The sequence below is a fragment of the Lycium barbarum genome, chromosome 6 (assembly GCF_019175385.1).
Source record: "Lycium barbarum isolate Lr01 chromosome 6, ASM1917538v2, whole genome shotgun sequence".
Taxonomy (NCBI): domain Eukaryota; kingdom Viridiplantae; phylum Streptophyta; class Magnoliopsida; order Solanales; family Solanaceae; genus Lycium; species Lycium barbarum.
Genome location: NC_083342.1, coordinates 22,630,354 through 22,702,442, shown reverse-complemented (window position 1 = coordinate 22,702,442; position 72,089 = coordinate 22,630,354). Strand labels below are relative to the sequence as shown.

General features: G+C 35.7%; 3 protein-coding genes, 1 long non-coding RNA gene and 1 pseudogene across 4 annotated transcripts in view; 2 read left to right on the top strand and 3 right to left on the bottom strand.

The window, feature by feature from the left end:
* Positions 1-9,145: 9,145 nt before the first annotated feature.
* LOC132643936 (uncharacterized) lies at positions 9,146-10,081 on the bottom strand. Its single transcript, XM_060360470.1, has one exon. It carries the CDS (start codon positions 10,079-10,081, stop codon positions 9,146-9,148), a length of 936 nt encoding a protein of 311 aa, XP_060216453.1.
* An 11,336-nt stretch (positions 10,082-21,417) lies between these two features.
* Positions 21,418-22,239, top strand: LOC132643935 (uncharacterized). The gene has a single exon (XM_060360468.1). The coding sequence runs from the start codon at positions 21,418-21,420 to the stop codon at positions 22,237-22,239; it is 822 nt and encodes a 273-aa protein (XP_060216451.1).
* A 3,458-nt stretch (positions 22,240-25,697) lies between these two features.
* On the bottom strand, positions 25,698-32,655 carry LOC132643934 (uncharacterized; annotated as a pseudogene).
* Positions 32,656-41,920: 9,265 nt separating this feature from the next.
* Positions 41,921-43,956, bottom strand: LOC132643932 (11S globulin seed storage protein Ana o 2.0101-like). The gene is made up of 4 exons (XM_060360467.1): positions 43,708-43,956; positions 42,381-42,750; positions 42,090-42,240; positions 41,921-42,007 (listed from the first exon to the last, which is right to left on the bottom strand). The coding sequence occupies exons 1-4, from the start codon at positions 43,880-43,882 to the stop codon at positions 41,921-41,923; spliced, it is 783 nt and encodes a 260-aa protein (XP_060216450.1). The 5' UTR covers positions 43,883-43,956.
* Positions 43,957-69,373: 25,417 nt separating this feature from the next.
* The window catches only part of LOC132599641 (uncharacterized), a 4,149-nt gene continuing 1,433 nt past the window's right edge, over positions 69,374-72,089 (top strand). The window contains exon 1 of the long non-coding RNA XR_009566909.1: positions 69,374-69,646. This is a non-coding gene — a long non-coding RNA (uncharacterized LOC132599641). The remainder of the gene's footprint in view (positions 69,647-72,089) is intronic.

Here is a 72,089-nt window from a genome sequence, read left to right as displayed (position 1 = left end):
GTGTATTATGTCTAGAGGCTCGTAGACAGATGTGTACAGTTAAATGTTTTGTACTTTTAGCAGTCCTAGTCGATGTATAATGTGTTAGTAAAGGTTGTTCGCCTATGTTCATAACTATGCTACAATTGTTAATGTTAAGTAACAGAAAAAAAAATGGTATAGGTCATACGGCACACTTAGTAATAAGGATATGAGACAAGATAAGGGGTGCTCGGTACAAGTATCGGGTACTCGTCACGGCCCCTAGTCGGGTCGTGACACTTTGTATCTAGCATCTTCTACACCCGGAATGCCATCTTTTTTTCTGAAGACCCATTTTCAACCACCAATTTTCTTCCCCTTTGCTACCCACCAAATCCCATGTGTGATTCTTGTGCAGAGACTCCATTCTTCGGTCATGGCGAAACGCTATTAATCAGCTTCACCACACATAGTAGCTTCTGTATAGCTTGAGGGTTCTATATCTTTTATTTCCTCCTCGGCAGTAGCTAATGCATAGGCCACAAGATTAGCTTACGAAGGCTGAGGATAATATTTTGGATTAGGCTTCGGAGTTCGTTTGTCCCTCCAATAGCTATACTGTATGGTTCAATTTCAGGTACTACTGTGTGAGTTTTTTTTATTATCTTACTCCACCTGAGTCACTTGATGCTCCTTCTCGGTGAGTTTCTCATTTTCCTCTACCGTTTCTGTTGTAAGAATAGAGCAACGTTGTTTCACCCCCTTCTGTCCTGCAAACTCAATAGAAGCCTTTCCAGGATCAAGCGTAGAGACCTCATCAAAAGTAACATCTCTACTGATTATAAACTTAAAAGGACCTAAACTCCACATTCTATATCATTTTACCCCTTCAACATATCCCATAAATAAACCTTTTCGAGCTCTAGGTTCTAGTTTTCCATCACTTACATGATAATATGTGGGACATCAAAAAATTCTTAAGTACAAGTAATCAGACGGTTTACCTGACCATACCTCATTTGGAGTTTTGAAGTCAATCGCCGACACTGGAGAACGATTAACAATATAACAACAAGTATTTATTGCTTCTGCCCAGAACTCCTTAGGCAACTTGGCATTAGAGAGCATACATCGTGCTTTCTCAAGAAGAGTGTGGTTCATCCTTTCAGCTACTCCATTCTGTTGTGGTGTATGCCTAATAGTTCTATGTCTCAATACACCATGAATCTTGCAGAAATTGTCAAACTCTTTATTGCAAAACTCCAAGTCATTATCTGTTCGAAGACACTTAATCTTTCTGTCACACTGATTTTCAATTAATGTCTTTCAGTTTTTGAAATTCTCAAAGACATCACTTTTACCCTTTAAGAAGTATACCCAAAACTTTCTTTAAAAATCATAGAAGATACCTTTTTCCATCCTTGGATGGAACCTGAGATGGACCCCATAAATATGAATATATAAAGCATTTATACTTCTATCTAAAATATGATTTTCCTATAATTCGTGTATGAGGTTGATAAAAGGGCCTTAAGTGAGTAAGATGAGTGGTAGAGTGAGTGGTGCTCGGTGGCTAGCCCCGGGTACCCGTCGCGGCCCCTTGCTGGGTCCTTATCGCATTTGCCGGGGCGGAATCCCCTTTCTTGAGCGATCGCCTTCGCTCGTTGGCAGAACGCCTTGATGCGTGCGTCTAGTTTGTATGTAGTCAAGTACCCGTTCGATTTTGTGCTTGCCCGTGCTAAAGCTGACACAATGCTCACAAAAATCAATTGTACTAATCTTCTCACCTTTCAAAAGGTTTCGGTTGATCAAAATTGTCAAACCCCTCTCGCTCATGTGACCTAATCTCATATGCTACATCTTAGCCTTGTCATCATCTGATAACTATGAGGTTGCACCCTTCGCAGTACCTAGAATGGTGTTGCCCATAAGTACATAAAGACCACCCTCCAGTTTGGCCTTTAACATAACCAGAGAACCCTTGATCACCTTGGAGATTCCACCTTCACCCGCATGCTTGTATCCGAGCTTATTAAGAGTACCAAGAGAGATCATATTCTTTTTCATATCGGGAACATGTCGAACATTAGACAATGTTCTTATGATTCCGTCATGACACTGTATACGGGCTGAACCAATGCCTGTTATTTCACATACTGCATCGTTCCCCATAAGTATAGTTTCACTCGTCTGCGCGTAGCTAGTAAACCAATCTTTCTAAAGCACATGTGAAAGGTACAAGCTGAATCTAAAATCTACTTGTGTGTCTGAATGTAATATGTTAAGGCAGTTAGCACATAATCTTCTCCAGATTTCTGAGCTACCTGAACCGTAGATGCACTGGCTGTTATTTTATCAGTCTTTTTATTTGGGCAATCCCTCTCAAAGTGACCCTTTTGTTGATAACCCCAACATTCAGCATCCTTCCTACTCACCCTTTTTCTAGACTTTGACCTGGCTACTGATTTGCCTCTACCTCTTTGGCTCGAGCGATCTCTAACCGTCAAACCCTCACCATGGTCCTCTTCTCACCATTGTTGATATTGTTTCTTAATTCATCTGAATTCAATACATGTCTTACCATCTATAACGTGACCACCTTATTACTGTACATCATTGAATTAACTACGTCTTTGTACGCCGGTGATAATGAAAATAGTAGAGTGCATGCTAGTTCTTTATCTCTCACTTTAATATCAACATGCGTAAGATCCATAGCCAATTTATTAAAAGCATCAAGATGATCCTGTAAAGTTGTACCTGTCTTTATCTTGAAGGTGCGTAAACACTGCCTTAACAACATTCTAGTTGTTACTGATTTCTTTTGGTAGAGATCTTCAAGTTTCTTCCACAAACACTTAGCTGTTTCCTCAGTACTGACTTCACATAACACACTGCCTGATAAGGATAATTGAATTGCGCTAAACGCATCCATCTCAATCTTCTGCTTCTCGGCCTCTGTCGTATTTTCAGGATACGAGTCGTCCAAAGCATAGACCGATCCTTCTCTCCGTAACAACGCCATGATCTTGATCTTCCAGATGTTGATGTTATTACTTCGCCCATTAAAATTTGCTACCTCAAACTTCATAAATGCCATAGTAGATCTCCTCATCTCCTAGATCTCATGACCTGTAGGCACTTGATACCAATTGTTAGCTCGGAAATGATTAAAATACAATATTTAACGTGGTTCGGATCTATCTTATCCTAGTCCACGGAGAACAGCCGACACTTTTATTATTATCAAGAGAGAAAGTAAGTTACAAGATGGAATACTCTTAGGTTCTTCTTTCTGTTCTACCATAATAAACCCTAGCTAACATGTATTTATACTACTAGGTCTAAGTCTTTCCTAGAAAGGATCTAAATCCCAATAACACTCGAAAACCAACAAAGAAAAAAATTCCTTTTATTTCTTTCCGCTGTTGAGTAGGAATTGGCTTGAATATCTTCTCAACTTTACAATCTCCACCTTGAGATGAATTTCGAGCTTCCATATGAACGCCATTCAGTCCAATGTCCTACGTAAGCTAACTCTGTGTAGGAAACAAGAGACACAAGCCAAAACCTTGTACATACTAGTAGCTCTAACTTGCCCTGCCGTTCTCCATCCTGACGCATCAATTGATGTGAACTCCTGCCAAATTCATACAATGACTGAACTTGACAAAAGAAACCACCTTGTTCAACATATTAGTTGCGTTGTCCTTTGTGTCAACCTTCAAGACCTTAACTGTGCCTTGTTCAACAACATCACGAATAAAATAGAATCTGATATCAATGTGTTTGGTGCGATCATGAAATCTCTGATTTTTTATCAAGTGAATAGCACTCTGGCTATCACATTTTAGAGTTGGTTCATGTTGAACCCTACTCAATTCGGACACCAAAACCTTTCAACCATATAGGCTCCTTTATTGCTTCTGCTGATGCCATATATTCAACTTCTGTTGTGGACAAAGCAACTATAGACTCGAGAGTTGCCTTCCACCTATAGATTGGAGTAACGGGTTTCATTTATCCATGCCAAACCTCTGAACTACCTTCTCTTTGTACACATTAATTTATGGCAATATCATATCCATGCGTTGGGTAACCAACCTTCCATATTAACAACGACGTCCATGTCATGTGAGTTTCCTTAACCATTTGGGGTTGTTTTCCTGAAAATTATTCCCCTTGTCCATAAGCCTTTCATATTAACCAATATGCTAGTGGATTCCATTCAGAGGCAGAGCTAGAATTGAAGGCTTGTGGGAACTTATATTTGACGAAACACGAACTTGTGTTTATTATTTTTTAAAGTTCGTGTTTCGTCAAATATAGTATAGAAAAAATGGCCTCCACCGGGATTAGTGCTAATATTGTTCAAATAATTCTTGTTTAACACTATTCAGGAAAATTAATTCGTTGAATTGAGAGTGATTATCCACAAATATGTGAAACAAATATTGTAAAGACAACAAGACTAATCATAGAAAGTAAGAGCGCTTCAGAGCAGAAAAACTCATCAGTGAGAAAAATAGGGAGATTGACCGTCGATAAATATGAGATCGTTAAGGTGGAAATTAACTCTTATTCGACATTCAAATATAAAGTATAATTAATTCTTCCGAATTCAAAAATTAGTTATCATATCTTAATTGAACAAGTGTCTTCCTTGTATAATCTCGTCCTCTTAGATACGATAATAGATTAATGCTGTGAATGTGTGCCTTGAAAATGTTAATGGGTCATTTAAGAAAAATGTCTTACGAATATATTTCCAAGGGAAGTTCAGTCATTAATTCATGAGGTCATCCAATCTATATTTGATGTTATTTGAGCTACAACAAATGGTTTCCTACCCCTTAAGCACCAAATGAGGGCAGCTCAAAAATCAAAGAAACTTAATGAATGATGACTAGAAATCGAAATAATCTCATAAGTATTTTTAAAGCATGTCATAAACATTTCATGGAACATACATTGTGGTGATTGTGCTACGTACCTTTGATCATAAAATATAATTTTTAGCTAAGATAGAAAATATAGGCATAACGTTTGTTCGTAGGACAGCAAAAACACTCTTTACTTGATACATGGATAGTATGATCCACTCGCTCCTACGAATACGAACTAACGTTCTAAACGTTTTCTTAAGCTTGAAAACATGCTTATTTCATGAAATAATTTAAAGGAAGGTACTTCTTAATTTATCTCGGACCGTTAGCTTTTCTCTTCTTACTAATCAACTTTTACACCTTTTACACAATAGCAGGAGCGCAATTTGTATTGAATTCTCCCTATACATCACCCGTGCGGTGTAAGGAGTGTGATACGCACATTGCACTGCATCAGTGCTACATTGGACGATACTATCCTATGCCGAGTTCTATATTGACCTTGGCTTTACGGCCAACTCCTGTCTCGTGCTTATTCAACTCTATGTAAGTATCGCAACACTAAAGAAACGTATACGACTAAGTGTTAATCTAATGCATTTGAAATTGAAGAATTTTTAAAGTAATTGTAATACTCAAATATTGCAAAAAAAAAAAAAAAAGGTTGTAAATTCAATGAGATCCTTTATTACAACACGAAGAGTGAATAAATTTACTAATCTAGAGAAAAATTTAGATTAATTAAGCATGCTTCATTTAGGAGAAATATATATTACTGTCTTTTACTGAGAAAAAGCATAAAAATATCCCTCATCTTTGGGTTTAGACTTAAAGTAACCCCTTTATTTTTACATGGAGAACTAATAGTCCGCATGTTTCAAGAGGCGAAGAAGGTCTCCTTCTGGGACGGCCCGAGCCATCAGTGAGATACCACTCCGGAAGGGATAGAAATCTAAACTTGTGTTAGGGTTCACTTTTTCTATTCACTAGTTCACGGCGCGCTACAACTAGCAACCCCTTTCTAGGGTGTAAAAAAGGCTAATGTGCTAGTGCGCCGTGGCTGATGAAAAGTTAGCAACTTCTTAAGAGTATCAAGAACAAAAAAATGTGGATATGGTCGAATGGTAAAATTTCTCTTTGCACGTTACATAACAACAACACAACAAAATGGAGGTGGAAAGCCCTTGTATAGGTTGGGCGCTAGCTAGCCCCTTCCTTATACTAATATAAGATGTTTGATACACTTTTAATACTCACCCAAACTGCGGTTTGTTTTCAACAGACTTACATGAGCTCTTATAGGATTCACATGAGTAACCCTTCCCTTGAACTCCGATCTTCCCACTCCTCTTTCTTCCTCCAATAGTATCAGCCCTAATTTACAAATTTGACTAACACAAACTGAACACTGCGATTGTTAAGAAAGAAGGAGAAAACACAATCTTGCTTGTTGAATTTCGACAAGGGAGGGTCGAGGAAAGCTTCGTAGACCTCTGATAAGTTTTGAGTTCATTTTCCAACTTAATGTATAAATTATTGTGCCCAAATCGTGCATTACTAAATCGAGGACTTCTCCACGAACTTCTCTAATCTATCATCATTCTATTGCACTTGCATTACGTTTCTCTCGTCTGTATAAAATCAGGACCAATTTTCTGGTCAACTAATCACATGAATCTCTATTGTGAACAATGAAGGTGTATTAGAACCCATATATATAAATAGTTGGGTAAATGACATAGGGTACCTATTTAAAACTCTTTATTACAAAATATATAGATAGTTTTTTTTATTTACAAAACATAACGATATTTTACGAAACATGATGGATTTTCATATATTTTTTGTTTTTTTATTTTTTTTTCAGAAAATATTTTAAAACTTAAAAAAAACAATTTTATATTTTTTTAAATTATTTTTTATTTTCTTGCTCAAAGGCATAAAAGATTACCTCCAATTTTTGTGTATGAAAGTTGTATGAAATGTGTATATGTGAGCGAAACTTTTAATATAATTTTCATACACAAAATTGTGAGCAAAAACTTTAAGCCTTGAATATTGTATGAAAGTTGTTGCAATGTTGTTGTAGTTGTATTAATTTTTCAGAAACCTAATATGAACTTTATATACGAAAAATGTGAATAAAATTCTAAGTATTGAGCGAGATATACACATTTCATACCATTCTCATACATAAAATTTTGAGCGTAATGTTTAAGCCTTGATCGAGATATACACATTTCATTCATTTTTCATACACAAAATTTGAGCAAACTTTTTAAGCCTTGAGCAAAATATACACATTTCATACACAAAAATTTGAGCGATTATTTTAAGTCTTGAATGTTGTATACAATGTTGTTGTAGTTGTATTAATTTTACAGAAATCTAACGTGAATTTATACACAAAAATGTGAGCGAAATTTAAGCCTTGAGCGAGATACAAATTTCATACCGTTTTCATACACAATTTTGAGCGGATTTTTTAAGCCTTGAATAAGATATGCACATTTTATACATTTTTCATACCGTTTTCATACACTAAATTTTGAGCGAACTTTTTAAGCCTTGAGCGAGATATACACATTTCATACATAAATTTTTGAGCCAAAAAAAAAATAACTTTAAAAAAAATTAAGAAAAAAAAAACATGTTTTGTATAGGGTTTGTAATGTTATGTTTTGTAAATAGAAAACTATCGTCACGTTTCGTAAATATTTCTCTACATATACGTACTTTACCCTATATAGTTATCAAGTTAATATAAAGAAGGCCGGATGAAGAATGATGGATCACATTGTCACTAGTATTATTTATGTGTGCATATATCCTGTTATAGTAGTTTTCTATCATGCCATGATTCTTTTTGATTTGATGCATTATTTAGTTTTGACAGTTAAAACTTGTCTACCTTTGTTGCACAGGTTCTTGCATTTAAAGCCAAAGAGGAAGTGGAAATACATTTCATGACTAACTTTTTTCATTTGCAAGGGGCAAAGTCTCTAGAATCTGGAGAAAAATTTCCACGTTCACCGGCACTAAAGAAAATCAGAATCGTAGCATAATTGCACCAAAACAGCACTAGAATGGCACAAGAATAACACAGAAAAAACACCAGATTTGCAACAGAATAGCACAAGAATTTCAGCAGACAAGAAAAGACATTAAAACACAGTGGCAAACATAGTTTGATCAAAAGCAAAAGGTGATCCATTAGAGTGATTGCAGGGTTTAGTTTGAACAGGTTCTGGTCTGCGATTAAGAAGCAATGAGCGAACTGGGAAAATAAGTCCAGCTTTTGGAGGAAAATTTTCTCACGTGAATCCTACGTGCACTAGTAAGTCCAGTTGAAAAACAGACAGCAGTTTGGGTGAGTATTGGAAGTGCACCAATTCTTGAAATATGGAGGACTATTAGGGTTCGTTTGGTAGGGTGTACAAAAATAGTACTAAATAGGGTGTATTAGTAACGGTGGAATTAGTAATACAGGGATTAGTTATGCTGATTTATTTAATTTTATCGAGTGTTTGGTTTGTTGTATAAAATGAACAGGGTGTATAGTAATAGGAATAGTGTTGAATAGGGTGTACAACTAACGTATTAGTTATATGTAAGTTGAAAACACTACCCAACAAGGGATTAAAAATACCAAAGCTAATACATGTATTATTTTCTCTAATACCAAACAACCCCTTAGTGTTCCATGTAAAAATAGAGGGATTACTTTAAATCCAAACCCCAACATAAAGGAGAGTTTTGAGCTTTTTCTCTCTTTTTTTGCTCTAAAATTTTAGATTAAAAAATAAACCAATAAACTACTTTTTTGATTTGGAATCTTTTTATCATTTAGAGATCGAAATTAGAGTTCAGAACAGTCATAACACAAACTGAGACATATAAGAAACCTAACAAAATATTTCAACCAAAATAACAAATTATACCAACATGCGAGCACTATCATTCTCTAGTCAAAGTCTACCGCTTTTCATTATTATTAGAGCTTAGAAGGTTGCCATTCGTTGGCAACAACATTTTCCATCTTAACTGACCAAATTATAAAGCATGCAACTGATTTAAACAAATTACAGTAAAAAGAACGCAAAATGCACTTTTATCTCCAGCAAGAGTTTTACTAACTCCGGCACAACATCTACATCCACTTCAAATTAAAAACAACACTTCAGTTTCTTTTATAACCGCGGTGTCGCTGCCAGCTTTCACGCACCTTCACTATTTCCACGGAATATCTATCACCTCTCACCAGCAATAAGTACAAGGTATAACTCTGTCCGTCAAGGCTAGGACATGTGGGATAATTTTCCACCAATTTCACGCATAACAAATTCAGAATTATTAAGCACACATCTGCTTTGATAGATGATTTGCTGAAGTAATTCATGCCTAGGTTTTGGTTCATAGACACGAGAATTTGCAATCTTTGATCCCTTGCACAACTCTTTTGCTGGCTGAACATGCTTCCACCAGAAGTCAGAAAGTGCCGTTTCCAACAATTGCCAATATTCTTTATCTCGAAACAACCTAAACAAACTACTTCCATTGATAGTCCACCCATAAACGTCAATCCAGTCTCGATCCAATATTTCCATTAAACCTTGAGCCTGAGGAACATAGTAAATGGGAAGTCTTTTCCAAGGTATCATCTTATTCTTATCACCATCAAAGTAAGGGCATTTGATTTCCAAAATTCCTTTTGATGGCAAAGGATTAATAGATTTGTCGATTACACCATCAGGGGAAGCAGCAAGCCAGTTATCCTTTACGTTCATTTCCCGATAGACTTGAAAGTTCTTGAAAGAGACAATATTATCAGTTATCAGACTATATCTCACAATTGCCTCTTTTTCCTTGATATTATTCCAACGCATGGCCATATGATCTCTTACCGACAAGGGTTTAATCATTCCGATTTTCTCCTCCCAGAGTTGAACTCTACGTTTAGGCCATAAACCAACAGCTTGACCAAAAGTGCTAGCTGTGAGTTTATACTTTCTCAATTCTTTCCAATTTTTGTACCAGTGTTTAAAACTATCGGATTGAACACATGGATCAGCATTCTCCAACTGTCCAGCACAACTGCAATTGTACCTTAGAAATAAAGAATGAGCAAGAGCAATTGGTACCTTCCTGAGAATGGTACTCTGATTTGATGAACACCCATAAGTGAACTTAACAAAACGCACGACCTGTACTGCTGACAAGCAGCAAGAAGACATTTCTTTCACCTTCCACGCCCTACAAAAATATTATTGCTGCCAGTCAAGACTCAGTGAAAAGTGACAGTTGACTCAATATCATATGGAGTAGATGAGGCATACTTAAAAAATAAAATAACAGGCTCTTTTGTTCAAATAATTACTAAGCATATAAATCATACGCATTTCTATAGCAACTAGAACATGATAGAGGCTGATGTGCCGCAAAATTACGGGATATTCGATGCTAATTTCTTAAGCTTTTGTGACTCTTCAAGCACTTTTGTTGTTACTTTTTGTGTATTTATGTCGTTTTGTAGGATAAGATGCCCGGAGAGCATAACGGAGAAAAATAGAGCAAAAATAGAACAAACAACACTTTCTGGCAGCACATGCTAGCAGCACTTGCTGCAGCATGTTGTGCATGCAGCACCTGCGAGTAGCACTTGCTGCAGCATGTGCTGCACGCAGGGCATTTTTGTCCACAATTTGTTCCTCTTTTTGGAATGTTATAAATACTCTTTTAGGGTTTGTAAAACATATCTTTGGTCATTCAACACAAGCTTTGGAGCTAGGATTTTACACCACACCTTTGGAGGAGAAGATTGAAGCTCGTTAATGATAAATTTCTCAACCTTTTCTTCAATTCCTTGCTTTGTATTGCATATTTAAGGGTGTTGTACTTTATTCCATTACTTGAATCTTGCTTATGATATTATTCATTATCAAGTGTTGGATTAAAACTCTTGTTATGCTTATGTATTGAACGATTTTTATTGCTATTGAAGTGGGTCTTTGTTGATTTAATTAATCTTGTTCTTTAATGTTTCTTAAGGGATTAGCTAACCCTAAGACTCGCCCATTTACTTTGATTGAGCTCGGAAGAGGAAATCTAGGTTGGAAAAGATTAATTAACAAGAATTTGGGTCATTAAACCCATCTAATAACTTGAGCTAGGAATAGGAAAGTTACTTGAGATTCAATTGGTTGTGCATGATATCACACTCTAAGGCTTGGAAAAGCTTAGAGTGAAATTCATTGATTTGGTTGGAAGACTTTCAATGAGATTTTAGAAACCATTATCTATTAACATAAACCCGCTCTTAGTTGTAAAATCATAAATTACATTGGATCGTTACTTGAGAGTTGCTTGTATCCATGCTTGTGGCCATTGATCATTTTATTCGCTTTCTAGATTAGTTTACATTTTTGCATTAGTTATAATTTTCTTAAAATCAAAATATTATCAAGTGTTTGGCTTAGCGTAGAAAGTGATAATTCCTTACTTGTTTAAATCGCCTAGTATATTGTTCCCTGTGGGATCGACCCCCACTCATAGTTGGGTAAATTATATTGCATACGACCGTGTACACTTTTTCTTTGAGGAGTGGATTTGGACGTTATTAGAGGCAAAGGTAAATAAAAATCTACATGTTAGTTTTTGTCATAATTTTAGTGAAAATACATAAGTTGCACCCTGTACGTAGTTGTCCGACAAGTCATTTACACACGGATATTTTATGTATGACCTTACCCTCCTATTTTTGTTCAGAGTAAAATGAACAACCCTTTATGTGATGACGTGACAAAGAAAGTGTATTTAATTTCTTAGAAGCATGCGAGGGACCAAAAAAAAAAAAAGCTTAAAAATGTTAAAAGTCGATTAAAGTGAACATATGGCTTTGTTTCCTCGGTTTTTATTTTAGTTTCTTCTATTCCTTAGTCTTTCCTATTTTATTTAATTATTTTTTCTTCTCTCTTTTTCATTTTGTTCTATATGGTTCTTCCATTGATGCCGTGTAAAAAAGAAAGAGAGGAAAAAACACTAGGTGATTTCTTCCTATCTGTCCTACTCATGGTGAACATAGTACCTGATACCGTTGCTGCTGGGAGGTGGGAGGTGACATATATCCCGTGTAATTAGTCAAGGTATGCACAAACTGACTCGGACACTACGGTTATCAAAAAGAACAAAGAGAGAGGAAAAGGGGGAAAATAAAAATTATATGAATTTTCTACGTGGAGAGTGTGTTTGAGACTACATATCATTTATCTAGGTATATATGTTTTAGGGAGGTATTAGTTCGAGTATGAATAAGAATAGGGGTAATAGGTCACCCGTAAAGATAAATCGCCTGGGGAAGGTCAATAGTGACTTCTTGGGCAGGTCACGGCCTAAGTGCCAGATTTTGATTGTGACATTTCAAATGAATTGACAAACATAAATTGCTAATCCATGAAACATTGCAAGGAAGCTAAACCCATAACAATATAATAAGGAGAAATCCATTGAGATTCAGCATCTAATAGTTACCAGAAACAATGAGCAAAACTGCAAACCAAAACACACCAGCAAATCATAAAAGAAGGTGTTTACCTGTAAGAAAGATATGACCCTATACTAAAAGATCACATCATAGCGAAGTAATAGAGCATATTGTGATTAGGGTTGGCAAAATGGTTAAAATAAAACAAGTGATCATTCAATCGGGCCCATTAGATATGGGTTGGATAACCAACTCTTTTAAAATGGATCAAATATAGATATTATCCATATTGTCCACTAAAAGTTGGATATCCAGATGGATATATATATATATATGCATACTATTACTTTCTATTTATCTGTTTGTTCTTTTTCATGAGTTCTTCCTTTATAGGAATTTAAGCCTCTTTTGGCCTTTAGCTTGTGTTCTGACCTGACAATTCCTGAAGCCTATAGATAATATGGATATCTATATTATCCGACGGTTAATTTACTTATTATACTTGCAATCATGCTGCATCGATTACGTTTCTTTTGAGTCGAGGGTCTATCGAAAACGGCCTCTATACCCCAAGGTCTACATACATCCTACACTTCCCAGACCCCATTTGTGAGATTACACTAGGTATGTTGTTGTTAAATATGAGTGGGTTGGATATTTTATCCATTTTGTTTAACCGCTTTCGACCAGCCCATATTCAATAGGACCCACCCGTTTGCCACTCCTAATTGTGACTAATCCGTCACTGGAACAAGCGAGTTATACAACTATTTTTATGACAAGAGAAGCCGCAACTGCTACCCTTCGAGTGCGCACAAGGTAAACTTCGTTCATGTGCAATAGCCCGCAAACCACACGGGAGAGATAGCTTGACTTAGAAGGGGTTTCGAACTGTAGACCTTCACTATGGAAGCCATATGCTCAACCAACTGAGCCACCTTGTGGGTACAACTGTAGTACGAAGTATCTGCTTTGATACTAATGAGGTGGTATAAGGAAGATTATTATACTTTTATTTTTTTTATAAAAAGATTTGGATACAATCATAGAATTCAAATACAGACGATGACTATGAGTTAATGAGAGAGAGAGTACCTAAAATGGCAAGAGCAGAGACGTGGCCAGATTTCTGGAAAAGATAGCAATTTTGAGGGGACCAAGAAGGTTTTCAATTTTAGGGAAAACCTAAATGTTACTCCATGCCTCTCATATTACTTGTCCACCTTTCTTTTTATAGGCCTCTAAGAACTCATAAATAAAAGTGTATTTTCACTACATTACTCTCATCTCTCTCCAATTAATTGCATGGATTAGTTTAGAAAACAATTAATGTTAAAGGCAAAATAGGAAAAACATAATTAATTTTATCTTGATTTTGTAAATGAATAAGTATTTTGGGATGAATATTAATGTAATGTGGACAACTAATATGGGACCTAGGGAAAAAAATTGTTATTTAATTATTATGAAGTTTTTATGTTTTTGTACCTTAATGTTGAAATTAAGCAGCCGTTTGGCCATTAAATTATTAACTATTTTTGAAAAAGAAATTTCATTTTATTTGAAAATATACCTCATAACCTGTTTTTAACTCTTTTTCATCTAAATTTCTGATTTTCTTTTTTATTTTACCCTAATTTTTTTTTAATTTTTATAAAAACCGACATTATCTCACTTTCATCAAGTGTGTTCTCTCCGTTACACTTTTTCTCTATTTCCTCAGATGCCTCCTTGGATTATTGACACTTGTTAATAACAAGATTTTAAGACTTAGATTAAATTAACTCAAACAAGCATCATAACTATAGTTAAGGGTGTACTTTGGGCAATTATTTCAGAAAATCTGAACTTCCACAAATGTAGGAATCCATTAATATCCTTTTCTTCAATTATATTCTTTTATATATAAATATAAGATTCATCTCAATAAATGAGATTATGTACGGCAAGAATAATATATTCTTAGCATTTTAACCATAAAAATGATATCATCTCCCACAATTTCTTTCTTACGAACTACATCTGTAATTCTAAATTAGAATTATTTGAGTGGCATTTATTAATTTTAAATATTTGATTTGCCAAAAGTCCTTGTGGTTTAGGATTGTGCAACTGAATGAACCAAAATATGAACAGTTGGTCCGCAAAAAGAGTAATAAAAAACTATTGCGTAGAGGGGGAAGGACAAAAAGATACGTTTAATTGGGTACATATATCTATTTCATTAAATAATTTATATTCGAATGTAAACATAAGATGAAAATATTGATAAGAAAATGAAAGTAATTAATTTTAGGGCAAAGGTGCAAATATACCCCTCAACTATGCGATTTAGAGCAGATATACCCCCGTGAAAAAAAGTGTTGTATATATATCCTTATCGTTACAAAATGGTGCAAATATACCTCTGCCCTTACACAAATAGTACTAATATATCCTTTTCGCTAACGTGATTTTTTTAAAAAAAAAATCATTTAGCTTATTTTGTAATTAAAAAAAATGTCATGTGGCTTTAAACAAAAGTCTACTCATTTTTTTTTAGTAGACATATTTTTCTAACGCCATATGGCAAAGTTTTTTCTAGTGGGTCAGTCTGGTTCATTTAAAAAAATATTTCTGTGGCTTTAAAAAAAATAAGTCTACCCATTTTTTTAAACTAACCAGACCTGATCCACCAGAAACAAAAATTATCATGTGGCTTTAGAAAAATATGTCTACTCAAAAAAAAAAAAAAATGGGTAGACTTTTTTTAAAGCCACGTGGTATTTTTTTTAATTAAAAAATAAACTAAACGATTTAAAAAATAATCCGTCAACAAAAGGGTATATTTGCACCATTTTATTACGGCAGAGGTATATTTACACCACTTTCTTAACGGGGACATATCTGCTCTAAATGGATGATTTTACTAGTTTTTAGAAATTGAGAGGTATAAATCATATTTCATGTTTTTTAGGAAAAATATATTCATACAATCGAATATTCTTTACAAAAGTATAACCATACACAACTTTATCTTTAACTCCAACTTCAAAAATTTCATATAAAGTGAAAAATATTTAGTTTCGATGGTCAAACGCCTATTAAATGACTTTAGCAAATTGGAATAAGAAACTGAAAACTTAGAACAAGATATTTACTACATTTATAATCTCATCATACATAGAAATGATGAAGAGTTTTATTAAATAAAAAGTATCACAAATTTTTACCGTATTTGTTGTTTTTAGTCTAGCATATTTATAAAGACATAAAACCTTTAAATTCAAAACAAACATCCGTAGTGCTATGATATTATTTATATTGGGATTAATCTTTCTTTGCATGCCTTTTCTTTTAAAATTTTTAAAGATGGAACGAATACATGAATGGTAACAAACACGAAAATAGAAGAAACCGTAGAACATTATTTGTCATGTCGCCATTTAAATTCTTTAGTCTGAGGGTGGCAATGGGGCGGGGCCGGGCCGGGCCGGGCGGGCAGTAAATACAATAAACTAAGAAAATTATTTTGTACTTCTTTATTACGAGTGTTGATAGAAGTTTTACTTTTTTTTTTGTTGCAGGGAGTACTAGGATTATAAAGATTGTTTTTGTACATTCTCTTTTACAAATCTTTTTACATTATTAAACTAATGATTATAAAATGAGAATTACTAATCAATTTGTTTAATATATGCAGTAGCAGACTTATTTTCTGGGATGACACACATAGACGCGATCCAGAGACTCGTGCCATTGTGCCATAGGGATTTGGAGGCTAGTTCTAAACACTCGGATACAGTTTAGTTTTGTGCATTCTTTTGATCGTGGACTTGGTAGTACGCATAGATAAGTAGTTGCTGCTATTCTTTTTACCGTTCTATTTTTTGGGGCATATGCGACTAGTGAATGATGCTGGAGGGTGGTACTATTTTTTAGGCGTTGTTGGAGACTTGGTTCTTTGTGAGTAGTGACTGATGCCCTTTTTTTCCTCATTCATTTGTTCATTCTTTTGGGAGAATCATTGGAGTTGTGAGTTGCTGGAGAGTAGTATTAGACTAGATTGGTGCTATTTTTTTTACCATTTTATTTTTTGGGCATATACGACCTGTTGCAAAGTGGTGCTATGCGACTAGTTACTTGTGTTTGTTTTTTTCTTTGGAATTGCTGGAGAGTGGTGCTATACGATTAGTGTCTGATTCTACTTTTTTTCTCCTTTATTTGTTCATTTATAAACATATAAAGCTTGTAAATTCACGACAAACATTGTAGTAATATTATTATTTATATTGATAAGTTTAATTCAAGTCAATAAGATGTTAGTCATGTTTTTGGAATACATTATATTGGATCTTGTTATAAAAAATATTATTTGATGATAATAAAAATTTGAGTAGTTTAATAAAATTCTAAAATATTTCTACTACTAAAAAGGAAACCTTTTTTTACATATATATAGAGAGAGAGATTTTGTACTTTTTTCCTTTTTTTTTTCTATAAACTTGAATATTTTCTAAGCAAAAGTAAAATTATAAAATCCATAATTAAAAAAATTGGGCTTCAAATTTTTGGGGCCTAAGACAAAATTTTACTACTCTCCCCCTTTAACCGCCCTTACATTCGTGTCTAGATCGTGTCTATCTCTGCCATCGCGGAAGATAAGTATGTTATTTTAAGTAACGTTAAACAATAACAACATACCCAGTGTAATCCCACAAGTGAAGTCTATGAAGGATAGAGTATACGCTGACCTTAACCCTACCTTGGGAGGTAGAGAGACTGTTAATCAATTTTCATTCTACTTTTATAAGAACTTTTATAGTGGAGAACATACAAAAGTAATTTTCTCTATCTGAGACAGAAAAACAATAACGTTTTTATCAACACTTGTAATAGAGAAGTATAAAGCCAGTTTTCCGAATTCTTTGCATTTTGTACCTCTAATAAGTATTCTCATTTATGATTTGCACTATATCCCATTCTTCTCAGTAGTTTCGCTCTAATCTCTTTATTTCCTTGCTAAATAATGGAATTACTTTTTTCTTTTAAAATTCAAGAGGACAAAATAGGAAAAAAACTACACGTCATCCTCTTCTATTGTATCGAACATTGAAATTACAGACAATTTCCAACATTGAAATAAAAATATAGTTTGTTCATGGAATTTAATCATTTTTTGGAAAAAAAATTGGACAAAAATTTTAAGTTCAACCTTTTCTTCCACTCACAAAACATCAATTTTTTTCCAAGTAAAATGCATGTTCAAACATAACTTCAAATTCCAAAAACTATTTTTCAATACAACTTCAAATACTTTTCTTTTTTTCAGTTTCACAAAATCTATGGCCAAATGCTAGCTTAGTACATTAAATTCAATCATTTTTTTTTTGCTTCCCACCCGGTGTCCGGTATCAGCATTGGAGCCCAACTATATCTGGATTCGCGCCGCGTAGGGAGCCATTCGGGGGGAAGCGCTACCTACGAAGGATTTTTCCAAACCAAGGGCTCGAACCCGAGACCTCTGGTTAAGGGAGAAGCAGCCCCATCCGCTGCACCATATCGTTTTGTAACTATAACCTCAGGCAAAATCCAAATCTAGTTCCACTTCGTTTATATGTACATTCACTACTAAAAAACACTATTTTTCCCTACCAAGATTTCTGACCTCATGAGATCTGTAAATGACAAAATCCGACCTTAAAACCGACGTCAAGCGTAGCTCAGATAGGGACGGGTCAGAAATTTTACCCACCTCATGAGGTCGGTACCTTCTTACACTGGATACTAACATTATTAATTATACCAACCTCATGAGGTCAGTAAATTAATTTGTTTTTTTTCTTACAAAAACGTTACCAACCTCGTGAGTGATTATTTTTAAAGTTTTTATGAGGTCGATATATTAAAATTTTATTTATTTATTTATTTTTAGAGTTACCGACCTCATGAGGTCGGTTTATTCAAAATAATATTTTATGTATTTAAATTAACCGATTTAATGAGGTCGGATTATCCAAAATAATTTTTATTTATTTAAATTTACCGCCCTCATGAGGTCGTAAATTCATATAAATTTGTTTTAAGCAAACCGACATCATGAGGTCAGTTTTTGGATATTAGGTTCCACCGCCCTACTACTTTTACCAACACAAAGTTTTGAAATCTACCAAAACTACTCTCCATTTCTCGAAGACTAGTTCACACTGTATAATCTTTTTACAAGCCATTTTTATAGAGATGAAGCCTAACAATCTCTGATTTCTCGTAATTCCACATCGATATGTTTCGCAAGAACACCTAACCAAGCCATCAATTTTGAAAAGGTTCAAGTGTCATTGCATAGTCAACAAAAGTAATGACACCGTCTACAAATTCATCCCTCATCCCCCTCGGCCTATATTTGTCCTATCATACATCCAACTACAAAATTTTATCTACACAAATAACACAAAATTTGAAATTGTAATCCACAAATTTAATGTTCAAAATATTTCAAGGTTAACTAAACTAGTCTAATCTAACTAAAAGCAGAATTAGATTTTCCCAGCCCAATACTGAAACCAAATTCAAAGAAGGGACATAAAACCAAAATCAAAATCAATTAAATTACAGAAAGAAAATTAGGGATATAATTGGGGATATAATTAGTCTAATCTAACTCTAACTAAATTCAAAGCCTTCGTTAACATGCTAACTAATCAAGTCCAATTCACACTCTTAATAGGTTACAAACATTAAAATTCTCACCAGACAAGATAGGTGACACTAGAGAGCTTTAATAATCACACATTGAGAAAACTTTTTTTCAAACTAGGAAAATTGTCAAAACCCTAAAAAAATTAGCATGAAAACTAACAATGGACCAGAAAGTAGAATCATAGGCATAAAGTTAATTAAACTAGTCTAATCTAACATAATAAGCATTACTAACATATTGAACACCAAAAAAAGAAAGAAAAAAACCGCGTAAGAGGTTTTCTGGTGGCAGTTGGCTGGAGCGACGGAACGGCAGCAGGTTGTAGGCTGGGGACGGTGAACGTTGGGCTGAGAAGGCAGGTGAAGGGCTGGGACGGCGCGTGTTGGCTAGGGAATAAGCCAACGGTAAGGGAAGAGAGAGAGGGTGAAAGTGAAACTGAAGAAAAAAGGACTGAGGGTCGATTTTATTAAATTTTCCGACCTCACGAAGTCGATAAATTTAACAAATGAATTGATCGGATTTGACTAAATTACGAACCTCGTGAGGACGGAAAATTTAATTTTCTTAAATTTAAAAGTATATCGTCCTCACGAGCTCAATAATTTAATAATGAATTTTTATTATTTTAATAAAAAAGCGACCTTATGTGGTCGGTAATTTAATTATTTTATTTTTAATTTAAAAGAATACCGACCCCACGAAGTTCGTTTATTAAAAATAATTTTTAATATTTTTAATTAACCGAAGCGACCTAATGTGGTCGGTCCCGTAAATTGAATTTTTAATTAATTTTAGTAGTTACCAACTTCACGAGGTCAGTATACTTTCTTTCAATTAAATTCCAACCTCACGAGGCCAGTATCTCTTTTTTACGGATTTTTGGATTATTTAACCGACATCACGAGGTCATTTTTTTTAAAATAAAAATACAAAATAATTATGAGGCCCATACCGCCTCATGAGGTCAGTTTTTTCCTCGGTGTTTTGAAGTCGGGAAAAATAGTTTTTTTACTAGTGATTCTCTCAGCCTATTATATACATATTTAGATTTAAACATACCTGCAATCAAGAAAAAGTTAAAATTCATTCATCCAATTTGCAAATTTGACCACTTTCTGAAGTAAACAAATTCATCCTACTACTTTATCGTGTCTAAGATTAGACAATACGAAATAAAAGTGTCAAAAAAGAAACAGTTGTACAGAAACCACATGAAACTATACATGCATTGAAAATGGAATTCATGTCAAACCATAAGAAACCTACAAGAAGGATGTGATACTTGTTTAGAATAAGTGAAAACCATAAGTGGGTTAGAACGATAGTACCAGCCTTTCCGGAACCTATATACTACTATTGTTAACTAATTTTCATAAAAATGATCACGTGATTAACCTATCTTGGAGCTAAATTTCCTATCTACAAATGAGAACTTGAACTTCTGGCAATAGAGGCTTCCATAAGGAGGCCCCAAAAGCCGAGTGAGAAATAGTTGTTGGGCTGCCACAAACAAATATGGTTAGGATTAGAATCTACTTATAGCCATAAAAACAAAAAGGGAAGTCCGGTGCACAAAGCATTCCGCCTTAGCAGGGTCTAGGGAAGGGCCGCACCCCAAGGGGTGTGATGCAAACGGTCTAACCTAATGCAAGCATGGCTACTTTCACGGCTTGAACTTGTGACTTGTAGGTCACGCGGAGACAACTTTACTAGTTTGGTCTCAAATATATGAAAGTTACTTTTTCATTGGAAACAATAGAGAACCACTCCATGCCATCAGGATCAGCAATTATCAACACCCTGTTGGGCCTAAAAATGATCAGTAGTCGTGACCCATTACATTTGTTTCATGTATTAGTATTGTTTCAGTGAATAGCTGCGGCCCAAGTCAACTTATGACCGGGGTCCAAATTGTAATATGTATATAAGCTCATTAAACATTTTTCAGAATAATAAGAAAAAGAAAAATACTTTTCCCCTTTTCCCTTTCTCTCTCTTCACCCAATTAGGGTTCTTCATTTCAATTAGGGATTCGATCGTGTATGCATAATATCGAATCTAACATGGTATCAGAGCATGGATTCGGTTCATTCTAGTGATTAGCTATCGTGCTATCTTACCCTTGCTAGAAATGGTTGAGTATTCGAGCAGATCGCAACTTTCAATTTCATCTGATTATTGGTTTGAAAAAGGACTCACTTCTTCAGGTTTTGTGAAGAAGATTGGTAACATTTCTCCTTGCTCACACTCGTATATGTTTATTCCGCATCTAACAAGGTTTTATTTGATCTCTATGGCTGTAAATTGATGATTTAGGCTTCATAATCGAAATTAGGGTTTATGTTCATATCGTGAATTGTTGTTGTCTGTTGTTTTTTGTTATACATTTCCAACACGATATTGATTTCAACATGGTTGATCTTAGTAATCATGTTACAAGTAGTGGAAACACGGGTAATACTCAAGGTTTTGAGGAATTCACCATAGACTCGTCACACTCGTTTTATGTTCATCCTTCATATAGTCCTAGTAGTCAATTGGTTTCAATACCTTTTAATGGGACTGGTTTTGTTCATTGGCGTAGTAGTATGGTGACATCCCTAACTCCAAAGAACAAATTAGGATTGATAACTGGGAAAATAGCTCAACTTGACACTAATTCACCTCTGTACTCATTTTGGGAAAGATGTAACGACATGGTGAAAGCCTGGATCATTAACTCCTTAACTAGAGACATTGCTATTAGTGTAATGTGCCTTCCCACTGCTAAAGAGGTTTGGAGTGATATAAATGACAGATTTGGTCAATCAAATGGTTCCAAATATATCCAAATACAGAGGGAAATTAGTTCAGCCTCTCAAAGTTCCTCTGCTATTACAACCTATTTTACAAAGATGAGAAGCCTCTGGGATAAACTATCCTCAGCCTATGTTAGTCCAACCTGCTCTTGTGGGGCTCTTCCTAAATTCATAGAGGATCAACATCTATTTCAGTTTCTTAGTGGTTTAAATGAGTCCTTTTCAACAGTGAAGAGTGGAATCTTGATGTTGTCACCCCTACCCTCTATTAGCAAAGCTTACTCGCTTCTCCAATATGATGAAAGCCAGAAAGAATCTCATCCCATTGTTCAGGGATTTTCTGGTGATTCAGCATCTTTTTCTGCTACCACTAGTTCAAATAGGACTTATAATCAGAAGGTGAGTTTTGATCCTAAAAGGAACTCATCTAGTTAAGCCTCTCTATTCTGCAAATATTGTAAAAGGCCTGGGCATGTAATGGAGAAATTCCGCAAACTCCATGGATATCCACCTGATTTCAAATTCACAAAGAATAAGAAATCAGCTTCATGTGTTCAAACAACTGGTTTCATTCCTCCAGGGGTTCCTGGCAGAATCCTTGAACCACCTACCTATCATACTCCTAATTCTCCTGTCTATGTGTTGAACAAGGAGCAGTATCACCATCTTAGAAATCTGTTTCATCATACTCACTTAACTACTGGTCCTGGTCCTTCTTCTGGAGAATCTCAAGCTGCTCATGGCCTTGCCAACCTTGCTGATGGAGGTTTTGCTCACTTTGCAGGTGTGTGCAATATGCCTATTTCACAATATCCTACAGTAAATTCTATTGTAAAATTTTATCTGCTCAGTTAGGTAGAAGTCCTTGGATAATAGACTCAGGTGCCACTAATCATATGACTCCACACAAACACCTTTTACATGATATTCAACCTTTGTCCAGACCTTACCTCATCACTTTACCCAATGGGTACAAAGTGAAAGTTGTTTCAACAGGTTCATTGTCTTTGAAACATGATATAACTCTAGTCAATGTCCTATTAGTTCCATCTTTTCAGTTCAATTTGATTTCCATTTTTTAACTTATATATCAATTACATTCCATGGCTGTTTTTAGCATTTCCTCTTGTTTCCTACAGGGCCCTTCTCTGAAGAGGAAATTAGAAATTGGTAAAGCTTCCCATGGTTTGTATTTCCTTTTACCTGAACTTAGTGATAACTCCCATTCTGCCCTTCATGACTCTGTTAGTACTGTCCCTAGTATTCCCCATTGTAATGTTTCTACCACTAGTTCTGATCCTAGCATTTCCCAGTCCCCTATTCCTCATTGTAATATCCCTTCATCAATAAATAAAATGGATCTATTTTGGCATCAGAGACTTGGGCACATGCCTTTTAACACAATGAAATCCATACCTTTTTTATCCTCTAAAATTTCTCAGAAATAGTCTTTTATCTGCCCTGTATATCCCATGGCCAGACAACAAAGGTTACCATTTCCTCCTAGCTCTATCAAGTCAACTACCCCTTTCCAACTTGTCCACTTAGACACCTGGGGACCCTACAACACCAAAACCTATAATGGATTTAGATATTTTATTACCATTGTAGTTGATTTCTCCAGAGTCACCTGGACTCATTTACTTTCCTCCAAAAGAAATGCCCTTTCTGAATTAAGGTTTTTGTCACTATGGTTAAGGTCCACTTTCACTCCTCTGTCCAAACCATTAGATCAGACAATGCCTTTGAATTGGGGGGTAGCCATGCAGCCATTAGTTTCTTCAATGACTCTGGAATCCTCCATCAAAAAGCTATACCCCACACTCCACAACAAAATGGGGTAGTTGAGAGGAAACAGAACCATTTACTTGAGACCTCTAGAGCCTTACTGTTCCAATCTAACTTACCATAAAATATTGGGTTGACTGTGTACTCACAGCCACATACATCATTAATAGATTACCTTCCACAGTTTTAGGTTCCATTTCTCCCTTTGAAAAATTACACAACACTCCTCCTCCATATGATCACCTGAAATCATTTGGCTGTCTTTGTTTTGCTTCCACACCAAAGCCTGGCAAGGACAATTTCCGACCTAGATCAATTCTATGTATCTTCTTAGGTTACCCATGTGGCAAAAAGGGTTACAAGTTACTAAATTTATCCAATCATTCTATATTCTTCTCCAGAGATGTACTCTTCTATGAGCACATTTTTCCTTACTCAATCTCCTCACATCCTTCTGTCTTTCCTCCTACTGATCCACATTATGATGATTCTATTCATCCTGTTTCCAACTCTGATTTCCTTCCTCCTGGTCCTTCTTCAACTTCACATTCTTCACTCAATTCTCCTGCAACTGTTACTCCTGTTCATTTACCTGCAGACCAGATTGCAGAGGACCATTCTGTTCCTTCTGCACCTGTTATCCCACCTGCTCCTTTACCTCCTAGAACTTCTAGCAGAATTCACACTTGACCATCCTTTTTAGATGATTACATCTGTAATACTGCCCAATCCCAACCTACATCTATATCCAAGGTTTCTTCAACAGAATTACATATGGATAAACCTCAGTTTTACCAGCAGGCTGTCTCTAATCCTGCCTGGCAAGAGGCAATGCTACAGAAATTTAAGGCACTTGAAGCAAATCAGACTTGGGATATTGTTCCTCTTCCCCTTTCCAAGAAGCCTATACATTCCAAATGGGTTTACAAAATCAAGCAAAGATCTGATGGTTCTATTGAAAGGTACAAGGGTATATTGGTGATTAGGGGTGACACCCAAAAGGAGGGGATAGATTACACTAAGACATTCTCTCCTGTTGTGAAATTTACCACCATCAAATATCTTCTATCCTTGGCTGCCAAGAAAAACTGGACAATGTATCAATTAGATGTGAATAATGCATTTTTGCATGGTGATCTTCATGAAGATGTCTATATGAAGATCCCTCTTGGTCTTCAAGTTTCTCCTTCCTCTCCATCATCTCCTCCACTGGTTTGCAAACTTAAAAAAATCCCTTTATGGCCTCAAACAAGCCTCTAGGCAATGGTTTTCCAAGTTGTCTAAAGCTTTGTTGAGTATAGGCTACATTTCAAGCAAGAATGATTACTCTTTATTTACTAAGTTTTCTGAAGGTTCTTTATCAGTGTTGGCTGTGTATGCAGATGATATTTTGCTTGCTGGGGACAATGTACATGAACTGGACAGTCTCAAATCCTTCCTAGATTCTCAGTTCAAAATAAAAGACTTAGGATCCATTCACTATTTTCTGGGATTGGAGGTCACCAAACATTCCCAAGGGTACCTAATGACACGACAAAAGTTTGCCACTGATCTTCTCCATGAGTTTCACTGTGACCATTTTTCCTCTGTTGTATCTCCACTGGAATCTTCAGTCAAGCTCACAGCAGACATGGGTGAACCAGTGTCTGACCCTAGTATGTATAGAAGACTTGTAGGCAAACTTAATTTCTTGCAGCATACTCGTCTAGACATATCGTTCTCCGTGCAGCACCTAAGACAGTTTTTGCACTCTCCTCAAGTTCCCCACATGTTGGCTGCTATACATGTCCTCAAATACATCCAAAGGAATCCTAGTCTGGGAATTCTTCTCTCTAACTCAACAGACACTTCACTGGTAGGTTATAGTGGCTCAGACTAGGCTGCGTGTGCTTAGTCTCGAAAATCTATCACCGGGTTCTATATCAAGTTTGGGGGTTCTCCTATTTCATGAAAAATCAAGAAGCAGCCAACCATTTCTCTGTCCTCAGCCGAAGCTGAGTATCGAGCCGTGCGCAAAGTCATTGCTGAGATAGCTTGGTTGGTTCGTTTGTTTCGTGACCTTGGCTTGTCTTCTCTTGGTCCAGTTCCTGTTTTCGATGTGTCTGTCAATGATGATACCACACACATAACACACATTCACTGTGCCGTTTGCCTTTTACAATATAAGTGACCCGAATTGCTGGATCACCAGAAACATCAGGATAGTATGCGGAACTTCCATTTAACGTCGAATAACTAGCACTAAGTCTAATGTCGCCGATCATTGGCAAGTTTTCAGTATTCAAAACCAATATCTCTCCACCACCATTAATGTCAAACCGGGACAGGGCTGCTTCCTCATAGTTGAGTAACATGCCGTCCCTTTGGTCCTGCTTAGGATTCGACATTTCAAAGTCTGGATCAAGCTTGATGATACTCTTGGCAAGTTGCGAACCAACAAGAGTTTTTACAAACTCGGGAAAAACCAGTGAGCATGACTGTGAAGGAACCAGATTTAACTGAAGTTTTGGTATCACCAAGAAAGAGTATCTCAAGTTCTGTAGCATCTTTATTGTACCACCATGTGATCGATAACTCGTCAACTCCAACAGGAAGAGCAATAGCATCACCCTTTCTAATGGCTACTACCTTCTCTTCTTTTTTAGGAAGTACAGTACCAGCAACTCGACCACCTTAATTCACATAAAATGATTACAGAGGAAATCCAATGAGTTTTTCGATTACGAACAAAATTTATTCAATTTCTACAAAGGTTAGAATACAAAACACATGAAAAGCAAATCAATCATTAAGTGATAGAGAGACAAAAAAAAACAGTAGCACTAAAATCAGGAGCTTAGACGTAGATTGTGGATCTATAAATTTCCGTGCACAAGTAACCATACTGCTACAAAAAGCAACACAACAACTTCTTTAACTATGAGCACCCCTTTAGAAAATACATGTAGGCTGACTTTAAACTTCCATAAACTGATACACCTGCAAAATGAATTTATTAGCTTCACCATTTTGCCATTAGAGGAACAATTTCAGCAAAGTGGTTTCTCTCCACCGGGATTCAAAGCACAGAAATCCCAATTGTGTAGGAAAGAATAGGAAGAGAATATTTTTCTTAGAGAATGCTCAAGCTGTATTAGGCTACTTAAGGCCACTTGAGATGATTACAATCATCAATTATATCTCTATTTATACTACTCAGAAAACCAATTCAAAAGTCTTGCACAAATAACTAGATACATGTATCACAAACTCCTAAAAGATTTCTTGAAAAACTAAGAGATAATATTGAAATACTAAATGGAAAAACTAAATGATATTCTTGAAATAATAAAGGACTCCTAGAAAACATAAAAGTCAAGGATAGTATCCTTGTGAATGCATTAATTCCAACACTCCCCTTTAAAGCATTTGCTTGACAACTTTAATGTGTTCTCGAAGATAGCAAAACTTTTCTCTAGGAAGTGCTTTGGTGAAGATGTCAGCAAGTTGTTCTCCTGTCTGGCAATAATGCAACGGAATTTCACCTTTCTCTTGTGCTTCTCGGATAAAATGGTACTTAATGGAAATATGCTTCGATCTTTCATGGTTGACCGGATTCTTGGCAATGGCAATCGTTGATTTGTTATTGCAATACAAAGCAGTCCCTCTTTTTTGTTTTTCACCAATATCTTCAAGAATTCTCCTAAGCCAAATAGCTTGAGAAGTAGCCTTAGCTGCTGAGACATATTCTGCTTTGGCAGTGGATTGAGCAATGACACTTTGCTTTTTTGACAACCAAGAACAAATGCTTGAACCAAATAAGAAAGCATAACCAGAAGTACTCTTAATGTTATCTATACTTCCAGCCCAGTCACTATCAGAATAGCCAATTAAGTCCAAATCTCCATCAAATTGGTACATTATCCCATAATCCATTGTTTATTGCAAGTAGCGTAGAACACGCTTTGCAGCTCCAAAATGCACTTGGGTTGGTTCTTGCATGAATCTGGATAATAAGCTAGCAACAAACATAATGTCAGGTCGTGTTGAAGTAAGATATCGCAGGCTTCCAATCAAGATCCTGTAAAGTGAGCTACTAGCTTTCTTTGCTACATCATCTTTTCTGAACTTCTCATTTGCTGCTAATGGTATGGCCACAGACCTGCAATCCATCATTTTAAATTTTGAAGAATACTTTTAGTATACTTCTTTTGAGAAATAAAAATTCCTTCTTTCACTTGAGAAACTTCAATGCCCAAGAAATAATGTAGCAACCCAAGATCACTCATTTCATAGGTTTGCATCATATCTTGCTTGAATTTCTGCATCATCTTCAGATCATTTCCTATAAAAATCAGATCATCCACATAAAGGCAAACAATGACAATGCTGCCATGTTCTTGTTTCACATACAAAGTGGCTTCTCTTTTACTTCTCTGAAAATTATTTTTCAGAAAGTATGTATCAATTTCATTGTACCAGGCTCTTGGCGCTTGCTTCAACCCATAAAGAGCCTTTTTTAGCCTTTACACCTTCTCTTCTCCCCCTTGAACAAAAAATCCTTGAGGTTGCTCAACATAAATTTCTTCATCAAGTTTTCCATTTAGAAATGCAGACTCAACATCAAGTAGAAAAATCTTCCATTTCTTTTGTGCAGCAACATCAATCAAGGTTCTAATTGTCTCAAGACGTGCAACTGGAGAGAAAGTTTCATAGAAATCAATACCTAGCTTTTGCGTGAAACCTCCACCAACCAACCTTGCTTTGTGCTTTTGAATTTCTCTTTCTTGATTGAGTTTGATTTTGTAAATCCATTTTAGACTTACAACTTCTCTTTCTTTGTGTACATCCACAAGCTCCCAAGTATTATTTTTCTCAATCATCTGAATTTCTTCTACCATGGCTTTCTTCCAAACACCATGCTTTATTGCCTCCTCATAATTTTCTGGCTCAATACAGGTAAAGTTGCATCTTTGATAAATGTCACTCAACATTCTTGTTCCTCTTGGAGGTGGTTCTTCATCTTCTGGATCTGAGATTTCTACCCCTTGAGGGACATCTTCCTCTTACTCTTCCGCATCCTCTTCTTGACTTGGCACATCTAAAGAAATGATAGAAGTATTCTCCATCTTTTAATCTTTCCAATTCCATGCTGTTTTTTCATCAAAAATGACATCTCTACTAACAACAAGTTTGTTAGTTTTGACATCGAGAAGCCTATAGCCTTTTGTCACATCACTATAACCAAGAAATATAAATTTTTGACTCTTTTCATCCAATTTTGTTCTTTTTTCAGCAGGTATATGAGCATAACAAATACACCCGAAAATTTTAAAATGACTTACAAAAGGTTTCATTCCACTCCAAGCTTCAACTGGTGTCTTGTCCTTCAATGCCTTTTGTCGGGCACCTATTGAGGATGTACACTGTTGTATATACTGCTTCTGCCCAAAAATATTTTGGCAGCCCTTTCTCATTCATCATCGTTCTGGCCATTTCAACAATGGTTCTATTTCTCCTTTCGGATACACCATTTTGTTGAGGAGTGTACCCTGTTGTAAGCTGATTCTCAATGCCTTCATTTTTGCAATATTCTTCAAATTCTCGACTTGTGTATTCACCTCCTCTGTCACTGTGAATGGTTTTGATGTTGCAGCCTTTTTGCTTCTCAACAAAGGCTTTAAATCTCTAGAACGTAGCAAATGTTTCTGACTTTCCTTTCAAGAAATAAACCCAAGTCATTCTTGAAAATCATCAATAAAAAATAGAAAGTACCTTTGGCTTCCCAGAGATGGAGTCTTCATTGGTCCACAAATGTCTGTATGGATTAGTTTCAAAAGTACACTTGCTCTCCAAGACTTCCCTTTTGGAAAAGATTTTCTATGTTGCTTTCCCATAATACAACTTTCACATGGATCCACCTCAGTATGTATCTCAGGAAGGGCTTGCACCATGTCTTTTTGCTTGAGAAGCTTCAAACCATGAAAATTCAAGTGACAAAACCTTTTGTGCCAAAGCCATGAATCATCTACAACTTCATTTTTGAATGCATTGTAATGAAGTTGTAAAGGAAAGTTTCTTTTTATCATCTTTACTTCAACAATGACTTGATTTGGCTCAATTTTATCATAAATTCTACAATAATTATCTCTAAACACAAGAGAATAACCATTTTCCATGAGCTGACCAACACTAAGCAAATTTTCTTCCAAGTCAGGAACATAAAGAACATCATGAATTTGCTTACCGCTCCCTTTTCTGTCGATCGAAATGGTACCTTTACCTTTTGCATCAACTAAGGCTCCGGTCTCCATTCTCACTTTAGAAGTGATGCTTCGATTAATTGAGAGGAAAGCCTTTTCATCTCCAGTCATATGATTGGTACAACCGCTATCAACATACCATTCGTTGCTTTTTGCTGAATCATCAGATTGAGAAGCGAAGAAAAGGTTTTCTTCCTTTTCTTCCTCCTTTCCTTCACAGAAATTTGCTTGCTCCCGTTTCTTGTGCCTGCAATCCTTCTCAATATGGCCAAACTTTTTACAAAAGTTACATTGGGGCTTGCCTTTATGCCAACATTTTTCTGCATTATGATTAGTCTTTTTGCAAATTTTACAAAAAAGACTAGTTCTTTTCTCACCTTTTTCTTCAACCTTCTTAGTAGAGCCATCACGGTCCTGCTTCTTTTTTGGATTGCACTTCTTCTTTTTTTTTATTCTTTGAGAAATTTTGAGCATTCTCATTGGTTCTGGACTGAAAAGTCATCTCTTTGGGTTGATCTTCACGAAAAAATCTTCGCTTCTCGTGTGCACGAAACGATCCAACTAGCTCTTTGATGGAAAGCTTAAAAAGATCTTTCGTCTCCTCGGTGATAGCAAAAATATACTCATATTTTTCTGTGACACTAATTAGAATCTTTTCCACAACTTGTTGGTCAGAAATTTCATCACCATGATTTCTCATTTCATTAACAATATTCATCACGCTAGTGCAATATTCATCTATTTTTTCAGATTCTATCATCTTTAAATTTTGAAACTCTCTTCTAAGAGTTTTAAGATTGATAGTGCGTACCTTTTCGTCACCATACACCTCAGCTTCCAGAGACTCCCAAGCTTGTTTTGCAGTCTCACAAGTAGCAATTTTTGCAAAAAATGCTCTTGAGACTCCCATTTGAATTTTGCTCAAAGCTTTTGCATCTTGACGACGCTTAGTCTCAAACTTTTTCATCTCTGCTACTGAAAGTTCACCATCATCTTCTGGCTCTTCATAACCATTTGCAACAATAGTCCACAAACCTTCAGCTTTCAGATAAGTTCTCATTCTTATCTTCCAATATTCAAAGTCATTTCCATCAAAAAATGGAGTAAGAACAACTGAAGAATCAGCACCTTCATTTGTTTTAGATGCCATAATTTTTTTTCTTCACCTAACCCCAGATTAAGAACGAAAACTACTCTTGATACCAATTTGTAGGAAAGAATCGGAAGAGAATATTTTTCTTAGAGAATGCTCAAGTTGTATTAGGCTACCTAAGGCCACTTGAGATGATTACAATCATCAATTACATCTCTATTTATACTACTCAGAAACCAATTCAAAAGTCTTGCACAAATAACTAGATACATGTATCACAATTTACTAGATACATGTATCACAAACTCCTAAAAGATTTCTTGAAAAACTAAGAGATAATATTGAAAGACTAAATGATATTCTTGAAATAAATAAAGGACTCCTAGAAAACATAAAAGTCAAAGATAGTATCCTTGTGAATGCATTAATTCCAACAAACTGAACCCATCCATCCCCCACCACTTGGCTCACAACCAAAGACCATAAAACAGCAAAAGGGCAAATTGCAATAAGATGGAGCTAGGAGAAGACATCCCTTGGCACTGAACATAACAAATCAGACAATTGAACTATCACATAAGACATGAATTTAAGCCAAACCATCATTAAGACCGTAACCTTTATTTGGTTAGCAAGCAAAATCATCAAGATTGTAACAGGTATATTCAGGGAAAACTCCAAATTGAGAGAAACCACAGAACTGCGAGAATTACAAGATTAATACTATTATGTGGTGACTAATAATGAAGGTTGTTATACATGGATTACTTACTCTACAAAGGCATTTGTATCTTTAAATAATTTAATCCATGCATATCTAATACATGTATTGTTATTCCACGTTCCATTCCATATGAAATGATACAAGATTCTTGCATCACAGAATGCAGTACTCCCTCCATTCCAATTTATGGCGCTTGCACCCTTCGAGTGGGCGCGAAGTTTAAGAAAGAAAAAATAACTTTTGAAACTTGTGGTCTAAGAAGCCTTACACATTTGTCTGGTCAAATGAAAAATTAAAATTAAATTATCTTTAAATATCAAAGCGTGATATTCTTTTTAGAACAAACTAAAATGGAAACTTGTTACATAAATTGAGACTGAGAGAGTATTATTTAATACCGCCGACAAAATTATCTTCTTATACTGCTAACTAACCAAACATTGTATTATCTTACCTGCTCTTATGTTGAGGTTAAATCACCCAATGCGATTAACCAAACGACTCTCACTTCGAAGCTAAACCAAGAAAGGGTGGACAAACAAGGGGGGGGGCCTACATGGAGGCTACTACGTCTTCAAGCACCATTGTGTTTGACCCAAATATTTTCTATGTTGATCCGACTCAATGCCAATGGGTACGTGTCAAATCCTTCAAGAGTAGTATAGTTTTTGAGGATCAGACACGAGTGCGGCATTATTTTAGGAGAGTCCACACAACATAGAACACTATATTATTATATAGGTAACTACTAATACCGTACAAATGTATTGATCAGATTTAATGAAAGGGTAGGTATGGGTTTATACCTTGAAGAACATAAGCAACCTTGGGAGAATCACAATAGCAAGAAAAGCAAGTCCGTTGGTGGAAAGAACAACCTTTGCAGCACCTATATTGTGGCGCCATAGCACTTCAAACTCATCGGGACACTAGGCATGCATAGTATCTACCACCTTCTCCTTCGTACTGAAAAATCCTCCCTCGAGTACAAAGAATAAAACCATCTGGTTCATCCAAATTCTTACTAAAACTACTCTCCCTCATATCCATCACTAGCGGAGCCAGAATACTGACAAGGAAATTCAAAGAATGCTACATTAAATAATTTCTTTCCATAAAAGGGAGTCAACAAGTTACTCCCTCGTCTCAAAATACTTGTAAATGTTGTCCTTACTAAAATATTTGTCTCAAAATACTTGTTATTTTAGAAGTTCATGTAACGACCCGTTTGGTCGTTTAGCACTTTTGAACTCATTTTCGCTAAAATACCCTTTTTGTAGTTTTAAAGGGCATTCTTGACTTGCGGGAATTGGTGGCACGGTGATTTAATTGGCGGCACGGTGATTTAATTGGCGGGTATTTTTTTGAAATATATTTATTTAATATGTGTGAATAGTTTATTTATAGGAATATGAGTTTCACACATATAAGGTCTAAGTTGGTAAATAAAGTATTTGACGGGGTGACTATATTTTATACAAATGATTAAGTGAATAAGTAAATTGTAGGAACTATTGGGATAGGTTATTGGGCTTAGCCCACTTCTCATGACCCATATATCTTAGTGGCAAAGGGTATCAAATAATTCATTTACCTTTAGCAAGAAAAAGAAAATAAGGGAGAAAATATTTGAGGCACGAAAAAAAAAAAAAAAAAAAAGGAGGGCTCAGCATCCATTGAAGGTGATTTCTCACGGACAAAAATTGGTGGGCATCAGGTAAATCATTTCAATTGGGTTTTAGTACTAATTGGAATTCATGTGTATGCCCAATCATTAGGTGATGATTGGTGCTAATGATAGAGATGGTGATTGATAATGATTAGGAAGAATAAAGGGCTAATAATCATTAGGTAGTAATGTAATGATTGGGGAATAATGATTAATAATTATGGTTCATTATATTGGCTTAAGGGATGCCACTGTTTCTCTAAATAATAAAAATTGCTTCGCTTCCGTTGCTCACTGTTTCCAAAAGAATTTCTTCTAGTTTTGTCTTTCACTTAGTGTATTAGGTTTCAACGTTATTCTTAATTTATTGGATATATATATAATTGAATATAGGTGTATTAGATTATATGAACGCCTTCAAGTTCATGGTATTTGAGATATGGAAAATGGTATTGTAATTCTTAAGATTTTGGGGTAATTAAAGGTTTCGAGTCCTAGTCCTAAGAAGTGAGAATTAATGATTTGAGAGTCCATTTATGAATGGAATTGACTAATTTTCTGAATATAGGACCCTTAGGTTATGGGCAAAATGATTTTTAAAGAAAATTCCAATTTAGCCCTTCTGGGCCCGAGGTCACTTTTTGGGGTGTGTTTTTGGGTTTCGAATATAAGTATAGCAATATGGGTGTCCTTAAACTCGTATTCTAATGTAAATTCCGTATTTCATAGATTTCGATCACTCAGAGGCTCTACGCAAAGGAAAGACATTGGTTTGATCGTTCCTGGCACCCGTTCGACATTGAGGTAGGTTACGGTCTACTTTAGTTAGACTTTGATTAGAGAATCGTATGTAGTTGTAGAAAGTGACGAGGATAGCATGATAGGCATTCGGGCATGAAGTGGAGGCGAATTCCAATTAAGTTGGTTCTGTCAGCTGTAATGTGGGTTTGTCTCCATATGGGTTATTTTCTGGGATTATCACCTGTTTGTATCTCCGTCACATACTAGCTCACTCATCACATAAAAAGGAATGGTAATATTGATAATTGAACAGTGGACGGTAATACGATTTGTACTTGTTGATTTTATATTGGTGATATTGTTGAGACTGATATCATGCATGACATGCTTTCCATATTATTGTTGTAATGATTGGTGAGGTGAGTAATTGAGAGTGACAGAAAGACTCTGAGGTCTTTGCCAGAGATTGAGAGTGATTGATAGCCTCCGAGATTTCTGCCGGAGAGCACGAGTGGTACATGGACTTCGCGGGTCCCCCATGGGTCATGGCTTCGAGGCACTGCCCTTAGCATGTGTGTACGAGATTGGAGTGAGAGAGGTGATTGTTGCATTGCATTGCATTGCATTCATTCACTCATATATTTGACTGATCATCTAGTAAACTATATCTGTCTTGGTTGATTTCATGACTCCTTTACACTTTACTTATATATGATACGTGACCATACTTGTTTGCTCTATGTGCTACTTGTTAGTTTCCACTTCTTCATGCGTTATCTAATCATTTTCGGCCTATGATGCTTACCGGTACTAGTGTTGTACTGATACTACTCTTGCTGCACTTTTGTTGAGTGCAAAGTACGATCCAGGCTCCAGTTCTATGCCCCGTGGCTGATACGCAAGGGTGACATCTTTCTGTCATTCAGGGTGAGCTACTTGGTCATTCGTGGCCCCTGAAGGACCCTCTTATTTAGTGCTGTTTTTTTTTTTTGTTCGACAGACAGTATGTAGCCTTCGGGTATTTTCAGACTTATATTTCGTACTATGTTAGCGCTCTTGTACCCTTTGACCAGATTTTGGAGTTGTCGTGACATTTCTAGTTATGATAAGTATTTAAGACTTGATAACTTATTCTTATTCAATTTTTCGCTTATTCAACTTGTTAATAGTAATGTGGTTCGCCTACTCAGAGGGATAGTGTAGGTGCCACCACGACTCGCGAATTGGGTCGTGACAGTTCAAGACAAAATTAATTTTTTTTCTCATTTTACCCTTAGTAGTAATTGTTTTTGAAGACTACAAACACCTCAATTACGGCACATCAATAGAGTAACTATTGACAATGAGATTGATTCAAATCCTTGATTAGAGGAGATCAAATCCAATGATTAGAGATCTTAATTCTAGGATATTTTATTACAGAAATATTCCTTTGTTGCCTCTTATATGTGTATTGCCTAAAATAGAATTCTAAGTTTTCTATTTTCTGTATATAAATACATGTATATCATAACAATGAGATATGAAATAGAAAAAAGCTTTCTGCCTTTCTTTTATCTAAGTCTGTTGCTTCTATTCAACATGGCATCAGAGCTTTTCTGAAGCAGCAGCAAATGTTTTTTCCTTTACCCCGAATCCTTTTTTTATTCTTTTCGAATAGAAGAATTAAATTTAAATCCCCTGGTTCCATCCACGTCTATAACCCAATCGAATAACCTTGCACCACAAATCATAGTCCAACAGGACAACTCTACTTTTCCCATTGGTGTAGTTCTTGACGAAATGAATTATCCTTTATGTCACAACTAATGGAGATATGTATTGGAGCAAGAAACAAAGTCGGATATCTTACAGGAAAATTGACCAAACCATCACCAACTGATCCAAACTATGGCATATAGATTACCAAAAATCACAAAGTTCGAAGTAGGCTAATTGCTTCAATGAGCCCACATCTGATGCAAAGATTTATTCGCCTGGCAACAGCTAAGAAGATATGGGAAGCTTCCTCAAAAACTTTTATGTTGGATCGGAAGAGACTCGCTTATTTAAACTGAATCAACAGTCTTTCACCACCAAGCAGAATAGTCGACCTTTGTCTACCTATTATAACGAACTCGTTGCAATTTTTCAGGAAATTGACCATCGGATAGCTACACAAGAGAAATCTATGCAAGGGATTCTACATTTACATTCCATGGTGGCCAGGCTTCGAGTTCACATATTTCTAAGAGGGCTTGATCTGGAATTTGATCAAGTTCGTGGTGAGATTTTGCGAAAAGATCCTAAATTGGATTTGGAAAGTTATTATGCGTATGTAAGGAGAGAAGCATAACAAAGACAAATCATGGGAAGCTCTAGATCAGTCCCTGAAAGTTCAGCCATGGTGGTTCAATGTGATACACAGAATTCCATCATCTGGAAAAACAAACAACTTTGTTTGCACTCATTGTGGTGAAAAAGGACACTCCAAACAGTACTGCTATGAGATTATTGGATATCCAGAATGGTGAGATTTTTCAAAGAAATCACGAAAGAACTTGTCTGGAAAAGCAGCATTAGCCACACAAGGGGAACAATCACAACCTACTGCCAATATGGCTCAACCAGGTAATTTTGGTAAGGTTGATGTTCTTTCTGTCACTTCTAAGGAAAATACATGGATCATTGACACAGGAGAATCTGATCATATGACTAGAGACTCTAGTAAGTTACAAACCATTCACCCATCCTCGCAACAAGTTATTTTTACAACTAATGGAAATACTTATAGTATAACGGGGGAGGGATCTATTGAATTGTCCAGTACTTTGACACTTGATACTGTTTTGGTGGTTCCTTCATTCCAAAATAATTTGTTGTCGGTAAGCCAAATTACCTCATCTCTTAATTGTACCGTAACTTTTTGGCCCTTATTTTGTATCTTTCAGGACATTCTAACCCGAAAGACTCTTGGTTATGGTGTTAAACGAGGCAAGCTCTACTATCTGGAGTTGACTGAGAATAGGGAACATAAATTTGGGCAGGCATGTCATACAAGTGGAGTTGAGAAGGCTAAAGAAAAAATATGGCTATGGTATAGGAGATTAGGACACATCTCTTTTGGTTATCTTAAGAAACTTAGACCAAGTTTGTTTTCTGATTTAGATGTTCGAATTTCCTATGTAATATTTGTGAACTAGCAAAAAGCCATCGAATTCCTTATTTTCCAAGTTTGAATAAATGTTCAGAACCTTTCATTGTCATACATTCTGATATTTGGGGACCAACAGGGGTCCCTTCTATTTCAAAAGCTCGCTATTTTATCACTTTTATTGATGAATGCACTAGAATAACGTGGGTGTCTTTACTTTACAACAAGAGTGATGCATATAAAGTATTTAAGCAATTCTACAGTATGGTGCATACTCAATACCAAAGAAAAATTCAAATTTGGCAGTCTGACAATGCTATGGTGTTCATTGATGGTTCGTTTGGAGAATATCTTAGTCAATTGGGGATACAACACCATACTTCCTGCACATATACATCGCAACAAAATGGTTTGGCAGAAAGAAATAATAGACAAATTTTGGAACTAGTTCATGCCTCACTTTTTAGTATAAACATGCCTCAGTTTTATTAGGGGGAGGCAGTAAAATCCGTTATTGATGTTATCAATGGAGCTCCTTCACGGTTTATTGACTTTCAAACTCCACAACAAAAGTTACAGTCATTTTGCACGATAGCACATCTGCCGAACCTTGAACCTCGAGTTTTTGGATGTACAGTTTATGTCCATATTCCAAAGGTCTTAAGAAGTAAATTAGATCCCTGTGCAAAAAGATGTGTGTTTGTTGGATATTCGGACTTCCAAAAGGGCTATCGATGTTATGATTCTCAAAATAAGAAGTTGCATATTACGTTAGATGTCTCCTTTTATGAGAATGAACCTTACTATAGAGGGGGAGTTCCCGGTTCAACTCTTCAGGGGGAGAACACGAGTGAAGCACTTGATCCAAACAACAAAGATACTGGAGTTCCACCGGACCAAGTCGAGTTCTTAGACTTGGAAGTATTGTAAGGAAGATTGAGTAAGAATACGCATGAAATTGAAGAGATTCCACTTATCAGCCCATAGATTCTCCTGCTTTGCCAAATCTATCCGAGAGTGAGATAGTATCGATGAATAATGAAGATGTCGTAGAAGATCCCGTATTAACACAATCAACTGAAGAGCTTTCAGAGAATGTCCAAGAAGATGTTCCACCCAGTAATTCTTGATTCTCCTCCCACTTCTCAATTACCACCGAAATCAAATAGGGGTGTCCCTAGAAAACAATATGAACCTGATCTTAGAACCAAGGCCAAATATCCAATTAGCAACTATATCTCAAGTCATAGATTATCGGATTCATATGCTCTAATTGTTGATCAGTTATCCAAAGTATATATTCCTAGTAGTGTGCAGGAGGCATTGGCGGATCCAAATGGACTAAGGCAATGAATGAAGAGATGGAAGCCTTGCAAAGAAACTCAACTTGGGAGCTGGTTCCGCTGCCGAGAGAAAAAAAAAAGGTGATTGGTTGTAAATGGGTATATACTGTGAAGCTTAAAGTAGATGGAAGTATTGATAGGTACAAGGCAAGGCTAGTAGCGAAGGGTTACGCTCAGAAGTATGGAGTTGATTACCAAGAAACTTTTGAACCAGTAGCCAAGCTCAACACTATTCGTATTCTTATATCAATTGCAGTGAATAGAGATTGGCCTTTACGACAGTTGAATGTAAAACAATGCCTTTCTAAATGGTGAATTGGAGGAAGAAGTATACATGGAATTCCCACCGGTATACATAGAATTCCCACCGGGCATTCACCAAGGACCCATGCATGAGGGGAAAATATGCAAACTGAAAAAATCACTTTATGGGCTAAAACAGTCACCTAGAGCTTGGTTTGGGAGGTTTGCGTCGAAGATGAAGTCTGTTGGTTACTTGCAAAGTAACTCTGACCATACCTTGTTTATTAAACACTATAGGGGAAAGGTAATAGCCTTGATTGTATATGTAGATGATATGGTACTAACTGGTGATGACCTCGAAGAAATGGAGAAACTACAGCAGTACTTAGCCACCAAATTTGAAATGAAAGACATAGGACAACTGAGATATTTCCTAGGTATTGAAGTGTCAACGTCGAGACAAGGTATTTCTCTTTCTCAGCGAAAGTATGTATTGGATTTATTAACAGAAAATGGAATGCTATATTGCAAACTAGCTGAAACACTAATGGAGATGAACCAGTAACTTGGAATTTCTTCTGAGCAGCAATTAGTAGACAAAGTTCGTTATCAATGACTAGTGGGAAATTTGATCTATCTAACTCATAACAGGCCGGATATTGCATATGCGGTAAGTGTGGCGAGCCAGTTTATGCAAGCTCCAAGTACTGAACATATGAGGGCAGTCTAAAGGATCTTAAGGTATTTGAAAAATGCTCCTGGAAGGTTGTTGTACTCAAAGAATGAAGCACCAATTGTTGAAAGCTACACCGACGCTGATTAGGATGGAGATTGCTCAACTAGGAGATCGACTTCAGGTTACTTCACATTTGTTGAAGGTAATCTTGTTACCTGGAGAAGTAATAAACAAAAGGTTGTTGCTCGGTCAAGTGCAGAAGCGGAATTCGGAGGTATGACGCATGATTTATATGAGCTATTATGGATCCAAAGAGTTCTGGATGATCTTAGAGTTGCAAGTTCTGGACCTATAAAGTTGTTTTGTGATAATAAATCTGCAATTGAAATAGCACAAAATCTAGTACAACATGATCGCACTAAACCTGTTGAAATGGATCGTCATTTCATTAGAGAAAAACTTGATCAGAAAATCATCCAGTTTCCATATGTAAAGTCTTGAACCAACTCGCAGATATCCTTGCAAAGGCAATACCAGGAAAAATATTCCATGAAGTGATTGACAAGTTGGGCATGATAGATATCTATGCACCAACTTGAGGGGGAGTATTGACAATGAGAGATTGATTCAAATCCCTTGATTAGAGGAGATCAAATCCCGTGATTAAAGATCTTAATTCTAGGATATTTTATTACAAGAATATTCCTTTGTTGCCTCTTATATGTGTATTGCCTAAAATAGAATTCTAGGTTTTCTCTTTTCTGTATATAAATACATGTATATCAGAACAATGAGATATGAAATAGAAAAAAGCTTTCTGCCTTTCTTTTATCTAAGTCTGTTGCTTCTATTCAATGAAGAGAGATTATATCTTAAGACATAAATAAGGATAAATAACAAACACGACAAGTATTTTGAGACTGAGGGAGTATATATATGCATGAAATTAATTACCTATATAGGCAGTATAATTGAAGTCCTTTCACCATACATAGCTCCACTGCTGCAGTCTCCCATTACCTCAAATTAATATGTAATGACAACTGGAACAACAAAAACTTACGTCATATATTCCAAAACTAAATTATAGAACGTGAACAATACCGGAACAATACCTAAATTATAGAACAAAAACTAAATTATAATAACGTGAACAATACCTAATAACTAACCATATCCACTTTCCACCGGAAAATGGAGGGACTATCTGTATAGGGTCTAAACCGGGGTAAAATATTTAGGTCCGTCGACGGAAGATCGGAGCAAGATATGAGAGTTGGCTGTGAGATGTAATGTCAGTTCGGGTTCGATTAGTCGGACAGAATAAAGCCCGAGGTATCACAAACCGGGGGGCACTAGTTGACACGAACGCGAGAAATCCGACCTGTAACGGATTTCTCGCCGGCCGTCACGCCATCAGCCGTTGAAGCGCCTGAGATCGTCAAGATCATTAACTCCTAAACAAATTTAGTTACCATGTACAACTCTAACTCTTGTACTATAAATACAGAGGTGGAGCCTCTTATTAGGGATCGGATTCTCGTTTTTACACACATACTTCACACTCTTAGATCTGTAATCATTAAAGCTATTCAAATTCTCTTAAGATTGGCTCGGGCTCGAGACAAAAGGCTCTAAGCCGGATCAATTAGTTGTGTTCCTCAATTATCAATCAAGGCTATCTCTTCTCTTGCTCTTTACGAATCTTTGCTTGATGTTGCTTATTTCATTACTTTATCAACAGATTACACCACGTATCCTTTAACCGCGTATAAATTCAATTGTTACCTTTTTAAGGGGTAACCAGTCATCTTTTTTATACATCTCTAGTATTGCTATTACGTTCTGGTACGTCTACTATAACTATTTGTGTTAAGCAAATGAAACCACTTCACCCTATCCTGTCAAATTGCCTAAATAGAATGCAATGGAAGTGATATGCTCTGTGAAAGATTCAAAGGATGGCTGCAACTGTATGCACAACATGAACTGACTTTCCCATTTTCTAGCTAGGAGCTAGATAACCACACCATGACACTTGTGTTGCATACAGCTAACAGAAGAAAAAAAAATACCATGATCAATTTAAGGAATAGCCAAAAGATACCAACCTCCGATTAAAGACCTTTTAAGGCTTATGCTTCTCTACAATATACTGTTTTGGTTGTCGGAGATTCTAGTCAGAAAGTAGGGACTTGAGTTCCAAAATCAATAGAAATAAATGCGCATGTTCGTACAATACGTAATGTAACACACAGATATATGTCAAAAGACTAGCCATAGTTAGTTTAACGGTGCCCGAATATTGCCTGACGTACTTCATTCACAATTTCACATAAACTAGTAGGACATATAAAGAGCAAAGGATAACCAAATTGAACAAGGAAAAGGCAACTGGCACAAGCAAAAACATCACATGATTAACCTATCTTGGAGCTAAATTGCTTCTTTACATATGAGCACATTAAGAGCAGCCAGGAGAACTTGAACTCATGGGAATAGAGGCTTCTGTAAGGAGGCCCCAAAAGCCGAGTGAGAAATAGTGGTTGGGCTGCCACAGAAAAATGGTTAAGATTAGAATCTATTTATAGCCATAATAGAAACTAATTTGATCTCAAATATATGAAAGCTACCTTTTCATTGGTGACAATAGAGAACCATTCCATGCCATCAGGGTCAGTAATTATCAACACCTTAAGTAACCTTGGAACAACAAACAATTCACCAGCTTCGATGTGTCTGTCAGCGATGATACCACCCACATAACGCACCCTCACTGTGCTGCTGCCTTTTACAATATAAGTAACCCGGATTGCTGGATCACCAGAAACATCTGGATAGTACGCGGAGGGTGCGTTATGTGGGTGGTATCATCGCTGACAGACACATCGAAGCTGGTGAATTGTTTGTTGTTCCAAGGTTACGAGGCTGCTTCCTCACAGTTGAGTAACATGCCATCTCTTTGGTCCTGCTTAGGCTCCAGCATTTCAAAGCCTGGGTCAAGCTTGATGATACTCTTGGCAAGTTGCGGACCAATGAGAGTTCTCAAAACACTTTCTTTCAGATTCCATGCTCTGCAAACAAACTCAGGCAAAAAACCAGTAAAAATGTCCTTGAATGAACCCAATTTAGTTGCAGTTTTGGTATCACCGAGAAAGAGTATCTCCAGTTCTGTAGCATCTTTATTGTACCACCAAGTGACAACTCCAACAGGAAGCGCAATAGCATCGCCCTTTCTAATGGCTACTACTTTCTCTTCTTTTCCAGGAAGTACAACACCAGCGACACCGCCACCTGAATTCACATAAAACAGTTCAAGAGGAGCAGTTACTCAGTTAAGTTTTCGATTTATGAACAAAATTTATTCAAGGTTAGGATATAAAACGTATGGAAAGCAAATCAATCAATAAGTGAAGGGAGACCTGAAAACAGTAGCACTAAAATCAGGAGTTTAAACGTGGATCGTGGATCTACAAATTTCCGCGGACAAGTAACCATCTTGGTATGGAAAGCAACACAACAAATTCTTTTAAGTATGAACACCCCTTATACATGTAAGCTGACTCTAAACTTCCATAAGGTGACACACCTGCAAAATTAATTTATTAGCTTCACCATTTTACCATTAGAGAAATAATTTCAGCAGAGTGCTTTCTCTCCACCAGAATTCAAAGCACAGAAAACCCAACTAAACCCATCCATCTGCCACCACTTGGGTCACAACCAAAGGCCAAAACAGCAAAAGGACAAATTGCAATAAGATGGAGCTAGGAGAAGACATCCCTTGGGACTGAACATCACAAATCAGACAATTGAACTATCAAATAAGACATGGATTTAAGTCAAACCATCAGTCCATCACTAAGACTATAACCCTTATTTTCTTACAACCCTGGTAGGAATTATTCTTTTCTTTTGAGGCGAGGGTCTATCAGAAACAACCTCTCTACCCCGACAAGGTAGGGATAAGGTATGCGTACATCCTATGAGCCACTTGTGGCATTACACTGACGTGTTGTTGACCAAACAATGTATTATCTTATCTCATACTTTTATGCTGAGATTAAATCTTCCATGAGATTAACCAAACGACTCTCGCTTCAAACACTGAAGCAAGAAAGGTGCTGGAGACTGGAGTAGCCATTGTTTTTGACCCAAACACGGAGTATTATATAGTAAGAAACTACGAATAACTTTGTACAAGTATATTGACCAAAATTAATTAAAGGGTAGGTATAGGTTAATTTTTACCCTGAAGAACATAAGCAACCTTGGGAGAATCAGAGTAGCAAGGCAAAGCAAGGCCGTTGGTGGAAAGAAAAAGCTTTACAGCACCTACATTGTGGCGCCATAGCGCTTCAAACTCATTGGGACACCAGGCATAGTATCCACCACCTTCTCCTTCGTACACCATCTTCGCCTCCATTCGTACAGAAAAATCCTCCCTCGAGTAGCGAAGCGTGAAACCATCCGATTCATCCAAATTCTTACTAAAACAACTCTCCCTCATATCCGTCACTGGCGGAGCCAGAAATTCTGACAAGGAAATTCAAAGAACACTACATTTAAAAATTTCTTTCCATAAAAGGGAGTCAACAAGTTACTCCCTCGTCTCAAAATACTTGTAAATGTCATCCTTACTAAAATATTTGTCTCAAAATACTTGTCATTTTAAAAGTTCAAGACAAGATAAATTATTTTTTCTCTTTTTACCCTTAGTAGTAATTGTTCTTGAACACTACAAACACCTCAATTATGGCACATCAATAGAGTAAATATTCAATGAAGATAGATTATATCTTAAGACATAAATAACCGTAAATAAAAAACACGACAAGTATTTTGAAACGGATGGAGTATATATATGCATGAAAATAATTACCTATATAGGCAGTATAATTATCCGACGAACGGGATTCAATTGAAGTCCCTTCACCATACATAGCTCCACTACTGCAGTCTCCCATTACCTCAAATTAATATGTAATGACAACTGGAACAAAAATAATTTACGTCATATGTTCAAAAACTAAATTATATAACATGAACAATCCCTAATAACTAGCCAATTAAATTACAACTGTTCTCCGGCTTTCTTTTATCACGTCATTAGAAGTACTCAGAAAATTTATATGTAACCATATCAAATTAAAATTCTTGAATTCTCAGTAATAACACCGTAAAAATACTTCAAGTTGTATAATTCAATTCAATTTAACATGTTGCATGCTACATATGTATTCACCAGTTTAATTGTTCCACAATCACAATTTCATTATTTTATAATTCACAGTTCAATCTGTAAGAGAAAAATCCAAAAAGGAAAAAAGAAAAAAGGAAGAAGTAAAAGATTACAAGGTAAATTAAGGCGGTGTTGTGAGAGCGTGGTAGAAAAACTGGAGAGTTGAAGGTTTTATAGAGGTGACAAATTTGAACTTTTCATGCTGTAGGCCCTACTTACTTCAACCCCAAAATGGAGCCATTTTAAAGTAATCGCACGGTTTGACCTTCAAATAGTCTGGTCTTTGATTTGTACCCTTCAAATTGGCTGGTCCTTAATTTTTTCTCTTCAAAATCGAATTTATGCCTAAATAAGCATATATTTTTTGAGGATGTAAACATAATTTGTGAATATTATGATGCATAACTTATGTCTATCTAGATATAAGTTTATTTAAAGGGCAAAAGTTAAAAGACCAACTCATTTGAAGGGGAAAAATTAAAGACCAGCACAAAATAGGGACAAAAGTGCAAATGACACCTTTTTTATTTTTGAAAATTTTATACCACATGAAAATTTAGGAGCATTATTACATTTTTGGGAAAGATATTTTAAATAGAGATTAACTACTATCTACTGTCAGTGGAGATATATTTTACACGGTCATGTACTCTTGACTGGCAACAGACGATTACCCTCTAATTTGTTTTTTATTTTTATTTTTAATTTTTAAACACTCTCCTGAATATCCCTTCTCTCTCTGCAGATTTCAATTTTTTGGATTTTATTCTATGTATATCTTCTTACCCTCTCTCATATAGAATTATCCAAAATCTGAAATAAAAATGAATAATGAGTAAAAAGTTATCATATAGAATTGTGTTGATAATTGCTTTAGATTGCCTCGATGTATGTTGATGGTTACTTCAATGGTTTGAAGAAACATCGATGCCATAATTTTTAACTTTGTATTTATGTTGAATAAGCAACTAACAATGGAGGTTAAGAGCTGCCATTGATGAACATGGCAGTTACATAGCTAAGAGAAGAGAATTGCTTGTGAAGGAAGAAAAGGAAATTTTATTGTGTATCTCAATCATTAGAAGTCACACCTTATATAACCATCTATCTCAACTATCACATGCTACTCTAACAGAATTAATATCAACTAATCTCGACTTAATGCCAGCTAAGATACAGCTCATTTAAGTAACTACAACTGCTATAACCGACTTGCTGATATACAACTGATATACAGTGTATACTCAGTTACTGCTTTTGCATACAGTCGTGTATCATGCAACTTAACACTCTCCCTCAAGCTGGAGGGTGGTAGACATCTAACACACCTAGCTTGTCCAGTAGAAAGTGATGCTGAGCAATCCCTAATGCTTTAGTCAACACATCTGCAAGCTGCATTCTTGAACTCACAAATTTTGTCTTGATCAACCCATCCTTTAGCTTGTCCCTTACAAAATGACAATCTATCTCAATATGTTTGGTTCTCTCATGGAATATGGGGTTAGAAGTTATTTTCAAGGCTGCCTTGTTGTCAAAATATAATTTGACTAGCAATGTGATTGGTATACTTAGACTTTGCAGTAAACCAACTAGCTAAGGTACCTCTGCTACTGTTGTTGCCATGCTTCTATACTCTGCTTCAACTGAGCTTCTGCTAACTGTGTGTTGCTTCTTCGATTTCCATGAGATTAAGGAGCCTCCTAACTGCACAACATAGCTTGTAACTGACCTCCTTGTGTTGGGGCATGACGCCCAATCTGCATCACAAAACACTGTCAAACTGTCTAACCTACCTCTTCTCATCAACACTCCTTGACCTGGTGCCCCTTTTTAAGTACCTTAGCACCCTCATAGCAGCTTCCTACTGTGATCTTTTTGGACATTGCATGAACTGACTTAGCATTTACACTGCAAAGCATATGTCAGGTCTGGTGATGGTCAAATAAATCAACTTGCCTATTAGTTGTTGGTAAGCATGAATATCTTCTAGAATTGGATCATATATTCTCTTTGATTGCTCATCATCTGCTTGTGTAAGTAATATATCATACTCCATTATGGTAAGCTTCAGATTCAACTCCATAGGTGTGGCAACAAGTTTTGCACCACTTAATCCCAATGCAGACAACAACTCAAGAGTATACTTTGTTAGATTTAATAGAATGCTAGTCTTAGACCTCAGTACTTCAATGCCCAAGAAATTGTCCCAAATCTTTGACCTTAAAGTTACTATGTAGGGTCTTGTCACGCCCCAAACTGAGGAGTCGTGACGAGTGCCCGACCTTTTCTGTCACACCCCTACCAGGAGTATGACGGGCTCCGACCCGTAGGCCGGGAACCACCTGACTTATCCGTTACTTGAACATTATAAACCATAACCCAAAGAACAGCTGCACGCAGAAAAGGCCCAACATAGGAATATCCGATCATTCAACACATATGTATATATACGGACCGACAAGGTCGCCACAACACAGCGTATATCACGAAGCCGGCAAAGCTAACAGTAAAGTATCAAGAGCTCAAAATAAGGCCGACAAGGCCACCAATATATTATACCACAACATGAACCGGTGGAGATACAAAACATCTAACTGTACATACACGTCTACGAGCCTCTACATGGAATACAAATGATCATAAGGACAATTCCAAGTAGACTGCAGCTCCGAAGAAAGTGGAGTGCTCCTGAGAATCCGCTGATAGAAGACCTACGGGTCTGATCCGTCTCCCTGACTACCTGCGGGCATGAGCGCAGCGTCCACAAGAAGGGACGTCAGTACGAATAATGTACTAAGTATGTAAAGCATGAATATCAACATAATATAGATATGAAATGTATTATGCAATAAGAGAGATAACCTGTACATCTGAATGCCTCATAAGGCGGATGTCATGCATGCTTAGACTTTTAAAAAAAATATTTCTATACATATACATAGTACCATGCCCGGCCAATAAGGTTCGGTGTCATATATAGAGTATCATGCCCGGCCATTAAGGCTCGGTGTTATCATCATTAGCCCGCATCCGGGGAAATATCATAACATGCCCACTGCAGTGGTGTGCACATCTATGTGCCATGCCCGGCCGACTATAGCGCGGCGCGATGTGAGAAAAATACATACATATATATAAAGCATGCATAAGAGCCCAATAAAAAGCCACAACTATATCGGAGTGACGTAAGGTCGGTAGCCTCCGATTATATTAAGGATCAATCATCATCGTTTATCCCACCTTGAGGGAACAAGGGTCATAAGGTGAGATTACCAACAATGAAGGAAATTAAGAAATTGCAAAGTAAACTCAATCACCTCATAATAATATAAAGCTCATGTACATGGAAATCTCTATGAATAAAAATCATCTCATAATAACATGAAATCCGTATGCCTTGGAGCTTGGATAAATAAATCCCTCATAATCATCATCATGGTTATCATAAAAAAAATTATTCATCTTTACATCATAAAAACTTTAAGAGTCATGAATCTCCAACATTCTTGGAAATGAAAATTTTCATGGAATTCATGCATGGTTTGGTAAGAAAAGAATCATGCCTTTAGAAGCTCAAGAACATCATAAGGATCATGAAATTCGTGGACTTCTAGCATTTGTGAAACCAATGATATTATGGGTATGACACACAAGTTTATAACAAAAGGATCACGCCTTTAGAAAGAAAGGGACTAGCCTTAACATACCTGGAAGATAATTTCTCGACTTCGAACTTACTTCCTGTCTTGCAATTCACTTACGATTATTCGTAGCCTCGTAATATACATATACAACCATTCACACTATTGTTAGGATCATCAGCATACGCTCGTCTTAAGCCCTTAATTAAAATCCCTTTTAGATTCTGTCGAAATTCGGGCAGCATCTCCCCTATATCATCGACTTCCTCCAAATACCAAAACAATTCCCAAACAATACCAACAACATCTACAACAACATCCTCAATATTCAACAAGATAAATATATATATTTTCATCCAAAATTCTCTTCAAACCTGAATCCCTAAGCCAACAACATCGACACAACAAACTGTAACTTAAAACTCCTAATATACTAGGAGATATGCCCCTCCAAAGTTGACTAAAAATCTGCCCAACATTTCTCAAATTTTCGTCAAACTTATTTTCTTCAATTTGCTTGATCTCGAAATCTTCCCAAACTCTTCATACATGATATTTATCATTTATTATACTTGATAATGGCCATGTTCTTGTGTTTCAAAATAGTCTTTCCCGATTACGACTTACGAGATCGTAATTCATCCTTGACTTCATTGTTACGTACTTTCCATGGCTTGTACCTTCCAAAACATCATGAGACGTCTCCGATACTCCATTACTACGGTGATGTACGTGGCATGCTCATGCTCTGAAAGTGCGGGGTGTAACATTCTTCCCCCCCCCCCCCTTTTAAAAACATTCGTCCTCGAATGTTGAGGTAGAGTTCGCTTTGAGATAGATGTCAATGTTCTTACATGTATTTGTCGGTATTTACTTTACTTACTTGCCGTCTTACTTGCTAATTTAAAACTGAACTTATCCGAATTATGCAGTTTATCCTTCCTCTTTTTGTAGCCTAAATCTATGCATGTACTCAAGGTCATCCCTTTTCTTATTACTTGTCTGTCTACTAACTCTCCATGCTTTATCGTCTTCATTGTCTCTTCAGCCTTCGTTGTTTACATTCTTGTATGCCCTTTCATCCCGTTCTTACCACATACTTTTATCCAATTTTGATCTCATCTTTTTTTTTTATTCAGAAATTTTTGTTCTCTTCGATCTCCACGTATCTTTCTTACGTTTCACAGATGTCCCAGGCCTTTGTCTTCTCGTTTACTTATTCTTATTCTTCCTTCCTTAAAGATAACCTTAAGACTGATCACATTTCAGCATCCTTTGCTTTCTATAGCAGTCGAATTAATCTTTGCGGTACTTTATCTTTCAACTAGTTTAACACCGAAATGTCTCGCTTAATTTCTCTTTCCTTCAATTGGACTTCTGGCACTTGGCTAACTAACGGAAATTCTTGTACTTATATCAAAAACATCTCAAATCTCTTCTTTAATGATTCATTTCCTTCAATTTACTATTAAAGTTTCTGATCCTTAGTTCGGCTAATAAATTAGGGGTGAATTCAGAAGTTTGTCGAAAAATAACCAAGATTCTTAGTCATGCAGCGAATTCGGATCTTTTCATTCCTCCTTTTGTTTGTAACCTTCATTTTTCCTTGTCCAATAAGATCCATCATGTTGCTTGTTCCGTGAGGTTTCATTGTCACCCTATTGATCTAATCAAACGCAATATCCTTTGATCACTTCCTTTGGGTTTCTCCTTCTACTTTTAACCTTTGCCCGATTATCACTTAATAAGTCTTTCACATAGTTTGACACAATTATCTGTCATTTCGATTTACCAATCAAGCGGACCTCTTAATTCCTTAAATGTCCATCTCCTTTAGTTATATCCTCGAATCCATTTCCTGCGATCTTGTCTTCCCGACTTCACCTTCCATTGACTTAGTCCCTCCTATTTCGCAACCCTCTATTTCTCTACTAGTGGGCAACTTTCTTAATTAGCTGCGGCACTTTTCCTTGCTTGCTTCTCTAGTGCTACTTTATATTATGCTCTTAGCATTAATCGATTTTATATACATATCATTCCATCTCCTTTTTAATGTTTTTGTCAAACTCCTTAATTCCTTACAATGTCATCATAGTTCCACCTATGGTAGTGCCCAGATGGCTTGCAATAGCATTTCCTTGCCAATGGCTTATTATTCTCATTAACTACTTTACCTCAGATTACTCATCCAATGCGCCAAAAATACATAGCCAAGAGATCTATATTCAAATGAGACTTCATTGGACCCATACAACAATCTTCAGCACCATTCCTTATACTCTTGTATACAACATTTTCTTCGTTGTTATCCCCTATCAAAATATTATACTTACAACATACTAATCCACTATTCAAAATATTTTCAAATCCTTGTTTGAATCATTCCTCCAATTTTCTCCCCTCTAATCTTAACATCATTACAAAATAACTCATTAGCATGAGACTAAAATAAAATCTTACTTAATTACAACTTCCTTTCAATACAAGTGTGCTTCCCTCTTTAAGTCTTTGGCTCTCCTATAGCAGCGGCTAATTGAGACTTAACTAGCTTCCATTCCTCTTCAAATATTTATTATCGTCTCCACACCATTTTACTAGCCATTACATCAGGATGATTATTTATATGGTCCTATGACATATACTCTCACGATTTAATATAAACGGTGACTTATGATTTCCCGACGCATGAGATATTTTCTAATCTCAGGTAGTACTGTTGCCATGCTATCCATAGGCATACTATCTTTCTTTCTTTTGACGATCATTGAGATTCCTGTAAATATTCCTCCGTTACCTTTTTGGGGTACGTCTGCTGCATATTTAATTATAACAAAAAAAAAATCTCTGGTACGAGCGATTCGAATCATAGCCCGGAACACAACGTATTGCATTGACAAAACCTATTTCCTTTGATTTCTAAACCTTCATTATCTTGTCATGCCTCCTTTCCCATGTCTGTCTCATAATATACATGCATTTAGTTCATTTCTATTCTAATTCGTCTATGAATGTCCTCATATACCAGTAACATTCGAGTATTGACCGTCTTTGGTAGTCAATTGGCCGACCCTAGCGATCCTTCAACTCCTCTAGTCCATATAATGTCGGAGTTACTTTTATCACCTGGTTTAACTTATTTCTCTTTTGCTAATTGGATTCTTGTATCAAGTCAAATGTCCACACATATTGGACACAACTCAAACCACTTCCTTCCTTCATACCTAATAGTCCCCTAGGTTAATGAATCAATGGTGACATTAGAATTCGTTAGGCTCCTTATATAATGCCTGACTATACCATGCTCCTTCAGCCGTAAAATAGTGCATTACATTTATTCATACGTATATACCATTATTGGTCTGGACCAAAAAAAAACTGTGCAGGATTCCGCGATGCGGACGGAAAGCGCAATGTCCTGAGGCCTCCTGCGCAGAACTCCGCTTTCCTTCCACGATGCAGAAGTAAAGCGCAATGTTCTGAGGCTTTTCGCTTTCCTTCCGCGATGCCTGATCCTAGAGCTGATTTTGGATAGGAATTCAATGATCTGATCTTGGCCTTTCGGAGTGACATAGGGTCATAACCTCCGAATGAATTTTGGAGCTCGTATCGAATCCAAAGAATTAGCTTAATGATGATAAACATGATAATATGGTAAGAATCAATCCAATAAGTAAGGCATTAAGATCTGAAATACATAACATAAGAATGGAGTGAAGTTGTTATGGAATGCTCATGTTCATGTTCTAGTTGGGTTCGTGCCAACGAAATAAGGAAACGAACACCTTACATACCTTATCCGTCAAGCCACCACTTAAAGAGTTCCTTACATCGAAGCTTGCCCTTCACCCGAGGCCATATATCGAGAAACATATCATTAATCATACTTTCATCGCATTTCCATCAACTTATAAGTACTCATAGACATCCTTTCCCCAGTACCCTTGAGATTTCTCTTACTCTTGGTTCTCGATTCCGAGTTGGTTTTATATCATACCAGTAAAAGTCGATACTTTCTCTCATATTCTCACGATTCGTCCTTTTCTTAATTTAGCTCATAGTGTCCCATAGTTTCTCTTAACTAATTGTTTGTATCATAATCATGCCTTATAATCCTTCTAATGTCCCGCCGATTCTTGTTCTCATCATGCAATTTTAGTAAAATACACCCTTTTCTTTCTTCTTTCATTCATTTCTTATTTCCCTTTACGATAGCATAGCTTGCTCGTATGTATGTTTATTTCTCGTATATTCATCTTGTTTCCTTTATAATCGTATCTCTATCCCAAGTCCACTGTCGTATGCCATCACTGTCTACCCTTGGCAAACCTTATTAATTTATTAAACTTCCTTTCATAGTCGCCAATCACATAACTTCCTTCAATCAATTCATAACCGCGCTTTCTCGTACTTCCTTCCTGAAGGTCCTCCTAGATTTCTGTTGCTCTTAAAGTGCTCCTTTCCCATTTGCCACTTAATAGTATCTACTTAGAAGTTTGCAGAACATTCCACTATGAGTATATTCCACTATATATATATATATATATATATACTTCTAGGGTGAAACTTTCCCGTACTCGTTAACTTCCTTCCCATATCAATATCTCTTTGATATCACTTACTAACCAATCTAATCTATAAATCGTAATATTGTATTTGAGTTCCTGATGTAAACTTTCTTTATGTTTCCAATAGGTCACAATCCGTCGAAATCTCAGATGCAACTCATCCCAGTTTCTTAACTACTAATCATTTTTCCCTCCAGGATTCCTCCCTTAAATTAAATTAAGATCATTCTAAAACTTCTCTTTGAAAGCATGCCATAATTGTCCCTTCAATCATGACTTACCAAACGACTGATGGACACGACTCGTAGACATTCCCTAGGACGAACTGCTCTGATACCAATTTGTCACACCCCTACCAGGAGTACGTCGGGCTCCGACCCGTAGGTCGGGAACCACCTGACTTATCCGTTACTTGAACATTATAAACCATAACCCAAAGAACACCTGCATGCAGAAAAGGCCCGACATAGGAATATCCGATCATTCAACACATATGTATATATACGGACCGACAAGGTCGCCACAACACAGCGTATATCATAAATCCGGCAAGGCTAACAGTAAAGTATCAAGAGCTCAAAATAAGGCCAACAAGGCCACCAGTATATTATACCACAACATGAACCGGTGGAGATACAAAATATCTAACTGTACATACACGTCTACGAGCCTCTACATGGAATACAAATGATCATAAGGACAATTCCAAGTAGACTGCAGCTCCGAAGAAAGTGGAGTGCTCCTGAGAATCCGCTGATAGAAGACCTACGGGTCTCATCCGTCTCCCTGACTACCTGCGGGCATGAGCGCAGCGTCCACAAGAAGGGACGTCAGTACGAATAATGTACTAAGTATGTAAAGCATGAATATCAACATAATATAGATATGAAATGTATTATGCAATAAGAGAGATAACCTGTACATCTGAATGCCTCATAACGCGGATGTCATGCATGCTTAGACTTTTAAAAAAAATATTTCTATACATATACATAGTACCATGCCCGGCCAATAAGGTTCGGTGTCATATATAGAGTATCATGCCCGGCCATTAAGGCTCGGTGTTATCATCATTAGCCCGCGTCCGGGCCTCCCGCGTCCGGGGCAATATCATAACATGCTCACTGCAGTGGTGTGCATATCTACGTGCCATGCCCGGCCGACTATAGCGCGGCGCGGTGTGAGAAAAATACATACATATATATAAAGCATGCATAAGAGCCCAATCAAAAGCCACAACTATATCGAAGTGACGTAAGGTCGGTAGCCTCCGATTATATTAAGGATCAATCATCATCGTTTATCCCGCCTTGAGGGAACAAGGGTCATAAGGTGAGATTACCAACAATGAAGGAAATTAAGAAATTGCAAAGTAAATTCAATCACCTCATAATAATATAAAGCTCGTGTACATGGAAATCTCTATGAATAAAAATCATCTCACAATAACATGAAATCCGTATGCCTTGGAGCTTGGATAAATAAATCCCTCATAATCATCATCATGGTTATCATAAAAAAAATTATTCATCTTTACCATCATAAAAACTTTAAGAGTCATGAATCTCTAACATTCTTGGAAATGAAAATTTTCATGCAATTCATGCATAGTTTGGTAGGAAAAGAATCATGCCTTTAGAAGCTCAAGAACATCATAAGGATCACGAAATTCGTGGACTTCTAGCATTGTTAAACCAATGATATTATGGGTATGACACAAAGGTTTATAACAAAAGGATCATGCCTGTAGAAAGAAAGGGACTAGCCTTAACATACCTGGAAGATAATTTCTCGACTTCCAACTTACTTCCTGTCTTGCAATTCACTTACGATTATTCGTAGCCTCGTAATATACATATAAAACCATTAATACTATTGTTAGGATCATCATCATACGCTCGTCTTAAGCCCTTAATTAAAATCCCTTTTAGATTCTGTCGAAATTCGGGCAGCATCTCCGCTATATCATCGACTTCCTCCAAATACCAAAACATTTCCCAAAAAATACCAACAACATCTACAACAGTATCCTCAATATTCAACAAGATAAATATATATATATTTTCATCCAAAATTCTCTTCAAACCTCAATCCCTAAGCCAACAACATCGACACAACAAACTGTAACTTTTATTCTTGCAATTATTCCTTAATCAAGGTTGATAAAGAGAGAGATTCAATGATTCATACCTTATGTTTACTAAAGTAGCAAAATCTTCAATGTTTACTTGTTCCCAAGCTAACTCCAACACAAAAATGAAATTATAATCGATACTACGTGTTGTCCGGACCTTGATTAGTATTCCGTAGCTTGAAATTTGCTCAAAATCTTCACTTCTATGTGATATAGGGGCCCTCTCCTTTACTGAATTTTCTGGAATATTGTGGAGAATTATGATGGTGAAAAAGGGGGGGGGTTTAACCCTTTTATTGTTGGTTGGGTCGGCAGTATTGTAGCGGTACTGTAGCAGCTCTGTTTATACTTTGTCAGCTCAGTTTGTAATGACTATAATTCTCTACTACAATGTTCTATCGATGAGTGGTTTATTGAATTAGAAACAAGACTCGGCGAACTTCATTTTAGGCTTTTGAAACACCTTAAAACTCCTAATATAGTAGGAGATATGCCCCTCCAAAGTTGATTAAAAATCTGCCCAACATTTCTCAAATTTTCATCAAACTTATTTTCTTCAATTTCCTTGATCTCAAAATCTTCCGAAACTCTTCATACATGATATTTATCATTTATTATACTTGATAATGGCCATGTTCTTGTGTTTCAAAATAGTCTTTCCCGATTACGACTTACGAGAACGTAATTCATCCTTTACTTCATTGTTACGTACTTTCCATGGCTTGTACCTTCCAAAACATCATCGGACGTCTCCCATACTCCATTACTACGGTGATGTACGTGGCATGCTCATTCTCTGAAAGTGCGGGGTGTAACATTTTCTTATCAAGCACTCCTACTTTCGAACTTGAAACTCACTGAGTAGCATAGTGGCCCATATATGACTTTTAACCGAATTATACACTTCTGTAATAACAATATAACCAACTCTGCACCAAGAACTTCAACCAACGTATAAATATATATGCAGAAGATAACTTTGCAAACCGGCTAGGCCGCTACATATGTTGTATGACAAAAATAAGAGCCGACAAGACTACATAACTTCCTAACTACGTACAACTGTCTACAGACCTTTATGGAACATAAAATGTAGAGGGACGGGACAAGGCCTCATCATACTCATATGTACAAATCAAAATGGCATACCAAAAGAAACTGTAGCTCCGAACCAAGTGAAGCGCACTGACTGCAGCTGAGTGGATATCCTACTGCGCTAGGCTGCTGGCCTGACTACCTGAACCTACGGGCATGAACGCAGCGTCCATAACAAAAGGACATCCGTACGAGAAATGTACTGAGTATGCAAGGCATGAATAACAACATAATATAGATATGAAAGGTAACATGGAATAAGAGAGATAACTTGTACATCTGGATGCCTCATAAGGTGGATGTCATGCATGCTTAGATTTTTAAAAAAAACTCTTTTTTCCATACGTACGTATATATATAATATCATCATCATAACGTACCCGGCCTTTTCAGGACTCGATGTGTAACACCAACTGATCAGTGGTTGCACAATAGGTGTCGTACCCAGTCGATTATAGCGCGGCTCAGTGTGAGAAAATACATACATACATACATATATATATATATATATATATATATATATATATATATAAAGCGTGCATGAGAGCCAAATAAAAGCTATAAATACATCGGAGTGACGTAAGGTCGGTAACCTCCGATTTTCATTATGGAATTATCATAATGCATATATCTCACCTTGAAAGAACAAAATCATACGATGAGATCAACATCAACAAATATAATCAATAATCTTGAAACCAGCACAGTAATCTCATAATGACATTAAAACCATGACTTTGGAGTCTCCAGAAATGGGATCATCATAATCATAATCATGGTCATTATAGAAAGCATACGTCTTTAGCATTATAAGAATTTTGAGAATCATGAACTGCTAGTATTTTTGGAAATAAGGGTATTATGGAAATCGTGTATGCATTCATAGGAAAAGAATCATGCCTTTAAAAGAAAGAGGAATAGCCTTAACATACCTTTCGGTCTCCTTAGCCACTCAACGTTTATCCTTCCAAGCTCGTGGATCTACATATAAACCATTCAAACTATTGTTAGGCTCAATGTCATATGCTCATCTTAAGTCTTCAATCTAATTCCATTTAGAATCTACCGAAATTCGGGAAGCATCTCCCCTGTTTATATGCCTAGCCCGAAATCACAATCCAACAACCAACAACAACAACAAAAATACCAACATCACAACAACATTATCAACCCCAATAGGCTCCATAAAACATCCCACATAATGTTTTCCAAGTTTCTCAACTGACCAACTTATTACACGACTATTTAATAACTGTATCTCCATAAATAAACTGAAATTAATATTAATAAGAAGAGATTCATACCTTATTCCCACTATATCCACAAGATCTTCAATATTTGCTTTGAATCCAAGCTGAAACCCACCGCAAAATGATACTATAATCACAATTACACGTTACCCGAGCCTCGATTTAATACTCCGCCACTTGAAATCACTCACAAACCCTCAACTTTATGATATACACTCACCCTTATATGTTTGTTGAGCTTTGGGAAATATTTTAGGTGAAAATGAAGGGGGTTTGCCCCTTATATAAGGTGTTTAAGTCGGTTTCCACCGACTCAAAATTTACCCTTTGCGTTCGCAGCCTTGGATTGCGTTCGCGAAGGGTTAATCCCTTCTCCTCTTCGCGTTCGCGGCCCTTTGGCGTTCGCGAAGGGTTAATTTCTGCTCCGGCGGCCTAACTTGTAACGTCCATAACTCTCTACTCCGATGTCCTATCGACGAACGATTTACTGAGTTGGAAACTAAACTTCATGAACTTCAATTTAGTCTTTTGCTTTGCTCCAAAACTCTTCATATACTAAAAGATATTCTTCCTCTAAGTTAGGCCAAAATTGCCCCTCATATTTTCTTCAAAGTTCTAACAAATTTAATTTTCTTGATTCACTTGCCCTCCAATCCTTCTGTAGCTTATTGTATGAACGTAAACCCTCATAACCATAAGATAAGCGCATACAATCGTATATATCCTTGAAGGCAACTCCAGATTCCATACCTAAAACAACCAACACTTATAAATCTCAACGCACACAACTACGGGGTGTAACAAGTCTATTGTGCTCTTGAATTAACTGTTGATCACTACCAGTAATCAAGAGATCATCCACATACACTAGAATCACCACTATATCCTTACCAACCTTCTTGCTAAATAAGGAGTGACCATAAGGACTTTGTGCAAATCCTGCTATGATCAGGGTAGTGGACAGCTTGATGTTCCACTGTCTAGATGTTTGTTTTAAACCTACAAGGATTTCAATAGTCTACACACCTTGTTCTCCCCATGTCTATGAAATCCTTGGGGTAATGACCTGTAAACTTCCTCATTCAAATCGCCTTGAAGGAAAGCATTATTGACATCCATCTACAACAAGGGCTAATCTCTTAAAGCTGCAATACTGATAATTGTCCTGACTGTGACCATTTTAGCAACTGGAGAAAAAATTTCATGGTAGCCTAATCCCTATTGTTGTGTATAACCTTTAGCAACCAACCTGTCTTTATACTTATCAACTGAACCATTAGCTAGGTACTTAATCTTAAATACTCATTTTGAACCTATAGCCTGTTTGTCTAGTGGTAAATCTACTATCTCCCATGTGTTGTTGAGTTCTAAAGCTGAAATCTCATCTTTCATAGCTGCAATCCAACATGAAGCGGCTTCTTTGAAGGATTTAAGTTCTACCTCATAGGACATGACACTCAAATAAGCTTGATATGTTGCAGACAAATGAGAATAGGAAAGGTGATCAGAAAAAGGATAGACACAGTTGGCAGTGGAGGTGGTAATGTAATATTTGTTCCAAATAGGTGGTTTAGGAGTTCTTGTAGGTCTGGATGGTATGATGAAGGGTGCAGCTGGATTTGCTTCAGGTATAAGAGGCTATTGCAAGTGAGGAATTGGTGGTGAAATAGGATTACAAGGTTCTACATATTCTGTATGGATAGATTGGTTAGGTGTGGTGATAGGAGAAGAAGTATTATGTGCATCTTGGTTAACATTATTCATATCTTGAGTAACATCATTTTCTGCACCTTTATTGTTGATAGTGCAAGGAACCAAAGGCAAAGTATTTGTAACAGTAGTATCTGCAGACTCAAACATATCTATAAGGTCTGCAGGAATATATTCTTTGAAAGGAAAACATCTTTCTCTAAAGGTCACATCTCTGCTGACAAAATGCACTTTCTCATTGATATCAAACAATTTATATCCCTTTTGAGTTTCAGAATAACCCAGCAACACTGTTTTTCTTGCTCTAGGAGAAAACTTGTCTCCTCTAGGTAATCTACTGGCAAAACATAGGCATCCAAATACTCTCAGATGATCTAATTTAGGCATCCTACCATGCAACATTTCATAAGGAGACTTTCCTTTAAGAATATCAAAAGGCAGCTTATTAATCAAGTATACAGCAGTTTTGACACAGTCACCCCAAAACCTGATAGGAACTGAACTTTGAAACTTTAAGGCCCTAGCCATTTCAAGTATGTGCCTATGCTTCCTTTCCACCACTCCATTTTGTTGTAGTGTATAGGCACAACTACTTTGGTGAATGATTTTATTAGTACTAAACAATTCAGAACAAGAAGCATTGAAGAATTCTGATCCATTATCAATCCTAAGTACCTTAACAGTCATGGAAAACTAATTTTGGATTAAAGCAAGGAAATCTTTCAACACAACAATCACTTCGCATTTTGATTGAATGAGACATAACCAAGTGTACCTACTATGATCATCTACTAACGTCACAAAATATTGCTTCCTGTCGTAAGTTGGATTTCTATATGGTCCCTATACATCAACATGCACTATATCAAATTTATTATGAGTAACACTGACACTACTAGGAAATTTTAGTCTGCACTGCTTAGCCAAAGGACATATCTCACATTGTTGCTGAGAATTGTGATATGTATACTTCTGCGGTGCTGTAATATGTTGCATAGTATGTGTAGAAGCATAACAAAGTCTAAGATGCTAAATCTTGACCTCATCTCCACTGCTTCACACTGCAGCATTTATTTGTGCTTTCACTTCATTCAGTATATACAATCCATTCCTCTTCTTACCAATCCCCATCACTTTGCTATTGAAGAGATCCTGAAATATACAAAAATCATGAAAAAAATGTCACAGAACATGATAATCTGGCCACAGACAACAAGTTGAACTTGAAATCTGGCACATAAAGTACACTACCTAGTTGGTGATGAGCTAGGATTTTTGTACTGCTTGTTCCTTCTATTTGACACTTGCTTCCTATTGCTACTTACACTGCATCAGAATGCAAGTTATCCAACCTACTAAGTGTATCTAATAAATCTTTACTAGGTGTGATATGGGGTGTTTCCCCACTATCAATTATCCACTCATAAGTTTTATCTCTTGGTCAACAATGCAACAATACCTGCTAAATGTGCTGCACATTTGCTTGTTGTTGTCCTCTCCAACCCATTCATAATATCATCGTACTGTTCTTCAGAGAAATGTGGACCAAACACATTTTGTTTTGCTAATTGAAGTACTTTCTCCTTTAGCACAATGTGCAGCTGCCTTGAAATCATTATGGCCTTTTGCTTCATTTCCTTTCTTTTTGCTTTTAAATCTGGTGGATATCCCATTACTCTACAACATCTATTCTCAGGATGTCCCTTGTATCCACAGTGTCTACATGGTACTCCGTATCCATTCCTATAATTCTGATTTCCATCATTTCTATAATTCTGATTTCCATTTCCATAACCAGGCTTGCCTTGATTCCTATCTGCAAGTAAAGTCAAGGGCTCTTTGTGCCTATCTCTAACTCCTAATGCTCTTTGGTTTTCCTCCTGAGTAGCTATTGTATAAGCCTCGTTTATAGTCACAGTTGGCTTCGTAGCCAGTATGTTACTTCTAATTGCACCATAACTTTCATTTAATCCCATGAGAAACTGTAGCAACCTCTGGGATCTCAAATGCTTAGCATATGCAACTGATTCCTCACAATCACAACCAGGTGAAGGAATCATAGTATCCATTTCTGCCCATGAATCCTTCAGTTTTGTGTAGTATGTAGTGACATAATCATTACCCTGATTTAAACTTCCAATTTTTGTCCATAAATGATATGCTCTTGTTAGATCTGATCTATCAAACCTTTCCTTAAAGTCCTCCCATAGCCTTTTTACATTTGAGGCATACATGATACCATACCTGGTAACAACTCATGTGAAACTGTACTGGCAATCCATCAAACAACTATTGCATTACACTTCTCCCATTGTTCTTCAAGTGCTCCTTTGTATGTTCCTTTCAAATAGGTTCCATTTATGAATCCTATCTTTCCTTTTCCTCAAAGAGCCAATTTCATTAAACGACTCCATAATGCATAGTTTTCTGGTCCTACGAGCTTCATAGGAATCAAAACAACTCCAGGTGCATCTGAAGCTTGCAAATAGAGAGGAGGATTGTGATCGAGTGTAGTGATTTCATTTATCACTGTTGTGTTTTCGTTAACCGTCATTGCTGCTTGTATTTGAGCTTCAATTATGTGTATTTTTCTTTAATCTACTACGCAATCTAATCGTATATAGATCACTGCTCTGATACCATTTTTTAACTTTGTATTTACGTTGAAAAGGCAACTAACAATGGAGGTTAAGAGCTGTCATTGATGAACATGGCAGTTACATAGCTAAGAGAAGAGAATTGCTTATGAAGAAAGAAAAGGAAATTGTATTGTGTATCTCAATCATTACAAGTCACACCTTATATAACCATCTATCTCAACTATCACATGCTACTCTAACAGAATTAATACCAACTAATCTCGACTTAATGCCAGCTACGATACAGCTCATTTAACTAACTACAACTGCTATAACCGACTTGCTGATATACAACTGATATACATTGTATACTCAGTTACTGCTTTAGCATACAGTCGTGTATCATGCAACTTAACAATAATACTGACGAAAGATGAAAACAAGAGTTGGTGCTGGAATAATCCTTCCTATTTTTGGTAAAAATAAATTATGTAGAATAAACAGAGAGTCCAAATTGCCTTAAACTTCTATGTTACCTGTTGCAACCCGTCATCATTACATGACCGTGTAAAATATGTTTCAACTGACCGTGCAGAATAGTTAATTTCTTTTAAATAAGTATCCAACTTAACAATATTTTTCATTTTGTAGCCTTTAAATCCAATCACAATATTCAAAGTCTTCATTTACAATATTTCAAGCATCCCAGCTCATTTTAATGAAATGAAAAACAATGTCGATCCGTCCTAGTTTCTGAATTATTTGTTTAAGATGATTATTGAATTGTTCACGTTGAAACTATCAAGCTCTTGAATTAAAATTCCAGAAGAAATTAATCAGGGGGCACCTTTGGATTTGAGATAACTCTCCGATTAATTTCACACTTCACTTTTTTTGTAATTCGGAATGTTCCGTGACTCGTCTAATTTTCTCAATGGATCAAACCATTCGCACGAATAGCAGCTTATAGACAAATAACATTACGATGTTAATTCATGTTGAGTATCTTACGTAAACAACAATAGTTTCTACTCTTCTAACCAACCGTAGCTATTGTTTTTTTAATTACAACTCGTAACTATGCTTGTTTCGCGTGTACTCGGGTGTATACAAATACGCAATTTCAAAATACAGTCAGCCAAATACATACATACACACACATTCTACTACGTTCAAATACTCTACTTTGCCAAAATATAGTCAGTCAAATACATATGTATATAGATCAGTTAAACAACACATATAGTCAAATGCATATACCTTGTAGCTACGAGCTGTAAATACAAATATTTTATAGCTACAGTTTTTAATAAAATTAAAATGTAGTTATTGTACTTAAATACTTTTTATATATTAGCTACACCATGTAAAAGTTTCATTCATTCTGGTATAAAAAAGGCAATTAATTACCTCTCGCATTTGATTACATCATTCAACCCATAAAAAATAAAAATAGCCAACCAACCCTAATGATTTCTCATTTAACCCATAACTAAAAAAAAAAAAAAAAAATTGGCCTTTCACACAAAAGACAAATACAAATAAACAAAATGTTTTCTTCATTTCAAATGATGATTGATCATACAAATTATTTCCTCACTTATCTCACTCCTCTTTATTGTTAGTGTGGCCAATTTGAGTTCAGATGGGGAACCCAATGAGGTTATTCAATCGTTCGCTACTACTCTTCCTCTCTACTTTATACAAATTTTTCTTCTTTTATCACTTTATTATCCCTCGTTTTTCTAAAGTTTCAAATTGATGATAATCCATAATAATGGGTATTTTAGTAAATTACCAATTATTACAGGATACAACACAGTCAAATTAAATAAATAAAAATATTATTACATGATACACAATATCATTAATTAAAATATTGATTCAAGAATTCAACATAATAAATACAATGGAAAATAGATTGTTAAGGTACTACTCTTTTCCCTTTGATTTGTCACCCAAAAGGGAATCATATTCATCTTTCATACTTTGATATTTCTCAGTCAATTTTCTGAAAGCCTCTTCCTTTTCCTCTGAAAATTCCTTATTTGCCAATTGAAGTTTCATTTCTTCTCTCTTTTTCTTGAGCTCATTGATGGCTACCAGCTTCTCATCATGCTCCTTTTGCTGGTTTGCAAGCTTTGACTTCTTTTTCTTACCTGATTTGATTACAATAAGTTGTGGGAATTTCAGATTTAAAACCTCTTTTTTGCGGGTTTTCGCATAAAATTGAAGCTAACCTTTTATTAGTTGGTCATGTGTCAGAAGTCTATACTCTATACTACATTTTAATAGGTCAAATAATTGTGTGATTATTCAACCACCGAGACGTTTAGTGAGACAATTAGTATCTTTTTATTCTTAATCAGATATTTCGGATTTTGAACTTTCAGAATAAAGAACTTTTTAATAAAAAAAAACGCTTGTCCAATTAGCTGATTTATTTATTGCGAATTAGAATTAGTTGGATAGTGAATTTTAGATGCCGAATGATTAAATAAAAAGGTGATTTAAATTAAATACTACTCCACTACTTGTTACTTTTAGCCATTTAATGGACTCATTGGATGAACCACTATTCCAAGTACAAATTGAGCCCTTATAGAGCACCTACCTGAAAATTTGAATGAGCTGTTGCCTTCCTCCATAATTTTGAAATAATTTCTGCCAAAATGAAAATCATGTCAGTATTAGAAATTTTGTTTTTTATTTTTTCTTAAATCAGTCTTCAAGAAAAATGAAAGAGGATAAAAATGTCTTTTAATAGCTACTCCCTCCGTCTCAAACAAATTGTCTTAATTTGACTTTGCATAAAGTTTAAGAAACAAAAGAAGACTTTTGAATGTGTGGTCCAAAACAAGCCTTAGATATTTGTGTGGCTGTAAATCATCTCATGAAGTTAAATTGTTTTTAATTATAGAAAGGTGTCAATATTTTTGGGACATACTAAAAAGGAAAGAAAGACAATCTTTTTGAGACGGAGGTAGTATTAAGTTTGCATTAAATTCAGCTTGCCATATCAAAATGCTTTTTTAAGCATGTTTAACTATTTTCCTTAACAATGTTCCAAGAAATTATGAACTGGAAAAACGAAAAACCAATGAAGCTAGATTAACTTTTACCATGGGTGAAACACTTTATCATTATCGGACAAAGGATATGAAGTTAAAAATAAAATTAAAAAAGCCTCTAAGTTAAAAAAAAATTTCTTTTCCTCCTTTGAAAGAAAAACGAGTACATGTTAAAAGTTTGGCAAGAAATTACGAACTGTAAAAGGGAAGAAACTTTAAAATATGATGTTAATAGACATAAGGATGTGTTTTGCACGAAGGAAACATATTTTCGAAAAATATTGTCTCACTATCTAACACTCTTTAAAATTTAGAAACAAATTCAAATGCGCTGACGGAGAGAAACATAAGAGAAGAAAGACTTTTTTCCCCTTTTAATGAAAAATATTTTGTTAGAAAAATCATTTTTTGATGTTTGATTGGCATAAAATGTTTTCTCGTACCAAACACGCCCTAATTATTCATAATTTGGTCATGCAAACACTATATACAGTAAGTAACTTACCTTTGGTGTCAACTCTTTTAGCCACCTTGTGTTCTGCACTACTGCTACGGACTCAACTATCTACTATGACAACCCTTTTATAAGCAACAATTTTGCAAAAATATGACAACTCTGCATCTGCAAATTAAAAATAAATAGTTAAATATATACTCTCTCCATTTCATTTTACTTGGCTCTTGTTGATCATTGGCACTCCTCTAAGAAACTATTTATTAAGGGTTTATTTTACTAAATTATCCTTCTTAATTATGCTTTGAAAATTTAAGTTTGACTACTATATTATATACTAAATTATCCTCATTAATTATGCTTTGAAAATCTAAGTTTGACTACAATTAATATTTTATATAGTGACTTAACGATAACTGATAAGGGTAATATTGGAAGAAAATACTAAATTTCTCTTGATTTCCTAAATAAGTAAAAAGAAAAATTTATTTTTTAATATAAAGTTCAAGTAAAATGGAACAAAGGGAGTAACAAAGGTATTTCACATGTGATAGTCTTGTTACGCTTTTTTCTGTAGTCAATTGACTAATTAATTTGCATCAATTATTAGCTCTATAAAAATACTTACAACAAGAAGCTGAGTTTATTTTCTCGAATTTCTTAATAAAAAAAAGAATATGGTATTGGTTTGCTAGATTCATACTGCAATGATGAAATTTAAACCCTAGAAAGCCTTGGTCCTAAATATAACAACAATTACCATTAACTACAATGCATCTGTCTCAAATAAGGAGGGCCTATTATGAATCTTCGTGACCATAGTTTTTCATTGAAATTCATCTCTTATAAACGAATATTTGATGAAATTTTCAACTACAAAAAAATTGATTCCTTTGTTTTACTTTAGGTACAAATACAGAAAATTTCCCTTTGATGGAAACACGTAAGAATTCAGTACAGAGATTTGCTCTGCCATAGACATGCAAGTGTTAAATCCTGTGACTCGACGTATAATAATGATGAGTGGGAATCAGAATATTGCAGGGACAAATTTCAAAGAATTACTACTACCTTCAGAAAATCAAGTAAACACATATATTTACATGGAACAATAAGTCATTCAAAAGATAACTATAAGAAATCGTACAGAACAGAGGCGGATCTAGGATTTGGAGGTTCCGGGTGCCACAATTAGGACAAATGGGTCAGCTCATTCAATTTTGGGCTTCAGTTCGGATGCATCTTTTTTTATTTATATAGATAATTGATCGAATATGCAGATTTATTTAGTTATGTTCTCTTTTAAATATCGTGAGATTAAAGATTTCCTGAGCTGTCTAATTTTATTTTTTTTGCAAAAATAAAATGCCTTATTCTCTAAAATTTGGAGAAATAAAAAAATTCTATTAGAAACACTTGTATAAACGATCTTCCTATTGTTACCTCAATATTCATACTCCATTGCCTGTTGTGTGTTATTGGCCATATCATACGTATTTGAGACCCAAAGATTTTAGCCTCAACATTCATTATTCTTTAAAATAGTAATTTCTTTTTAAACTTATATTTTACTTTTCAAACATATTTTTATTTGTATTAATGTAACTTTTTAAAAATTTAGTACTTATCAGTCTGGTATGTAATGAAAGAGGAAGTTAAAGAAAAGTCAAAGTTTATTTAAACAAAGAAAGAAGAATAGCAAGTCAAGATATATAAATTAAAGAAAAAGAAAAAAGAAAGAAAAGAACTGAAGTGAAGTATGGCGAGTTTTAGATTTAACCATTTTCTTATACATACAGACATATACAGACAGAGTTTAAACCGAGGAGTTCGGGTGCCGTGGCATCCGGACCCTCCTACATAGATCCGTCCCTGCATATAAAGATGAAACTAGTAATTTAGAAAATTAAGATGGTACCTGCTAGAAAGGATTATCATATATTAATGTGTAAGAATAATTTACAATAATTGTGTATGTAAAGTTATCTACATATGGTCGCTTGAAAACATGCGAAGAAATTTTTTCAAAATTTGAGCTGAAAATGTCTAATAGGAACGTCTTATCATGTGTTCAATCGGAACTGGTCGTAATTGAAGAGTCTAAATGAAATTTATTGACAAATTTAAGGGGTTGTCAATGTATTCTAACTTTCAGAAAGGTGAAATGCAAGTCATGACAAACCGATATGACTTCGTGATATCTTGAACCTGATTATATATCATGATAGATAAATCACAAATCATACCAGCAGATCGATGGTCATGATTTAAACTTTTCACTCATGATATCTTGTGTAGACTTATTTCATTTTATCTTTTTCATACTTTTCCTTTATTTATTTCATTTCCTTATTTATTTCATCACTCATAACACCTCTCTTTTTTAACTTCAAAAATATATTTTAGAATTGTGGTATGAAGTTACAGTATTATTGAACGATATCACTTCATACTATATTGAACATATTTAGCTCGTTGGATTACTCACAAACCATATTGAATCGTAAATATTTCAACTTTTCACTCACGGAACCTCGTCTAAGCTTATTTTATTTTTTTTTACCTTTCCTTTATTTATTGCATTTCACTTTAATACCTCACTCCTTTATTTATACTATTTCATTCATGATACCTCTCTTTTGTAATTCCAAAGATGTAAAAGAAAAAAAAATCATGTTATATATAATTGATGTGACTTCATGCATGCTATATTCAACATATTTATTTTGTTGGATTACTCACAAATCATAATGAGGATTGTCATGATTTTAACTTTTCACTTATGTTAGAACTGTGGCATGTAATAAGTAATGACAGACCAGTATAACGTCAAACTATATTTAACCTAGCTATCATGTTGGACTAGTCACATATCAGACCGGATCGTCTTCTCTCTTGATTCAAATCGTGGCTTATTTTGAAAACTAGCAATATGCCAAACTTCTATTACAAGGGCAAATATATCATTTGACTTGCCACTAAATCCAAACATGTACATTTTTGTAATATATGCAACAAAAAAAAAAACAAGACATGGACAAAAATAAATACCAATCTTGTAACAACTAAAAAAAATTCTCGTCAAATAGCACATGTAAAAGCAAATACCTAGTGCAAATCCGACAATTCTATGAGACTGTGGTCCAAGTCAATCAGGAACGAAAATAATTAAGGCCCAAATTATTATAAGTTCAGGCTTATATCCTAATCCGGTTTTAACTATACATATTAATATTGATGAGAGGAAGCAGAATCTGTACTCCTACAACATATCATGATTTGCATTCTTCTAATTTACAAGATATATTGAGAAAGATGATTCATATATCTGGCTAATTCTTTGTCAAAAAACAAGTCTTTGGGGAAAAGGAAGGGGAAAATGAATATTTCTAATCAGAAAAATCTTGTTCCCGCGAAAGAGAAGTTACTGCATATTCAAGTTCAACCATCACTTAGTTCATTTTGATCAATCCATCTTAAACATTTTAAATTTTGAAGGATTAAGTCATAACCGGTTTATTGACTTAACCCATTTCAGTCCACTGAAATTTGACTCAATCCGTCACAACCATAAAACTTTAGAGGCTAAGGATCAAATTTCAGCAGTGGTAAAAAAAATAGTAGTCCCTCTGTCCCAATTTAAGTGTCTTAATTTGACTAACACAGAGTTTAAGAAACAAAGAGAGACTTTTGAATCTTGTGCTCTTAAATAAAGATGTGTTTAGTTTTTTAAATCTTGTGATTTTGAACTTGTCATGTAAAATTTTAAAATCAGAAAACTTACTAATCTTATGGTCTTAAACTTCCATCTATCTAATCTAAATCTTGGTCGCTACTAAAAAAACTGTATTTTCCAACCTCAAAAAACCGACCTCAGTTGAGGTCGTAATATTTATTTTTCGATATTTTTAAAAATAAACCGACCTCATGAGGTCGGTAATATTGTACCAAAATTTCAAAAAATAAAGTACCGACCTCTGTACGTCAGAAATTCATTTGATGCTAAATATTATAATTTTATTTTTAATTTAAAAGAATACCGACCTCATGAGGTCGGTATTCTTTTAAATTAAAAATAAAATTAAAAAATAATATACATACCGACCTCATGAGGTCGGTATAATTAGTCAAATAAAATAAAATACGTACAGACCCTTCATCGATCTTTCCCCTTTCTCTCTCTTTTCCTCTCACCTTCTCTCTCCCCCCTCTCTCTAACCCTAATAACGACGCTGCCAGTCACGGTCGTCACCTGCCAGTCACGGTCGCCGCCGTCTGCCATTGTCGTCGCCGTCCACGGCCTTTTCCCTTTCTCTCTCTTTTGATCTCACGTTTTCTCTCCCCCTCTCTCTAACCCTAATAACGCCGCCTGCTAGTCACCGTCACCACTTGCCAGTCGCCGCCGTATGTCGTTGCCGTCGCCGTCGCCGGACTATCTGACAATTTGAGGTATGCTTTCTTTGTTTTCTTCTTCAAAATTGCAGGTCAGATTTTGAACGACTATTCTTCTTCCTTGTTTCTTGGTTCTTTTGGTTACCCAGATCCTTATTCTTGTCTTGTTGGAATAAAATTGAGTTGTTGCGAGATACCATATAAATTATTTGTAATCGACTACAAGGGTAGTTATTATAGTGGAAAGTGATTAAAATATTACATTGTCTTTTAGGTATATTTGGTTAATCTTATTTCGATATTCTCTGCTTTTCTTGGGGTATCTATATTTTTGTTCTTTATTTTTACATTTCTATATGCAGAAGAGCTAGTAGGGAGATGAAGTAGATTTTGTTGAGAATCAACCATTATAATGATATGATTAGATATCAAGTGGGTTGGTACTTTTGTTGTTCTGTTATTTTTTACTTAGGTCTTTTGGCTTTATGAGATTATGTAGTTAAGTATATGTTTTTGCGTCTCTAGCAACTCTTTTCCTAATTTAATTGGTGATTATCAGGTTGGGTTTGCTCAAGTTTGTTGTTGATTTGCTATAGCTAGTTTCCTGAAATTTATGATTGGTTGGTTAAAAAATAATTGATCTTTTGCTCAATTTTTTGCAACTGTATATGAACAATTTGCATTTGGTAGAATGTATGTTCATTTGGTTTTACAGAGATCAAGTGTCATTGTACACACATGTATAGCATACTAGTTGCCTATTGTGGAAGTGCACTAAAATGCTTTTAATGTTCAATTTTGGTGTTTGTTGGGGGGGTGAAGCTGTTGGTGCAATGTATATCAAGTGTTTTTTGTCTGAGTTATTGTTTGAATGGGGATGAGTATTTTGCATTTGATTGAATGTATGTTCATTTGGTTTTACAGAATGTGTCATTGTACAAAGATGTCTATTGTGGAAGTGCACTAAGATGCTTTTAATGTTCCAACATTGTAAAATTTTGATGTTACTCTTGAGAATTGACTGAATATATAGTATCAGTGGCGTATGAATGTACATGTTGGTAATTTGTTTCTTTCATCGATGAACAAAATTTAGAAGTTGAATGACTAGAAGATAGTCCTAGCGATATCATGTTCCCATCTATGTAGTATTACTTGGGGTACAAAATATTGCCAATTTCTAACCATCCTATCATTTTCTCTGAAGTATATACTTTAAGTATGCATTATGGAGGAAGTAGAGTAGGTAAAGATTCTGGACACACCTCAGTGCATATCTTAGCTACTTTTAGAATGACTATATAATTAGATATGAGCTCACGTAATATCCCCATTGAAGCAGGAGAAGGATCCAAAGCAACAACACATGGAGCTGATATAGGACTATCCTTATTTAATTCCAACAAAATCTAATATTGTTCTATAAGTTTACTTCTTTTGATCTGCCTCTTAGACTTATTCTTCTTAACCATAGGACAATCTGGGTTTCAAATGTCCTTATTCATTAGTATCCATAACCCCCCTTTCAATCCAACAGTAGAGCTTCAAAAAGGATTTGGAGAAGATCAAATTGGCATACTTTAAACTACACAATGCTATCCAAATTCCAAAGCCACCATATAGCTATAATCCCAAAATACAGTGCCTAATGTATATACTAGTTAATACTGAATACCCAACAGAAAACCATAATTAGAATAAGGTTAATTTCAGTGATCTATATTTCATTCATTCAATCACTAAATCCATTTACACGTACTCAAAATTAATTACTTGATAGAAAGCTTACAGACCTGTAAAATATATTCGTCATATTCATGTGCGACGGTCCTCTCGAGTTGTTCCATATATAACTTTCTCATATGTTTCAAGACATGATCTCTTTGATCATTCATGTCATCTCTGTCCAAATTTTCCTAAAATTATTTCGCAGATATCATTAAACATTAAACTCAAAGTTTTCAGATAACTCAAAAAATAAAATTTAACCAATGATAATATAATTGTCCTGGTTCTCTTCTACAAAATCAGAGACAACTGCATAGAAGAGGACAAAAAAAAAAAAAAAAAAAAAAGAGTACCCCAATATTTCAGAAATTTAACAAAGGATGTGCCCTAGAGTACCAGAGAATACTTCAAAGTACCAACATACTTGAGCTGAAAAGTTGTCCTGGTTTTCAATTAAACTAAAAGATGACTCATTTGTTCTGTATAATTGTTTGTTATACAGAGGAAACACCTCTATTTTCTCTCTTTCCAATTGGTCTTGAATAATAAAGAAGTTAATTGTGTGAGTTAAAGTGATGAAAACGAAATATCCAAGAACCCACAGTATCTTCACATAAATTCATGTTGCACCAAGATATTACTTACGCGTATAGAGAAGTCTTAGAACGGTTTGATCTTTTATAAGTTTGATTTTTTCATATTAAAAAAATCAAACCATTCTAAGATTTTTCAATACGCTTAAGTAATATGTTGGTGCCACATGCATTTATGT

Coding starts and splice junctions, on each gene's coding strand:
- LOC132643936 (XM_060360470.1), bottom strand. CDS start 10,081: ATGTCTTCTTGCTGCTTGTCAGCAGTACAGGTCGTGCGTTTTGTTAAG.
- LOC132643935 (XM_060360468.1), top strand. CDS start 21,418: ATGGTTGATCTTAGTAATCATGTTACAAGTAGTGGAAACACGGGTAAT.
- LOC132643932 (XM_060360467.1), bottom strand. CDS start 43,882: ATGGAGGCGAAGATGGTGTACGAAGGAGAAGGTGGTGGATACTATGCC. Junction 42,751..43,707: donor GGTTGCTTATGTTCTTCAGG/GTAAAAATTAAC, acceptor ATGTGAATTCAG/GTGGCGGTGTCGCTGGTGTT. Junction 42,241..42,380: donor AACTGTGAGGAAGCAGCCTC/GTAACCTTGGAA, acceptor TGTAAAAGGCAG/CAGCACAGTGAGGGTGCGTT.